At 37.5% G+C, this 72,089-nt stretch overlaps 1 protein-coding gene across 4 annotated transcripts; it reads right to left on the bottom strand.

Annotated features, from left to right (window-relative positions):
• Positions 1–15,202: 15,202 nt before the first annotated feature.
• On the bottom strand, positions 15,203–52,942 carry LOC126298562 (RNA-binding protein 1-like). Of its 4 annotated transcripts, none has more exons than XM_049989920.1 (5): positions 52,834–52,942; positions 32,543–32,758; positions 32,390–32,470; positions 31,231–31,320; positions 15,203–15,896 (listed from the first exon to the last, which is right to left on the bottom strand). In XM_049989920.1, exons 2-5 carry the CDS (start codon positions 32,749–32,751, stop codon positions 15,893–15,895), a joined length of 384 nt encoding a protein of 127 aa, XP_049845877.1. In that variant the 5' UTR covers positions 32,752–32,758; positions 52,834–52,942; the 3' UTR covers positions 15,203–15,892. The 4 variants fall into 4 exon arrangements, with proteins under 4 accessions (XP_049845877.1, XP_049845878.1, XP_049845880.1 ...); XM_049989921.1 differs by lacking the exon at positions 52,834–52,942 and adding an exon at positions 52,585–52,817; XM_049989922.1 differs by lacking the exons at positions 15,203–15,896; positions 31,231–31,320; positions 52,834–52,942 and adding exons at positions 31,967–32,131; positions 52,585–52,765.
• Between the last annotated feature and the right edge of the window lie 19,147 nt (positions 52,943–72,089).

The raw sequence follows: 72,089 nt of genomic DNA, 5'->3' as shown, positions 1-72,089 counted from the left end.
ACTGGGGACTGATATAGGACACATACTTCACAATAAATAAAAATCATACAAGACATCTTTCTTATATGAAATAGGCATATAAGAGTATTAATTACATAAGATTTTTGCATCCTCATGTGGCTCATGTATGACAAACCATGCTACAGATTCCAGATTTTAAAAGTTGATTGAACAAGCATGATCTAATCTTATACTTTAACCATGCTCTGTAGCATTCTATTGTGTCTGTCTAATCATTGTATGTAAGTGATAAGTTCATTAGCAATCTTTCACACTTCTGGATAAATAAATTTTTTAATGGTACAGATCATCATATATTTTAGTAACTCTTGTAATTTGCTACCCAACAATACTTTGACAAGTCTTGTATCTGGTTTGGTATGGCTGCTATTAATTTTCATAGAATTGCCATACTTATTTAGCTTCACCCTACCATAATTTATAAGGAATTAATTTATTAAGGTGGTCTTATTGTCAGTAACTCCAGTGTTACATTCCAAATTCAGCTGTTTATCCATTTGTTATCTCCATTGGTTCAATAATTTTCCTTTTATTTCAACATACACTGCCTGACGAAAAAGTGAAGCATCCAGACAATGTAGACAGATGTCAATGTAACTGCTTCATACAGGTACACACCATCGACATGTACATAAATGATTAAGAGTTTCAATTCTATGTGAAAGTTAGTAATGCTACCACAATTCATTAGTATAGTTCATATGTCATGTTGTTACCAGATCTGGTATCAGCACCTGACCAAGTTTGAAAGGGGCCTCATTGTAGGTCTCCATTGTATCCAGATTTATAGGGCATTCAGATGTCAAATTGGCCCAATGCTGGACTGCATGGGAATGTGAGAGAAGGCATACTCATCATCAAGGTTCTGATTGATCACATCTGAACACAAGAGGGGATCGCTGTATTGTGCATCCTAGATATAGTAAACCCTTCACACTTGTGCCTGTCATTCTAGAACATAGTAACAGGCACACCGTAACAATCTGTGTCATCCCACACTGTTAGTCAGAGACTAGCAGCAGCTGGATTAGGGAATTAGCACCACAACACAAATGGCTGCATTTGGAGTTGTGCTGTGGCCAGGAGGCATGGACTGCTGAGGAATGGCCTTCACACTGTGCTAAGCGATGAATCATGGTTCTGCACTACCTTGGATGATCATCATCGGCAAGTATGATGGTCACCTGGGGAAAGGTCCCATTCTTGTAGTATTTTGGAAAGGTACAGCAGTGTCATGCTGTGGGGAGCCATCAGGTGTAACTTCAGGTCACAGCTGATAATGACTGATGGAACTCTGATTGCACAGCAGTACATCATGGACATCTTGTGTCCTCTTACATTGCCTCTCATGTGACAGTATCGTGATGCCATTTATTAATAGGACACTGCTCACCTACACATGGCATGTGTCCTGTATGAAATGTCTGTGTGATGTTGAGGTAATCCTAAGGAAATCAAGATCCCCAGATCTGTTCCCAGTAGAAAATGTGAGGGACTAACCCACATATCAACCCTGTCACAGAGCCAGTATCTAGGATTTCAAAGAATAGTTACAACAGTAGTGGGCCAGCTTGCCTCAGCAGAAGATACAATTTTTTTTGGATACTCATTCCAAGTAAATCAGTGCACATATCCAGACCAGAGGAGGTGGAATGTCATACTGATAAGTGGGCTCATACTCCCCAGTTATATGTGAATTTCACTCGATTTTGTGATCGCTGAAATAACATCACACCCTACATGTGAAGTTCATTTCATTTCCTCCTGGGTGCTTCACTTTTTTTGTCTGGCAGCTTATATATCCAGCAAGTTGCCATCTTTGGCCAACCATTCAAATTGGCTATTAGTGATGTGCACTTTGGCAGTTGAACTGGTTTCTCCTTGAGGTGGCCACTTGCTAGATTCCTGCTTATGCAACACAATTGGCCTACTCACTTACAACTCTGTCACTGGCTATTTGTGGTGCTAGCATCTCCAAACAAGCCCTGTATACATACAACATTGTACACTAACAAGGTCTTACGTGAGGTTGACATCCTTCCACCATTATTTTCACCTATCTCATCCTAAAATAGGTCAACCTCACCTGAATTGCTTGTTTTCTGAAATTTTACAAATCTGTGGGACTCCTAAGGAGATGTGTACTCCACTGTATTTCCCAACTCACATTCTATAACATCTTACCCAATTTTCATTAATTTCTCCTCTTCCCGGGGCACAGTGCAAGAACAAATAATATAACCACCAATTACCAACATAGATATCAAGATCCACCATTACGCTCATTCCCTCAGTTTAGACATCATCATTCCTCATACATCCTTCACTCAACTAACTGCTGCTTCCTAACAGTGATATCTCGGCATATACATGTGCAAAGTAGTAGCTAGATCTAGTTAGTTCATAAGGACAAGACTGTGTGCCAAAGAGGCAATATTCCTTAAGTTCATTGGACAACAGCAAGAACAACTGGGACTACAGGGAAAAACTATGTAAGCAGCAAGAACAGGAGCTTCACCTACAAGAACAGCAACAGTTACAGTTGCAGCAGAAGTGCATCAACAGTATCAAATGCAGCAGCAACAAATAAAACTTGTGGAGCGCTTGCTATCTCACTGATAGGTGACTCCACCTTCCCTGGTACTGTCCACACTGCCCCCTTTCTTGTGTTAAACACCAACAGGAATGGAACTCATATGTGGCACACCTACACCATCACCTCACGGTGAGACACATTGCTGGTGCTGCTTGTCATTGGAACTACTTCCTCACTGTTATTTGTACCATGACTTCGGCCCACTCATACAAGTCCCCATGAACATGAACCTGGATGTCTATTGTTACATTCTTGGTGACCAAATGTTGCCCTTTCTTCTACATCTACATGATGAATATACTGCTGATACACCTAGTTTCCGTGACAACAATGGCTAAGTTTACAGAGTTGCACATAACCGTTCTTTTTTGATGGATACTCCACATGACATATCACACTTTGGTTGGCCTCCTGAATCATCTAATACTAATCCTATATAAACGGCTGGGTCTATTTTGAACAGCACATGGAACATAGAAATCAAATAGAAGCCAACGGGTGAATGAAAATCTCTGTTTGATTATGTGGCTGACTTGGTGTGCGAATGATTAACATTATTGTAATTACTAGCGAAATCCATAGATTCAGACTAAATTCAGTGGAAATAAACAACTAACAGGAATAACAGATAAGAAAGATTGCATATTAATCTTCTCAGCGTATCCAAGAAAATGAAATTTTGACAGATAATTTTTGCTAGATCACTACACTACTAAGGGCCAGTTGTACAGTCCCTGGTTAGCAGCCATGTAAGTCCTATTCATGGAATAGTGCGGAAAATGCATTGTACGAGCACCTGATAATGCCTAACCAGAGAATAAATGTGGATAACTAAACTGGCGATTCTGGCAGGGTTAGTGAAGTTAACCAGAAAATAAGTTCTGTTAATGGCAGGAATAGTTACAGAATTAATTATGACAAGATTGTCTGTTTGAATGAGAGAGGAGGAGAAATGGAGACATCACACAAATTATATATCGAAGAATATGACAATTCCAAATTTATATAAAAATAATGTACTAGTACTTTTTGATCTCATGCTTGAGAAACTGAATAGACATTTGATACTGATATGAGAAGAATGGATGTGTGGACTGTTTAAAAACTACAGCTGATTTAGACCAATGTTATTGTGGGTGATGGGTGTCACCGACACCAGATCTCACAGCAATGAATGTAATTAGTTGAAAAGTGTGGCACTGCACCAAAATAGCAAACACTGATTACTTCTGCTGGTATGGATTTGACCACTGTTGCCTGGAATAAAAAAGTGATTCTTCTGGTTAATTATCTAGCAAAAGGGTACAAAAATATAACTGATAAATACTATACAAGACCAACTAGATATACCGAGCGAGGTGGCGCAGTGGTTAGACACTGGACTCGCATTCAGGAGGACGACGGTTCAATCCCACGTCCGTCCATCCTGATTTAGGTTTTCCGTGATTTCCCTAAATCGCTCCAGGCGAATGCTCGGATGGTTCCCTTCAAAGGGCACGGCCGACTTCCTTCCCCGTCCTTCCCTAATCCGATGAGACCGATGACTTCGCTGTCTGGTCTCCTTCCCAAAACAACCAACCAACTAGATAGAAAATAGTGTGTGAAGTGGGTTGGATTGTAATTAAAATAGAAATCATCTAGCATAATGACAATATAACACGCTTTGAAAACGGAAAAACCAAGGGAGTTAAAACAAACTGTTGGCACACCCATTCTATTAATCAGATTTTTCACCCCAATTTCCAATCATTCCCACATCTAAAATTTGTGCTCAGATAACAATACATTTATTTCTTTGTTCCTCCTCCATATATATGATGTATGGTCTACATAGTTTTCATCACACCACTCTAATCACAGCGTGGCAACATCATGCAATCACATTCTGTCACTGACTGACTACTTTAGGACTTAGTGTTTCTCTGTGGATGAATGCATTTTGAATATTTTATACTGCATGTTGTCGCGTCCCAAGCGTGGGTTTTGCGAGGGATTGAGCGACACGGTTCGTAAACGGGAATTAGCCGGTTGACCTAATTGAGAGGGAGACTTTTGATCTGGCTAAGATGTTAAATTCCCTGGTGTGAAGGTACAAGGCTAGGATGTTGGTAGAAGTAAACTCGTATGGACGTTATAAAAGTTCTAATTTATTCATAAAGAATACAGATCACCCTAACTGCGTAGTGATTGTACCTACAGAATAGCCAAGCCCATTACAGAGACGGTGACTGACTTCCACCGTTCTGGCTGCCTGATAGAACTTTCCAGCACTTTGCTGCCCATACTAGCACCCTACGTCAGAGTCCCGCGGTCGCTGCCTAAACGCTCATCGGCGACTATCTCCAACTGTCTGCCTGCAGCCCGCCCTCAGCCCAAGTCGGCTGCTACTCACGCTGACTACCGTCGCTGCCTAAACCCGAGAGAGAGAGATCCCCGGAACGGCGTGCCTCCGAGTTTTGTTAGCTCTTCCCCTTCGACCCCGCCAGCGCTTGGCATGACGTAGCGTCGAGTGCAACTTTTCCTTATTAGGGATTGTTTTAGTATTAACTTCAGTACTTTTCTTCAGAAGCTGGGTGGAGGGGTAGAGGGGCCTCTCCCTATATGGTCACGCACTGCGTCCTGAGCCCTTCATTGGCTCCTCATGACGTAGTGCGGTCCCCACCTAGGGCCCTCTTTCTTTCTCTCTCCGCTCCCAGACTTCTCCCTCTAGCCAAGAGTGTTGATACTGTAAGTTATTGCTTATTAAGGGACCTGCCCAGAGCGCCCTTTTTATCTTAATAGCTGAGTCTGCTTCCTTGCTTATCACGCGCAGCTGCCTGGCCACTTGGACCGCCGCCTCGGCTATCTGGCTGCGTCGTTATCTTTTGTGACCCCTCTGACACGCCTGGCGTCCCCTGTTAACTCTATCTCCCCGTATGATTTCTGGTGTATCGTCTGAGAACAACTGCATTTAGACTTGGCTTTTCTGCGGTTACAACAATGTTATTTAGTACAGTACTGTAATAAATTATTCAATAGTATTCAAGAAAACATGAATATTTACTGGAAGGATGAATTAGATAACTCTGAAGTAAGATGAAGCATCTAGGTTTTGATTACACAAAACTTTAGTGCTAACAAGAAATTTACAATAACTGCGTGTGAAAACACGGCTTTTAAACGCATTATCATTCTACCACTGAACGTACTACAAGTAGAGGGAAAAACCTGATTTACCTATGAATGCTTCTGTAATAAAGCATATATGAACTTGAAAGGATGTCAGCCTGGTATACGAGGGTTGACTGAAAAGTAATGCCTCCACCTTCGTAACTCAACAGTTGGCAGCATTGGTATGTTGCAGGTACTGGCTTGTTCCATAGCCTCTTCTCTAAAGTTACAGTTGGCGGGAAGCTTTAGCATTGAATGGTTGTGTTGTTACAGTGTAAAGTATGGAACCCTGTGCAGATGGTTGGTCAATGTGATTTAAGCAACGTGTAGTCATTGAACTCTTGACAGCAGAAGGTGTCACCCAAAGCAGATTCATCAGAGAATGAAAGCAGTTTATGGTGATTTTGTTGATGTGAGTACTGTGTGTCATTGGGCGAGTAAGTTTAAAGATTTAGAGGCGGAAACACCTACCCTGCGTGACAAACAAAGAGTTGGACATCTTGTGACAGCAATCACGGAGTTTCACAAGCAAAATGTTGACAGATTGATTCAGGATGATTGTCATATCACTCAGAGAGAAATTGCAAACACAATCGGCATTTCATGAGAATGTGTGGGTCACATTATTGCTTTGCTTGGCTATTGGAAGATCTGTGCATGATGGGTACCCCAGATGCTGACTTGTGAAATGAAAGTGCACAGACTTAAAATTTGCCAGGAACTCCTCTTGAGTTACGAGAATGAAGGTGATGCCTTTCTCCATTCAACTGTGACAGTGGGTAAACCATTACAAACTGGAGATGAAACGTCAGTCTATGGAATATCGACACAAAGACTCACCCCAGGAAAAGAAATTCAAGACGCAGCCCTCAGCTGGAAAAATCATGGCCACAGTGTTCTGGGAGGCATATGGTGTTACCCGTGTTCATTTCCTTGATCATGGAACGAAAATAAATTCAGAGCATTACATCACAACCCTGCGAACTCTGAAACAACGGGTAACAAGGGTCCAAAAGGAAAAGGGAAACGTTTTCCTGGAGCACGACAATGCCAAACCACACACTTCACATGCCACCACAGCAGAACTTCAGAGACTGAATCTCACCACCATATTGCATCCTCCATACAGTCCAGATATAGCACCGTTTGACTTCCATATGTTCCCGATAATCAAAAACAATCTGTGGGGACATCATTATGCTTCCGATGCAGACGTTGAGAGAACTGTGAGACTGTGGTTGTGGAAACAGTGTTGACTTCTTCTGTGACAACTTCAGAAAATTTGTTCATCGTTGGCAGAAATGTTTCCAATTGGCTGGTGATTATGTGGAAAAGTGAATACTGGTAATTAAAGATCACATTTGAAGGATTATTTCTGTGTTTGATTTATTAAAATATTTCCATCCAGACTCAATTAATGAAAGTGGAGGCATTACTTTTCATTCAACCCTTGTAAGTTGACAAAGGTACTATACTTTTGAGAAGCATGAGTGACAGAATGAGCCAATATTCTCTGAGAACTAGGTGTAGAACAAAGTTAGGAAGCCTGCACGTAATAGGTCTGCTGGTAACTGATTGGAATAATAACAATAAAATAAAAGTAGCTCACATTTGTATGTAACTTCACTCACTCTTAAATATTTCAGTTTAATATTGACATGGACTTAACTACAAATTAGTTAACAGAACTGAGTGGTTAGAATTCCTCTCTGAAGAAGCAGCTCTTTTCTGTATGATAAAATCCTTTGTCAGAAACTTCTTTATGAGATTAAAATGTGAAAATATACTAAGTAAACCAACTTATATGGAAGCTTGCAGATTACTTAAAATAGATTTTTTTTTGCACATAGTTAGATGTAATTCACTTGCAAATCAGAATATATAAAAGTAAAAATAAATCAGTTTAATATGCTGTTTTATCCAGTGTACATGCTACAAATTTTTGAAAAGAAGTTCGTATCTAGAAGGTAACATGCTGCAAAGAAGAAAAATTCGTTTTGTTTGCTAGTACTGCATGGGGGTTTTCCATCATTATGTTGCAGAATAGTTTTTCTTTCTTTGCTCAATGATAAGTAACAGAGATTACATTTCATCTCAAACTCGTGAAGAAATGCTTTCAAAAATGCGATGGCTTATTTACAACAAAATTTCATCAGAGTATATGTTTGTTAATAGTTAAGTTTCCTATAGCTAATATTCATGGTGATGTAAAACTGACTGCCAATAGAACTGTGACATATCCCATTCTGTTGATATTTCCCTCAGGTATGTGATTCAGGAACTACTCACAAATGAGAAAAATATAAGCTCACCAGACAAAACATTTATAATCCCCTTAACTCACGACTGCTAGGAGACCGCTGGTAGAAACAGCAGAGCCTCAGACACACTATCATGCTTGGTCAATACAGGCGAAGTCAGGCTAGGACAGCTCGTTTTAACAAAAAAAATTGGAAATGATACAAAATAAAGTTATTTTACTTTATACTTATTTTTGTCTCTTATATGCCAAAATCCTGAAAGAAAACTAGGGTGCCTGTAGATACATTGTTTTAGTGCAACATGTAGACTCAGTGTGCTGTGTGGATGTTTGACTGCTGCAGGTTAATTATCTCACAGTGAGAGTTAGAAACAAAAACTAGTTGTAAACAACAGGTAAACTATAAACAAGTGATACTGGAAACCACCATCCTCTCGGCCTTCCATAAGAAAATGAATGGCACAGGAAATTAGTGGAAACAGAGTGTGGGCCTGAAGCACTTTGTAGGCAGACCAAGAAGAAGTGACGAAGATACAGAGAGAATTCAACAGTTTTTCTAGCTGTCACCATAGCAGTCTGTATGTAGGGCGTCAGAAGAACTATGAATCCCTCGTACCACAATGCGATGGGTACTCTGAAAGCATTTTCAACTCTTTCTGTACAAACTGCAATTGTTACCGATTGTCGATTTGAAGGCAAGAACAGCAGTAGCTATTTAGACAGCTAACGTTCACACGTTGCAAGGGGTTTGGAGCAAGCTGGAATATTGACTGGATACTGTATGTGCCGCAAGGGGAGTGCACGTAGAAATTGACTAAAGAACCAGAAAAACAACATGAGTTGGTGCATACGACAAACTTAACTTTTTTTCTGTAAGTTAATTACAGGTTGAGTTATGACACTGAAGTCAAAGTAACTTTTAGGACATCCTGTATCACTATACAGTGGTCGATACAAGTATCCTGTTTTCACTAATTCAATTACTGTGGTGTTTACAGTTTCTGCAAAGATGGTACTCTATTTGTTGCCGAATATCATTAGCATTTTCTGACACATCGAATCCCAGCAAAGAGTCTTCCCACAGTTCACAATAAATTCTGTGAAAATTGTAGGTTTCTGGAATGCACGTTTCATCTGACATAAGAGTTCAACAAAATGTGCAGTAGGAGCAACATAATGTCATTGTTAAAATTGTCATATTTGTGTGTGTTTTTTTATCATGAATGAATACCTACAGCTACATACCAAACTCATGGTGTACAGAGCAGTTGTCATTTCCAAGCTCCTGCATGGCTGCAGAACTATGAGACTATCATTGTAATATGAAAAAACTTGAGTGCTTCCAAAAAAATATTACATCTTGAATGTTAAGTGGGAGTACCATGTGACCAACACTACAGTTCTTGAGAAAGTACATCTGAACAACACAGACAACCATGATGGGGGGAGAGGGGGGCAGAGGGGGGAAGGTGGGGAGAGGGGGGGAGAGAGGGGGGGTAGAGAGGGGAGAGAGGGGGGAGAGAGGGGGGGAGAGAGAGGGGGGAGAGAGGGGGGGGGAGAGGGGGGGAGAGAGGGGGGAGAGAGGGGGGAGAGGGGGGAGAGGGGGAGGGGGGGAGAGGGGGAGAGGGGGAGAGGGGGGGAGAGGGGGGAGGAGGGGGGGAGAGGGGGGAGGAGGGGGGAGATGGGGGGGGGGAGAGGGGGAGAGAGAACTTCTCTCCCACTTGCTTCACTAGGTCATCCTCGGTCCAGTCCAACATGCTAGCTCCCTGGCCATTGGCCTTCACCTCTCTCATGGATCCATCTGTACTTCTTTCCATACCAAGTGCACTAACAATCAACAGCATCATTTTGACAGCTGTAATACCTTTCCTGCCAAAACAATCACTCCCAAACGAGCTTAGGCATCCACTGACTGCTTATTTGCAGTGACGAGAAGTCCCTTCTAAGTAAGCTGACTGTAGCAAAGACCTTCACTGAGAGGCATTATCCCTCACAAGGAGATTTAACATGCCATAACCTCACACCCAACCTCCAAGGGACTAGCAGCATATCCCTGCAGAAGACCTGCCAGATTCACCCAACCACCATATCCAACTCCAGTCCTGTCACAAGCTTACCCCATTAGAGGCTGGGTCACCTGTGGAAGCAGCCGTGTCATATACCAGTTCTGCACAGCATTTTATGAGGGCATGACCATCAACCAGCTGTCTACAAGAATGAACAGCCACCACCATCAAATTGGCCAAGAGCAGAACTGATCACCCAGTGGGGGAACATGCTGATTGGCATGTCATGCAAGACTTCACTGGTTAATCATAACCTCTGCCGTTTCAATTCTTCCCCCAGCACCAAAATTCCGACTCCCCTATTCTGTTACACATTAATTACTAGGTTACATTACCCCATAAAAAAGGTAGCAAGAGACAACACAGACCCAATAACAGAACCTCTGGAACTGGACAAGTATTCCATTGTTTCACTTGTGGGTGACAATCCACTGAAAATGATAAGGAAGGAGAGCGACTGGTAGTTATTAACATTTGTGTATTGTTAACAGTTATTTTTACACAGGATCTGGATAATACCATTTTAAAGCTATGATGGCATACACTGTGTATGTTACAAAAATATTCAACATACTAACACAGTAAAGATATATATAAAAATGCACCTTGATTGTAACAGTTATTAAAAATTGTCATGGGAAGAATGCCTAAAAGGGTTGTTGACTGCAATTGCGAAATTCATACTCTTACCTAACTTATCTGCCACCTTGTTAAATTTTGAATATTCATGTAGGGCACTGATATGTTTGCTTTGTTAAAGCTGCTCACAAATAAGGACCAGGACAAGCAGTAAAGTAACTGTCTTATAATTTTATATTAAAAACAAAGATTCCAAGACTTACCAAGCGGGAAAGCCCCGGTAGACAGGCACAATAAATAAAACACACAAACACACACACAGAATTTCTAGCTTTCCCAACCGACGGTTGCTTCTTCAGGAAAGAGGGAAGGAGAGGGAAAGACGAAAGGATGTGGGTTTTAAGGGAGAGGGTAAGGAGTCATTCCAATCCTGGGAGCTGAAACACTTACCTTAGGGAAAGGACAGGTGTCCACTCACGCACACACATATCCCTCCGCACATACACAAGCAGACATTTGTAAAGTGGGCCAGTTCCCTCTCCCTCTGAGACAAGGCCCCAGGACTGTTGCTGCAATGGTGGCGAGCTGTCGCAGTTTGCCCTGCATTGCTTGCACTGGCTGTCTGTGGCACAGCCACGTAGCATAGGCAAGACTGATGACTGGAATGACACAGACCAGTGGTCCACTTTTACAAATGTGTGTGTGTGTGTGTGTGTGTGTGTGTGTGTGTGTGTGTGTGTGTGTGTGTGTGTGTGTGCGTGTGCGTGTGCGTGTGCGTGTGCGTGTGCGCGTGCGCGTGTACACTTGTCCTTTCCCTAAGGTAAGTCTTTCCACTTCAGGGATTGGAATGACTCCTTACCCTCTCCCTTAAAACCCACATACTTTCGTTTTTCCCTCTCCTTCCCTCTTTCCTGAAGAAGCAACCGTCGGTTGCGAAAGCTAGAAATTCTGTTGTGTGTTTTATTTATTGTGCCTGTCTACCAGCGCTTTCCCGCTTGGTAAGTCTTGAAATCTTCGTTTTTAATACTTTTCCCATGTGGAAGTTTCTTTCTATTTTATTTATATCTTATAATTTTGTCATGTATGGAATCACTGACTGTCCCAAGGCTGCTGCTGGCCACAGATGTGCCGCTCACCTGATGGTGTGCATCAGTCAACATGTTACTCAACATGTGTATACAGACAAAAGGAAGGTAATTAAATGGAGGGAAGTGTGAAACATTTTCACAACATACAGAAAACACAAAAATGGATGTTTTGTTAATCCCAAAAATCACTAATGAATGAATCTATAAATTTCAAAAACTCAGTTAAGCAGTAGCACTGTCACAAAGCAGAAATGCAGGTGTGTTTTTATTCTGTGTTCTGAAGGCTTCGTCCAAAAGCTGTGTCATCTTTATATGCCTATCGATGACAGAACTATACAGTGAGCACTTACCTTTACTCCCTATGTTATTTATACTTCAACAAGGTCTTTCCAGTACCATATTTAATTCTTATTTTACTGAACAGTCTGTGCTGTCACTACCTTACATGTTTGCACATCTACTACACACAGCCCATTTCGACACACGAATATCCTATCCCACCCACCGTGTGTGTTGTTGAAGCGACACTGACTGAAATAACCGCAAAAATCAATGTAGGATGTAAAGTGAACCTATCCATTAGGACAGTGCACTGAAATCTTGTGTTAATGAGCTATGGCAGTAGATGACCAACATAAATGTGTTTGCTATCAGTATGGTATTGCCTCTTCCGACGCTTGACCATATCTGCCGCAAAACTGTGGCCTGGTCATTTCAGTTGTAAGAGATGATGATGGCTCCATAATGATGTGGGCTGTGTTTACACGGGACGGACTAGGTCCTCTGGTCCAACTGAACCAATAATTGAAATGGTTATGTTTGGCTACTTGGAGAGCATTTGCAGCCATTTTTTTATGGATGGCAATGTACCATGTTAGCAAGCCACTATTGTTCTCAACTGATTTGAAGAATATTTTGTAAAACTCTAGTAAATGATTTGGCCATCCATATTGCCCAACATGAATCCCATTGAATGTTTACAGGACATACCTAAGGGGTCAATTTTTGCACAAAATCCTGCACAAGAAACACTTTAGCAATTATGGAAGGCTACAGAGGCAGCATGGCTCAATGTTTCCACAGGGGACTCCAAACAACTTTTCGAGTCCATTCCATGTCCAGTTGCTCCACTATCCCAGGGAAATACGAGATCTGACATATCAGGAGGTATCCCATGACTTGTCACTCAGGGTAGTATCTCTTAATATATTAGAAAATGAAAGCTGGCAAGATATGATAATTTATTAATTAGTGTGTGTCAAATCAGAAAATTACAGTTCATGAATTTTGTTGTATGTGTGGGTCCAGAAAGTAGTTTTTCCCACTGAAATTTTCGTCACACTTTGGCAGGAACAAATATCTTTAATGTTTACCCACCTGACTGCAGAAATGAATCTGAGAATTTTTGTCATTCCAGAAAAATGCAGTTTCAGAACTCTACTCGCTTAAACCAACTGAATCCAAACGATTCCTCTCTAGCAAAGAATGATTGTGCAATTCAAACTATACCGTTGGCCAATTCATGCTTCAGTAAGCACATGTAGCACACTCCATCTGTTTATGACCACATGAAATGACAGTCTTCCTAAATTGATTTAAAAATTACAGCAATCACACATTTGAGAAAGCAAACACACTTATCAAAATCAAAGGTCTTTCAAATTGATCATATGTGGTACATGTATAATCAACGACAGAATACCAACTGAAATGCATACTTCAACCACTTCCAAAACTTCGACACTACCCTCTGTTCTCCCAAGTATTATTTAAGCCTGTAAGAAACAAGAGTACATTATTCCTTGAATTTGTGGTCTGCCTTACAGAGTGGATTGCCATGAACTGTGTGTACAATTGTCAAATCTCAGGTCCAATTCCTGAAAGGAAATGGGGGGGTTACTTCCCTTGAAAAGTGGACAGAAATGGATATTGGCCATGAAAATGGCACTGTGCTGACACAGTATCAGTTGCCTTTACAGCAATGTGTGCTAGGTTTAGTCACATGTACACTATTTGCTAAAAATTCCTCTCAGTTGCACGTAATTACAGTGTCCATACATCATTTCTTATGAATGTTTGCACCTCGGAATTGGCTCAGCATGCACAATACTTTTCACGTGTCTCCATAGATATGGGGAGTGGGAGGGGGGGGGAGTTTCAAGACCTGCTCGAAATATGAGAGTACCCATGCCTGTTCAAAAGTTAGTTAAATTTTGCCAATGAGATGGATCATCCATTGCATGGGATTTTCTGTAGCTCATGTATGATATTTCTCAAAAAAATTTGTCTGCATATGTGGAAAACCTACCATAATGTGATGCATGATTTGGTGCAAGAGCTCGTTCTTGTACTTGGGATCTGACCATTCCCTCTAAAGTTGTGTCAGTTTTGACTGAATGCTGATTTGTGACAACGCCAAAATGGTTTTCTGGTTTGCTCGCGTAAGCTGCCGCCAGCACACTAGTCAGCAAAAATGTAGCAAGATCTATAGTAGGTGCTGGCTCAAGTGCACCTATCAGGAGAGAGGCCGAAGACAGACTCACAAGAAACACACCGCCAACGCCCTCTCAACTGCAAGCATTTAGATCGTTGCTGCTCACCAGAGGGTCACTGTCTCAGTCACTAGCTCAGCCGCTGGCACACAACTCGCACTCTAAGTTGGCATCTGTCAGTACATTGAGACCAGACAAGTGTGCATAGTGGGACTTGACTTTACCCGCAGCAATACTTCAGTTTGTAACAACTGGAATACTGATATTGTCTGCAAGAGGGCTATTATGGAAGAGCTTGTACAACACGAGGACACTCTTGAAGATAAGTAGTTTCCTGTTCATGTAAATAAAGAACCCTGTTAATACGTGTGCTGTTCTGTTGTAGAAAGAGGATACTGGTCACCAATTATCATCTCCCTTGATTCCTATGGTACAAGACTTAACATCTGGTAACAGATATAGCCAGAAAACAAGTACAATTAAAAACATCTTTTTCATAATCTAGTTGCAAATTATGTACGAGGAAAGTACCTGTACATACAAGGTTCCTCCAACCATGTAAAGAGTACCAACTCTAAGAATATAGCCATGTAGGAGCAAAACTGTGCAGCTCTTTGCAACACCTTTGTATGCCGAACAAATCTGGTTCGAATAGACATTTTTTGTTTTAACAACAGATAAAGTTGCCAGCAAAATATGAAGCAACACAAATTCATGAGACCACATATTGCCAGACTCTTATATCCAGGAAACATCTGATTTTCACAACCTGACTAATTGAGTAATAAATGTTACAAAATGTGTAACATGAAAACAAGAGATACTTTTAGAATTATGTGATTGTGTGTCAGATTTTTAATGACTTCTCAGCTATTTACCTTCACCTGTGAGTGAATGTCTCGAGATTTTGATATTTGTGGGAAATTTTGTTCACATTGGTCATGATCAAGTGATTTTTAAAAATACTTTATTAACTAAGTCACATTTAAAACAAGTATATAACAAATACCATACTATACTTAAACCAACTCATGGTTAGACACTTATGGTAATATACTATAATCTACATATTTAATAATTACTACACTGCAGTATTGATATAAATACGCACTGTAAGGGCACTAAATTATAACTTAATTCAGCACTAGGGCAAAATTCATGCCATTACATACAATATACAATACAAAATTATGTTGCATAAAATCATAACTGCTTATAAAGAAATAGAATGTGCATTCTTCAAAAGGGAAGTATTAACATACAAATAATTTTATTTGTAGGACATTCAAAAAGCCTTTACATAGATGTTTTTTTTAAAAAAACTCTATAGAGTGTAGAAAGGAATGCTAGTTTCTAACACTGTTCACCCACAGATATGGAACTGTGGAATCAATAACAAATAAGAGTTTTCTTTCACATGTAAAGAGATCAGGACTTAGTATACAACAAACATGACAAATACCATACTAGATACTTTTTAGGTAACAGTTAGCACTTCTGTTGTGTGTAAAACTAAACCATAAATGAACATGTAAGGAGTTTTACAATAAGCACTATTGGATCCTCAGCCTGTCTACCACTATCAGCTCTTTGACAGTATTCCAACCTTTACGGAGTTCGTTATTTGAACAGCTGCCAGTTCACCTGAAACAGCCAAAAATCTGCATTTTACTGACATTCAGCAACTATTTTATCATTATCTGATTTTTTACAAATGTTTTATTCAGTTTCTGTTTACCAATATTTATCAGGTCATTTAGTAACTAATTGTTTATTGTGTGTTATTGATTTCTGTATATGAAGTGTTCTTGAAAATGGAGGAGGCATCTGTCTTTCCTGATTCTTATGACTATTTTTTTTTTAATTGTGTTTGGACTAGGGAATTCCTGTCAGCCACCTATCCTATACTCAAAGCATGTTATGTATGCTGCGTGTGGTCACTGTCTTACAAATCCTACATCATTGTGAGATGAATCTTGAATGAATAAAGTCTAACACTGTATTTTCTGACTTCTTGCTCAAGCATTTTGACCAAATTTCTCTTTTTTCCCAAATCCTGAAAGTTTTATACTGCCTACAGATAGGTTCAACATCAGTGTCCAAAATGAGGACCCACCAGCTGTCAGACAATACCTCCTTTCATACAGAAAATAATTTTTTCCATTAAGTTTTTTACATTAATGGCTGACAAGAGTTTGCCAAAGATTTTACTATCATCTCAAAAAATACAGCTGGGTAAGTAATTTTTTGTTGTTTGCAGGTATATGCCTGCAGTTCTGGTAAACATCAAAATCTTGGTATCACAGCACCAGGGTACATGAGCCGAAACAAAATAGCTCAGCTCATTGGTAAAAATCTATTACTGCGCTGTAGTTCATTTTCGGCAGCCTCTGTGTCAGATTCCTGACAGAAAATGAATGACTGCACAAATTTTATCAACAGGCTGTGCCATTTTATTTCAGTTCCCTTAGTGATGAGCTACAGTATCATGACACAGGAATTTCAATGTTTACCAGGACTACAGACTTATACCTGTAAATAAACAAAAAATTGTGTAAATATTTTATTGAAACTTTATAACTAACACACAAATACTGCTTGAAGCTATTTCTTGCTTCTGTGGACTTCATAAAATACAATTAGTAAAGCTAATTTCTATTTCTTTGCTGCTTAACTGCAAGTATTTTTCAAATTAGATTTATCTTCACATGAACAAGAGCCAGAGGGAAGCCTAATGTACTTACGATTATACTGTCATCTACGTGGACTAACAAATTCCTCCTTTTGAAAAGCTTTCTCAGAAGGAAAAAAGTATCATGGCATAGGTTAATGTTATGTTTATATGTTTGTTATTAAATTTACTTTTAGAACACTAGAAGAATTATGTAATCAGTCACTAAAATTCTCATTTATTAGATTTATAATTTGGGTGCCATTGTCCATAGTTGCTTTGTAATTATTGAAGGTCTTAATTGTCTTTACAACTACACAACTGTGTTTCATTTCATTGACATAAAATATCAGTGGTCTTTAATGAGAGATGTTTACAAATTGGCTGTCTTCCTAGATCGAATAACGGTTTTCTGCTTTTACTTATGGAATTTCTGACAGCAGGAAGCACCACCTGCTTGGATGTTTTTAAGTTCTTCTTTCTTTTGGCACTGTAGATTCTGGTCTAATCCCATACTGCTTTGCCGAAGTATGCTCTCTCAATGTGGAATGCAACCACACCTATCTCTCTCTTTCTGGCTACATACACCTCTTGTGTTTTGTATAGTGTCACCCACTTCCAGTTTTATTTTTTGTTTGATGTAGAAATGTACTCTTTATTATTCATCATATGTTTGCTATGATATTGAATTATGTGATGTAATTATATAATGTGTAAGAGAAATGAAGATGTAGTGATGGAGCTGAAGGTTTAAATGGTGAGTAAGTGGAGGTCTGTTTAATGTGTAAATGACTGCTACTTGTTTGTTGTTCTGTGGGTTCTCTTACTCTACCAGTTCCCTTCTTTTGCTCCTCACCCATTTTCCTCCAACACACACTCCATTCCACCACTTTGCATTCACCATTCGATCCTCACCTCACCTCCCCCCCCCCCCCCCCCTCTGTAAAGTACTATTTGAACCTTTAACTTCATCATTACACCTTCTGTTCTCTTACACATTAAATAAATACATAGTAACATAATTAAATGACAACACACACATGGTAACTGGAAAAGTATATTTCTAGTTCAAAGGAAATAGTGATGGTAGAGTTGGTAACACTACACAGAACAAATGAGGCATATGTAGCCAGAATACAGACATTAGTGGTAAGGTATTCTGGTACATTTCACAATGAGAAAAACATTGTTCTGCAAAGCATTTACTGATGGAAGCAGAGATCAAGCATGAAATACCCTAAGTAAATAGAACATCGTTCTTCACTAACTTAGCGAATCTAGAAAGAAACCAATCTGTAAATATATCTTATTACAGACCACTGATGTTTTCTTTTAATACTATCTATCTCTGGCAGTATTTTATTGATAGATATGAAATTTGGTCAGCCTGTAACACTGTATGTATTTTCTTTATAAAAATTTTGAAGGTTTGACCTCACATCTCTTACATTATTACCGTGACAAATACAAGCATTTTTTTTTTAGTTGCGAAGACGGAATTGAAATACCATCAATTATTACTTTTATTGAATGTAACATGTCAGACACAGATCAATCTTTAAGTGTCAATTTCTAACTCCATTACATCAGCACAGCTTCCAAGAGAATAACAACATAGATGAACCGAAGTTTGGCACCTATGACTGCACTGAAAATGTGTGAACATTCTCACACAGGTCCCCAATGAACATTGGGGAAGTTTAACATTCATCAAAGCAACATTGGCTGAGGTATAGTCGCTTGATTGACTCCATGCGTGACTAGAGAGCCAGCATGCTTTTCTGGTGACTGAGCTATCTCTGGCAGTATTTTATTGATAGATATGAAATTTGGTCAGCCTGTAACACTGTATGTATTTTCTTTATAAAAATTTTGAAGGTTTGACCTCACATCTCTTACATTATTACCGTCACAGCTGCTCTATATTGTACTTCTGGTTCTTGTACCATTCACTGTTTCTATTTTGCTCTTTTTTTCTCAGTCCAGTACACCTTCTTTTTGTTTCCATGCTTGATCTGTGTTCAGTTTTTGATGATGTGTCCACTGAGCCCTCTTACCACTAAATCTGATGGCAGTGCAATGGGGAGTTAACCTCGTTGGCAAAATCAGGGCGAAAAATACCTCATTTCCGACCTCCTTACAAAATCTTCCACTTTTGACTTAATTTACTCAATATTAGAAAGTGGCACATAAATGAATATTTATATTTGAGAATCTTATGTTGTTAGGTTACTACATACCTAGTTACACATTTGAAATACCTGTAGTCCCTGAGGTATAAGAAACTAAACCTTGAAATCTTTTTGGGTGGCGATTTTGCAAAACTTTCCTGACTGAAAATGGTTCATCATGTTCTTTTCATTATTGTTCTTAGGAGAACACAAAGTTGTACACAACATGGTCAAATTTGATTTCTTTCAACAAAATATTTCCCCAAGATATAACACCTCGAAGTTGCCACAAGTTCATGGTTCATGCTTGATCTGTGAAAAGTTATGCATGGAGTCAAACTAGTCACTTATCTTGGACAGTACTGCTTTCATGAACGTTAAACTATGCCAATAAAATAGAAAGAAACTTCCACGTGGGAAAAATATTAAAACAAAGATTCCAAGACTTACCAAGCGGGAAAGCGCCGGCAGACAGGCACAATGAACAAAACACACAAACACACACAGAATTACTAGCTTTCGCAACCGATTGTTGCTTCTTCAGGAAGGAGGGGAGTCATTCCAATCCCGGGAGCAGAAAGACTTCCCTTAGGGGGAAGTCTTTCCGCTCCCGGGATTGGAATGACTCCTTACCCTCTCCCTTAAAACCCACATCCTTTCGTCTTTCCCTCTCCTTCCCTCTTTCCTGAAGAAGCAACCGTCGGTTGGGAAAGCTAGAAATTCTGTGTGTGTGTTTGTGTGTTTTATTTATTGTGCCTGTCTACCGGGGCTTTCCCGCTTGGTAAGTCTTGGAATCTTTGTTTTAATATATTAAACTATACCAATGTTCATTGGGAACATGTGCAATCGTTCACATAAAATTTAAACTAAATCTGATACTCCGGCATGGAGGTCTAGATGAGTTGACATGGAATGACCCACACCTTCACTCTAAAGGACAATTTCTTTCTGTTATTCGTCACAGTTACCATTTTGCATCAAGTAAAACAATGCAGAAAATATTGACACGATTGCCAAGGTAAAAATGCACGGCATAACCTTGGCATGTGGTTGATTTTAGCTTGCGCATTGCTGTGTATGAAATGTAGATAACATACTGATATTGTATTTAAAATTGAAAGCAGAACAATATAATTTCATTCTCGAGTTATTAGTTTTTATATCTATCTGACCGTTTGTGTCGCACTCAATTCCATCCCTGTGCTTTTGGAATAATGCTCATAACAATTGCCATATTTCATGAACACTTCAAGATATCGGAATAAGTTTTTTTTTTTGCAAATGATAACACACAAGAGGCACATGTTTTTTGAGAAATACTCAATTTTTTTTCACTCACTGGTATATGGAAACAACTAGTTTGCGGCAGTGAGGGGGTCAGCAGAATGGGACACCGTAGCACGTCAACAGTGTACAAAGAAAATACAGAGGCTGCATTTAAACGCATTCTCAGCACCTGGGAGCAGTGGAGCATAACTAACTAGCCCACAGCAGCAAAATGTTCATGGAATACTTCCTAATTTTATCAGTTATTATGAAAAGCTCATGAGTAATTTTTCACAAATTCAGATTTCAGTATTTTTCCGTTCTTCACCTGTAGACGCAGGTACTTGGGTTGAGAACTTAATGAGTTTCTGCCTTTAAAGCCAAGAAAATCATTGCCAAAATATTTAGTTGGTACTAAAATGTCTCGAGTCCAGGGCTAATGACATTTTCATACTACATCTTCATTAGTTTTATGAAATATTTTTTAAATCACTGAAAGTAGCCTACGGTTTATGTCCCTACATTAACAACAATCAGATTTTACCAGTACCGGTTTCATGATCTATTGTTGGCACTGCATTTTAAGACAAATCTTGTGTGGTTGTTGTCTAATCTTTCATTAATAGTATCAATTTAACCATAAAAGAGCATTGACTGAAAGAAGGTAGCAGCCACAAAAAGAGGAAAGGCATACGGCATTACGATAAATACAAACCCATCATAATAAAGAAGGCTAGATTACGAGGAGAAGTGTAGATTAACTACAAGGGACAAAACATTCCTACAACTGCAACAGGGAAGAATTGCAAGTAGGTATGGATTTAAAAACTAAATGTTGAATACATGTTTTTTATATGTATAGTAAAACACAAAGCCTACGTGTCCCTTGTATAATCTAAACAGTGCTTTCTTCTATTGCACTTTTAAGCTTCTCTGTTTTGATGCCATTGATGAGATCAACAGAGCCCAGATCCTGGAAATATTCAAGAAATTCGGGAGCAAGGATGTACAAGATTGGTATCTACAAGGTCTTATGGAAGATAAGGAAATTACTCGTAGACTTTACTCTGACTTTGTGACGGGATTGTTTGTAAACAGTGTGCTACATGAAAGTAGTTGTCAAGTTATTCCATATTTGGTGCTTCATTTTTCGCAGTGAAAACTGCCTCGAGCTCAAGGAAAAGTGTTTAAAAGCGATTTGGAAGAGAAATATAATTTACCTGATAAAAGGAAAGAAGTTAATTAACTCATTGATACAAGTATATTGTGCCAAGCTCTTGAAAACAGTGTGTACTGCAAAAATGTCAAGGAAACGTTTCTCTGAAAGTAGAATCCCATGTTGGTCTGGCAGCCCAGTTTAATTTAATATGCAGTGTTTATAAGTACAGCTGAACGTTTCCAAGTTGTTTCAGTAACTGTAAATGATGGACACAAGAAAACTGAACTTTATAGTGTAAATATTAGGTTAGTTTATGGATTGTGAGCAATTTGTAAGGGCAATGCAGCTGGTGATATGCTATGTGGCGTTCTACATCTTCCAAATGTACCTTCAAAGTTTGATGCTTACTACTATGTACTAGTATCTGCAGTTGAAGATGTAGCACAAAGTCAATGCAGGTAGCTGTGGAAGAAGCAGTGAAAGAAAATGATGGCAGTTGTGACCTCACAGTAGCTTTTGACAGCAGTGGCAAAAAAGGGGTCACACCTGCAACAATAGTATTATAACAGCAACTAGTGTTGACACTGGCAAAGTTATTGATGTTTCAATACTGTAGATGCATAGACAGGCTGAAAAATGAACACAGTTATGATTGTGTTGCTAATTATTATGGTAGTAGTGGTGGCATGGAGGTTGTCAATGTGAAAAAATTTTTGATCACTCTTCAGAGTGGTATAATGTTTGCTATGTCAAGTATCTGGGGAGATGGTGACTAAAGCATTCAAAGCAGTTTTGGAAAACAAACCACATGGGAACTGTAAAATGAGCAAACTTGAATGCATATGACATGTGCAGAAGAGAATGGTTGCCAGGCTGAAAAGGTTAAAATCAGTTATGAAAAGGAAAAAAAAACTAGATTATGGGAAAACCTTACATGGCAAAGGAAGATTGACTGATTCCATAATAGACCACATTCAGAATTGCTATGGCCTTGCAATCAGGCAAAATACAGGCAATCTTGAAGAAATGAGGAAAGCTATATGGGCTTTGTATTTCCACACCACTTTAAGGAAAACTGCAGAACCCCAACAAGTGCTTGAATAATGTGATATGGCATCGTCTCCCAAAAACAGGGTTTTTTAGAATTGATACACTACATTTTGGTGTGTATGATGCTGTGGCAACCTTCAATCTTCGGAATATAACTAAATGCCAGGTCCTTCAAAAGTTGGGTTCATGTGTTGGGTGCCACACAGTACATGCTATGTTGACTTTAGATCAGCACAGACTAAGGCATGCTGACAATATCAAGACATTAGTGAAAAAAGCAAGACAGGTGAAGAGGGGTGCCAAAAGAAGACTTGATAATTATGAAGACTGAATGGGGTATTAACTATGGATCAGGAACGTTTTGATATTCTTCGTGCGTTTCTCGTAAGTTTGCTTTTTACTTTGTCTAGGAACGTTATCTCGGGTACTGGTAAACCTAGAAGAGCTATGATGTTCATTGTCCTCAGGTTACCTTCTGAAGAAGACAAATTTATATTTGTCAAAACCTAGGTAAAGAATTTCTTTATCCATTGCAACTGCTCTGCTGTTTATGATGGGGAAAAATAAATGTAAAATATCTCTCTAAGAAAATACTTTGTCAATAAACTGTTGTTTTAGTATTTTAACATATCAATGCATGTACAGTAAAAATTACGTTAAATTTTTTTTATCTCTCTGTCTCCAGTAGTTTGCGAGAAAATGTTTCCTGTAGTAGGCATATTTTAACAGTGGGGGCATAGGTGATTCCGTATCCCCTTAAGACTGGCAAACCTCATTTCTTTGTATTCCATGAAGGAATAGCCAAAAAGGGAGCTGATGAGATTTGTAATTTCTTGCTTTCTTTCTCCGGAGAACATTACTTTGGTAAAAATATTAAGGATATGCACAATTTCTCTGATGGTGGCCCAGGACAAAACCTTAACAATACAGTAGTCCTATTCCTAATGGCATTAGTAGGGCTTGGTATGTTTGAAAAAAAATTTTCAATACTTTCCTATCTGGGGTTACTCTTTCCTACCTTGTGATAGGGTGTCTGGGGACATAAGAAGAAAGTTATGACAAATTGTGAAAGAATATATTGAACTTATTCTTCATCCTGCCAATAAAATAAACTACTCCATTGTCAACTACCTTGAGAACAACAACATTGTTAAGAACTACAAGGACTGGTGGCCAGATCTTTCTAAATGCAATTCCCAAAGTTTAGAAACAAAGGGGAAAAAGACAGTTCAATGAAAGTCAACTTCAGTGTTTCACAGTACAATATGATTGAGTATGACAGCCACAACCCAAGGGTATTAGTAACCCAATCATTCATTGATGGACACCTAGCAAACATCACACTCATAACCTTAGCACATTGAGAGAAATATCCTATAAACAAAGTTAAGATAAATGATATAAAAAACTGGAACAGTACATCCCAGAGGAGCTCAAAAACTTTTATACTGATTTATTCACTTGGCCTACAACAACTGAAGATTAAAATGCATGAAATCTACAGAAAATGTTGCAATACTGCTTATCTGTAATGACGATTATGTTAAAATACTATTTGTAATTTGTGTTTATTAACAAATTCTCAAAAATCTACAGCTGTTCTATTATTTTAATCTGGTTCAAAAAGGTAATGAGTCCAAGATTTAAACAATTAATTTGAAGAATATGAAAATAAAAGCGGATGATTTGAAGATGTAGATTTAATGGTTTCCACGTACAACAGAGTTTCAAAATCCACGTACTTCATAACTTCTATCATTGAAGAATAAAACAGTTCTTTGAATATCTCAAAATAATGTTTTATGGACTTATGACCTTTTTATAATAACAGATTCAACTGTAGCTACAGTGTTGAAAACACTAATCCCAGTGTCAATAAAAGGGTTGTACACTGTGTGTGTGTGTGTGTGTGTGTGTGTGTGTGTGAGAAGAGGGGACCATGTTACAGGCAGCTTCCACCCCCTCCCCTCCAAAGTGTCCCCAAACAAAGCAGAAGAAATTGTGCTTTAATTATCGTATGTAGAAACTTGAACTTAAATTACTATTAAATAACTACTCTTTTAGAGTTAGAAGCATGTCACAATATGCACCGTACCATCTGCCTTTGTCCCACATCAACACAAGTCAACATGATTGTTAATAGATTTGGCATTGTTAATTTTAAGGAGTGGCCTTATGTCCTTGTCACAGTCACATTTCGTTACAACCTGGGACGAAATGCGAGTACCTCAACTGTTTGCGTTTAGTGAAATTCACGTGAAACTGAGCTATCATTTTCTAAATGTTTGGGAATTGTTTAACCGAGACAGGACTGATACCAGGCCGATATTCACCTATTGGGAAGTAGGAAACAACCCAAAAACCACATCCAGGCTGGGTGGTGCTCCAACCCTCATCATCAACCTGCCAAGCAAATCTGATCCAGGACCACTGCATTTCCCCACCCCAGAACCAGTACTTTTAATACCTGCAGCTATCCAAGCAGGCAGGGTTAATCTCGCTCCTGTTTGTGATATCTGATGGTGATGAAAAATCCTAGATGATCAAATCCAAACAATTGGAAGGCTAACAGTGGTGAAGAGCTTTTAAACTGCTCTAAGCATCACTACAGATGAGGAAGAACTCACCAGTGCCAGAACGAATATGCTCAAGAGCACAAGAGAGGGCTACCAACTCTTCAGTGGAGACACTCCACCTGGAAAGGAGTGGAGTTCACTGAATCTCGCATGAAAGTAAGCGAAGGCATTGTGACCGGCAGACATCAAGCTATCAGCATAAACTACCTCTGAACCCTCAAATGTACCGAGAACAGAGAAGAAATGGTTGCGGTAAGCCGATTCTTTCAGACCTTGTGAAGGTCAAGACAGAAATGTGGACGAGGGCTGCACCATCATGGAGGTATATGTGAGCGGCATGAACAAGACATGGTAGAGGGGAAAGCTGGAGTAGAGAGAGAGAGAGAGAGAGAGAGAGAGAGAGAGAGAGAGAGAGAGAGAGAGAGAGAGAGAGAGAGAAGACCAGATGTGGATGGCAATCTTAACCCCACACCTGAGCTACCACTATGGGACATGCATTTCTGTATCTGGAAAGAGCAGACACATTCAGGTGCTCCAGGGAGCACCAGATATATAATGCATCAGTGATCAAACAGTGCAGAACCCACAATAGTGGAACTCCTGCCTCTGCTCGGAGGCAGATCACAGGGCTAGTTTGAAAAAACACCAGTTGCCAGTCACCCCACAATGGTGTATTGGGTCCAGCATCTGTAACGTCAAATGTGACATCGAGTCACATGCGAGACTGCTGTAACTGAGACAAGACTGGATCAATGCTGTGTGTAGAGCCACATCAGAGTAGAGTGATCTGCAGCCCTGTTGTTGAGGATCAAAGAGCACTGAGATGTGACGAACATTTCTGTCTTACATCACAAAGATGGGAAAGCCATGTCAACCGGGTATCAAAGACCAGTCCTACAAAACAATGAAGAGTCCACCACAATAAGGAACTGACCATCAAGGTCATATGTGAATGGGAAAGGACTCAATGACAACAGAAACACGTAACGCAGGTCTTGGCAACTGAAAAGTGGAAGCCATGAGGGAGAGGTCCCATGGCTGCACTCTGTATATCACATCCTGCAGTCTGCATTCAGCAACAATGCCCATCACGGCCAAACAAAAATAAATGCAAAAATCATCAGCACAAATAGTGTGGGGGGCACACGCTGCAGCTGCCACCAGACCATTGATAGCGATTAAAAAGAGGGACACTCAAAACAGAACCCTATCCTGCAGATAGAAAGTGCTACGGGAGATACCAACATGTACATGAAAAATGCAACATGAAAAAAAATTCTGGATAAAAATTGGGAGCACATCACGGAGGCTCCACTCATGTATATGGTGGTGCCATGTGGTACTATAAAATTTATGCAAATCAAAGAAGACAGCAACAAGATGATTTTGCTGTGCAAAACCCATTTAGATAGACTCCAAGTGGACTAAATTATCTGCAGTAGAGCAGCATTGGCAGAAAGCACCTTGGATTGAAGCCAAGGTTTCAAGGACAATACAGCCTTCGACACCCCATACATTTAAGTACGTTACAGAGGACCACTGGTTAAACTGACTAGATGATACCTGTCATCTGAAGAAGCTATTTGCCTGATTTCCAAACTGGAATAGTTGTACTTTCTCACCATGTGGAAGGAATTTCCCTTGCTCCAGACATGGTTGAAAAGGCCATGTATAAGCCACCATAAGTGTTGAAGCATTTAGTTGCGTACCTGGTACGTTCCAGGAGACGTGTCAGAGCAGAGAGCAAGGGCACTGACTAACTCCTATTCACTTAATGGAGCGTTGTAAGATTACACACGGTGAGGAATGAAAGATAAAGAGAGTCGTTACACATTGTGTTTGAGGAGACAATGCGGGCAGGTGGTTGACTGACCCTGAAGCTTGGGCAAAATGCTTAGTGACAGAGTCCAGGAGGATAACAGCATTCAGAGAAATTTGAGACACTTTTTGGAAGAAAGCAGTTAAAAATGCCCCAGATCTTTGACTATACCCACAAAGGAGAAGTATGCACCCGTACAACAACAGCAACATATCATTCCCAACAAATCCAGCTGGCATTTAACACGATAACAGGCTTGGGCATGAAGCCAACTGAAGGCCAGGAGGTGGTCAAGAGACAGTCCTGTCAGGACGAACCTGAGGAAGAAGGAATCACCGAAGCAGCTGCCAAAAGGATGGCATTGGGCGAACTCCATATGGATTCATCACTGCTGTTGTTTTGTCGAGCAGTTGGATTGGCAGCCAAGGAAAAGGCATACCAATCCGTATTAGTGAAGGCTCACCTGGGAGAGCATGCAGAGAGCAGCACGGGAGAAAAGATAAGATGATCAGATAATGATCTCTGTTGCACAAATCATCGTGAACTTCCCACTGAATGGATGGGATGCATCCAGGGCTACAGATGGACAGATCAACGCCTGAGAAAGTGTGTATGCCACACTGAAATGTGTAGGGTTCCAGTGCTGAGGAGGCAGAGATCAAGACCTCCCAGCAGGTCTTCAACAACCCTGCCCTGGTCAGTCGTCGCAGTACCATCCTACAGAGGATTATGCACATTAAAATCCCCAATAGGGAGGGAGGGAAAGAAGAGCAGGAAGTTTAGGTGGCCAGTCTGGGGGGGGGGGGGGGGGGGGGAGGGAGAAAGCCTGCATATTGTTAGCAGAGAGTCTAAATGGATCGGAACAGCCACCACTTCAAGCACAGTATGAAGAGGAACTAAATGTCCATATGGATCAAGAGACAAACACTACTGAAAGCTCACAAAGGGCTGACCCAGTTCCAGCAGAAGCCTTGAAAACCACAAAGAGCTGACAGGAGTATCCACAAAATGAGATTGCTACAATGCAAGTTATGGAGTAGAGAGAAAGAAGAGACTGCAAGTCCAGAAGGTGGATGATAGTGTATGAGGCTGCTGCACATTGAATGGGGCAGACTGTGTTGTGCCAAGTCAGTGTGTCACTGGTAAGGATGACATCCATGAAAGTAATATAGGGCCCTTATTGAAAGTGAGGGGCTACAGTCCCCTGGGATTTTGGGGGAAGGGAGACTTGTGCTGCTGCTCCTCCTACTCCTCATTCTTCAGATGGCAAGAGGTAGTGTGGTCGGAACGAGACTAAGTCGTAGCAGTATCAGGATTTGAAAGAGAACGAATGGCCTTGAGGTCCACAGAGCATGAGTCCCGCAGCTAACTAACAAGCTTAAGAACCTGGAGACACCAAGGAAGGGGACTGCTAGAGGGAGCCCCTATCTGTTTCTTCTCCAGTAAAGGAGAAGCAGTAGTTCTATGAGGATAGGGAACAATAACCGCTAGGGAGGAGGAAAAGGATGAAAGTGAGGATTGGAGGGGATGGGGGAGAGGGAAAGAAGGACACAACCGAAGCAAAATTAGACAAAGGTACCAGGTGAAGACTGTTGAATTTCTGTTGGTCCTCAAAATAGGATAGCCGGTCAAGAGAATTCCTGGATTTTCCTTTCCTTTTGATGTATCAGACAATATGGTGACCAAGGCGAATGTAGATCGGAACAGCTCACTAACTTGGGACATGGTCTGCAAGGACTCCCCACATCGAAGAGGCACCCACAGTCACCACAGACAGGATACTCCTCACATTGTGAAAAGTGACCAAACCAGAGGCACCAGAAATAAGGCATGGGAGGTGGGATATAGGGTTTTAAGTTGCAACAGTAAACCACAACTGTGACTAAAATGGTACCCCCCCCCCTTCCAAAAGCCAGGATGAAAGCACCAGTGTAAATTCAATTGACCTTAAGACCTCTCTGGACTCGATGGAAGAAATTAACGTCATGCTGTGACAGATTAGTCCGGATTTTCTTGTCAGACTGGAGGTGTAGTCCCTGTGGAAGATAATGCCCTAGGTCATATTTAAGGAATGGTAGGGAGTGATGCTTACTGGGTTGTCTCTTAAGCATGAAGGGAAACCAAATGACTGGCAGAAGAGGTTTTCATCAGTAGGGAACCAGATCACATCTTCCTTAGTAAACTTCACGAAACTTTTCTTCGGTGTGTTTTACAGGAGAAAGCAATTTGTAGGAGTCAAAGTCTCCTCATTTGGAACAAACTAAGAATCAGGGAATGGGTTTCACCACAAGCTTGGGTGCCTGGCCCTCCTCCCAGGGAGTGGCCCAGGAGGGGAAGGCCAAGGAAGCAAATGTAGGAGCAGAGACAGAACCGTTACAGACTTAAGAGATTACTGCTGAAGAGTAGCCGGAAGTACTGACCCTAACACACTTCATTTGCAGAGCATCCACCATAGTAAAATCCATTCCCATCAGGGACTTACCCCATAGGCACCACCCAGCCATGGCAAGGGGAGCCTAGCATGGCAGTCATTGCCTGGAGTTTTGATGACCCAAAAGGATGAGCAACAACCCTTAGGCAAGATGTGCTGACAACTCAGGTTCCAGAAGTTTTAGCCAGATGGGTATATAACAGCCTTGTCACATGAACTGGCTACACATTACACATGCTGGTGACCTGGAGGGGAGGGGGGAGATGATTGATGGGGAAGGTGTGTGGGGATGGAGGGAGGTACCCACACTGGAGACACTAGGGAGGTAGAATTTCCCCAATTGGCTCACACAACGGAAATAATTTAGAAAGGGAGGTGTGGGGAGGACACAAGAGTGAGGAGAAACAGATGGAGCGGGGAAGGTGGGTGGGGTGGGGAGGACTCAGGAGCTAGGACATGAGGAAGTGGATATCGGGAAGAGAATGCAGCCTGGGAGAGAAGGAAGTCTGCAATATTTCAGGGGTTCATGCATGCCACACACGAACCAATGGAGGGAGGTATAGGCCACATGGTGGAAGTAATTATGTTTGGACACAATATATTAACTTCATTTACAATCATTTTGTAACACCATTAAATGACTAAACTGTTTTAGAAGAGCTGTTCTATTTGGCAACTTAATAGTCACACTGTAGTTATGCAAGCATTTAAGAAGGGGAAGGAGAAAGATGCAACCCTAATTACTGTGTAATTGAACTGCCTCGTAAATTTAGTAGTGCGGCCTATATTCGAGATTTACTTTTTACTGTGGTCGCTTGTCAAAAGTTTAGGTGCACCTTACTTCTACATGCAACCTATACAGGTGCAAAAAAGTTATTTTCTGAGGCTGAGTGGAATGTAGAAAGTACAGACATTGCACCAAGTGCAGTAATACAGCAACACAGTTAAAAAGCTGCTTTTACATATTTGTCCATATTATTCTGTATTTTTCTCCAAACATCAACTACCTGTAAAATGATTAACTTACTGTTAAAAGTGCATTTTGTAGTTCTTGCTCCAAAATGTGAAATAAGTTACAAAAATGTGTGTATTAACAAAGCTAACATTTTCTGTGCAGCCTTGTAGCTTAGTAAATAAAACCTCATGCCAACTTACTAGCTGTGTCTCCAACCACACCAATGACTGAATATGAAGTGTGCTAATTCAATCACAAAGACAGCTTTGAAGTTACTTTTCTAACTTCAGACGTTTTAGGCAATGTAGCAACAAAGCAGTATAGACTTGGTTGTAAGAGCTAACATTTAAATAAAATACTGGTTAGTTAAAATACACTAAATTATATCTACACCTTTGTGTATTATTTTCCTACGTAATACAGAGTTAAGTATCATTTCTCAAGTAATTGACAAATTCCCATCAAATAAAATTATGTTTGAGAGTGCAGGATGTGACATTAACTAAGAAATTTTTGGAGTTTAAGTGTTGGACATAACATTACCTGCATGAATTTTAAATTTATTGAGTATCAAACCCAAGAACTTTGGTATTGGTACGAGCATAAACTTTTGAACCTTAACTCTTCTCAAAGTGATTTCCATCTTTTCATGAACATGAAAAAATGGTTTAGTTCTCATTGTGTTGATTACAATAATGGCTCAGGACATCATAAATGCATAATGCATGGTGACAGTTGCATAAATAAAGTAACATGAAGGTGTAATGTTAGGACTTTCTAGTAATTTTTCTTTAAGCACTGTTGTATATTTCTAACCCACCAGAGGTAATTTTCTGAATACTGCCTAATCACAGATATACATATCCTATTAGTGACTAACCTCCTGTCTCTGGAAAGTGATCGCGATCGCCTAGGTGAACGACTTCGAGATCTTGACCGACTGTAAGAACGCCTTCGAGGAGACCTAGACCTGCAAGACAAAACAAGATTAACACTCAAAATATTTTAACAACATCAATCATTCTATTCCATAAACACTAATTACAATAAGGGTATAATTACTGAAGCATGAAAATCTGCAGTCTGACTGGCAAACTAATCGCAATTACCATACTGTTTTATCTTCACAAACAGATCAAACAAAAAAGTCTCCTAGGTGAAAAACTAATTATTAGACTTAGTCATGTTAATTTTTTAAATCATTATTTGTACTGTAAAAGTTTTAACTGCTTATTCATGCAGAAAACCTAACTTTTTAGATCACAGCTAACATAGTTCAAACATACAAATTTAAATTTCAAAAATCTAAATGAAGTTTTATCAAGTGAAATCATCTACTTGCATTATAATTTAATAACATATGAAGTTTAATTTATGATTATATACCAGACTGCATTTAACTGGGCAAGCAAGTAAGCTTACATGACAACAGAAGATAAGTTGGGCAGATGAGAAGCTGCAATTGTTGTGCCGGTGACAATTGATGACAGAATGTTGTGTTGAAGGTTGGACAAAACCCAGCCAGCGTTGGTTGGGCAGGTTTTCCATGGAATGGTGGTAGTGGAAGGCTGTCGGTTTTGATTATCGGTGTTAACTGCCACACATAATTTTATGCCTAACCGGTTGAGAAGGGTAGCACACGTGCACGTTGCGTCGTGACGAGCTGAGCGAAGCATTCATATGGGGAAGTTGTTTGGTTGACCCGTCATGTTGGTAGCAAAAACATGAAGATCAGGGTGTCTGGAGCACGAGGTGGTAGATCAGAAGGAGAAGAGTGAGCCCTGGAAATTGTGCCACATCATCATAAATATGTCACCACCTCTTGTCCAGAACATCCCGCTATCAGTTCACTTCTGTTAAAAACTTACCCAAAATTTGCTAACTTTCTATGGTACAAAATTTAACATTTAAAAACCAATGAGAAGATAATGTAACAAATGGAAATATGCACACAATGTAATCAAACATTTCAATCATGTGATATTTGTATTTTAATAGGTATTTCTCAAACAAAAAAAATTAGTATCAACAGGCTTTACCTTGACCGACCCCTCCAACTACCGCCTCGTCGACTACGTCCAGTTGACATCTCAACTCTCACGCGTGTTCCACACAGCCTCCTGCAACAGCAATATTACTTAAATATTTGATTCAATTTTAGTAACTAGTTAATAAATGCAATATTAACTTACATGCCATCGAGGCCTCTCACTGCATCTTCAGCATCTCTTGGATCTTCAAATTCAACAAATGCAAAGCCAGGTGGATTTCTAGCAACCCAGACATCTCTCAGAGGGCCATATTTGCTGAAGGCAGCCTCAATTTCATATTTTGAAGCACTGCTGCCTAAATTACCTACGTAAACTTTGCAAGAAAGGTCCCACTCACGGTATCTGGACATGGTCGACCTGAAAATTGCAATTTAAGATATGTACATTAAGTGAACTAAAATCACCGTAACAAAATTGTTTGCATAAAATCAAATATTACTCAGGTTTTCAACAGTAACATTATATCAGCCTTTCAGATATTCAATTTCCCCTGCTTGCAAATAGCTGTCAAGAATTATGTAAGCTAACATCTGAAGTTAACTCCTAGTGCACGTCTGGAAAATGTTCCCATCTGAACTTAAAAGCTACAAGATTCAAACATCTCTCAAGGAAGCAATTACTTACTTACACTAACTAAAACAGAGTCCTATGTAACATATCTTTTACTTTGCAGTAGAATGAGTGTTTAAAAACCTAACACATTAAAATTGTGTGCTACACCTAGTTTCAAACCCTGACTTTTGTGGGCCTGTGTCTACAAGGGAATGTTGGCTACTGTATATCGCTGATATTGGATGAAATACTACAGTGACTAACCAGTCAGTGAGCAACTCCTACGGAGACATGATTAATACATTGGCTACAGATTTGCTGGCTTACTTTCAAACCTACCTTCCAAATTTTAATACTCTTCTTTATATAAATTTAATGAGTAATTTTTCCAAAAAATACTATTTAAATGTTTTAGGAAGTAGCACAAATCATTATCCACCGTCACACCTTAAATTCTGCTAGAAACATTAATTTTTGAACTTTAACATTAAAATGAGAATATGAAAATTAAATAGATCACTATGCCTCTAACTGTGTCACTACTATGCCATAGAAACCCAAAACCATGCATACTCTTAGTCCTGCTGGATAATTTGAAACAATTATGCAAACAAATAGCGAGGTCATTATGCATGGCACGAAAGGACACACTTGCCCCGTTCGCAAGGCAAAACAATAGCTGATTTCAAGGTGGCAGCAGACTCCCATGGGCTCGCTTGTCGATCAGCTGACACTCATAGCAAGCAATCTGGTGTATTTATTGATAAGCACCCTCTACTAAAGAAGTTTACTTCTGGGTTTTTATTTGGACTTTATTACTACTTAGTGATTACATTTTCCTGGCGCACAGATTTGCCTGCCTAATGCAGGACTGCCTTTGCTCACCGTTCAACTGACCATTGCGTTTTCAGTGAATGAACTGACAGTATATGGGTGCACTGAAAGGGTTGACTGTACATGACAATTTCTCAGATGAACTAAAGTGACCTCAATGATGTGTGAGTTAATCAACAAACTTTCAAAGTACTGTACTGACCTGAAGGTCTTGGACCTCCTGACATCTTTTGTTGTGTTTCCTTAAGTGTCAGGAACTACTACTTTCCATAATTTAACTGTAATTAAGTTGTGCTTAATAAAATCAGTGCTGTTGAGGAAGCAGACTTACAACACCCAGGAAGGATACATAGAAAACAAATGACAATGCTCACACTTGTCACTTTTCAAATGCAAAACTGAAAACGAGAGAATGAACAGAAACAGCAAAGAAAATTCTGCTCTAAGATATAACACAAAAACAAATTACGAGGAGTGTAAAGGAAAGACAATAAGCCAGAGAATGAGTCATACAGCCCAACAAGCAGACCACTCAACTTTCTCCAATCTTGAATAATAAAACAATCTGTTGACATACATCTTTCATTCTACAGAAGATTATAAGAAGCATACCCATAATTAACTTTAGGTACACAAAAAAATGTAATACATAAATTAAAAATCTTATGTTTCTCAGGAAAATCTCTTCGACAGCTATGTAACTCCAAGCAAACATATTACCAGTTATTGTTTATAATTCAATAAAACGACTTACAATACCCAACAACCCCAAATCTTAGATCTAAATGACTTGGAAAAAACAGACAATGCAACAAAAATTAGACAATTCAACACGACCAAGGCTTTTTGAAAAGCTGATAATTTATACAACAAAATAACAGCCATAAGATCTGCATGTAAATCAAGATAACAAACCTTCAGCAGCACTTTAAAAATATTATAGAGTAAGATAGAAATCAAGCCCAAGAAACAGATGAAAAAAAGATCAAAATAATCTGAAAACCATAAAAATGAGGTGTGCACAGAAAAAGATTAACTGTTAAGTGGAACTGTACACACGACTGACCTGAAATTCAGTAAAACAGCAAATGTGATGACTATATTGATTCAACACTGACAGAAGTTGCTTATCAATATATTAAAATGGATAATTAAAAATCACCTGTGACAGCATGCATGCCCTTTTCTCACACTTTTATTAAACTGTGAGGGGGTGTTCAAAACAAAAGGTACGAAACCACACTGTGGGTATAACTGAAGTCTCTACTCAAAAGTAATCACCGGACGTATGAGCAAAACTAGCCTATTGTTTCATGAGCTGAAGAATTCCCTGTTCCCAGAATCCCTGCGAGTATGACAGGAGCCAGTCCTCCACTGTGTCCTACAGTTCTTCGTCCAAGTTGAAGCACTTACTTTCGAGATTTTCTTTCGCAGACCAAACAAATGGAAGATACAAGGTGACATGTCCGGGCAGTGTGGTGGATACTCAAGCCACTGCCACTTGAACTTTGCCATCAGGCTGTGCGTGACCTTACAGGTGTGTCTCACCTGGCTGTTCATCTTTTTGATGAGTTCAGCTGTGATTACCATGTTCACCTGGCCTGGTCTCGGGTCATCATTCAAACGCTCCCAGCTTTATGAACATGGCCATGTCACTTTCGTGCTGACCCTTACACAGCATCTTCCCCATATATGACCACCACCTGGTGATTAATATTGCCTAGGTTAACCCCTTCCACTGTCACATTCTAATATAAGCTAACCAGCAATTTGAACATGACCCCACACAAAAGAAAACTGTTCCACACTCTTCTCATTGTAACAGCCAAGAAATGCACATCAAGAAAAACTGCTGCCCTCGTGTAATATAAAATGCAATCAAGTAAAGCATGAAGCACTGACACGAACATAAAAAAAGGCATTGCACACTGGATGGTCCTCCCACTGGCAGCTCTGGGTCAGAAGTGTTAAAACCTTTTTTCTATCTTTGTGACAAATTATATTCAACATGCCCAAACTGGACTTCACTAGTCTTTATTTGCTACTTGGTGCCACCAGGCATACATTTTCCCACTGATTAACACTACTTCTAAACAAGGCAACAGCACATAACTGAGGCAGCACTGGGCTATGAATTACTGTCGTCGTAAGTGTTCCTTGCTGTCATTGTCAGCTTGCTCAATTCCTTGACTCATATAGCCTGGTACCCAGCAGAATAATTCTTCTTCCCTTGAAATTTTAATATGTCAAGTGTGTCCTGAATGTTTTGGACCAGATTGTTGGGTGCATATGCTAAATGATCTGTAGACACTTAGAGAATCAGAGTAGACTGGAAAATTATTTTGTGGATTGCACCTCATCTACTCCAGTATCATCAGGAGCTTTGCATAATGCTGTAAATTCATCAAAGCTGAATCCTTACTCCACTGTCAGGAGAAACTACTGATTGCACAATCCTCCTTGGGCTCTTAAATCTTTGTGCTCATTTTAAAATTCATAAAAGGCTTGTGTTTAATTTTAGAACCTGGGGTAAAAGCTTTATTGTGAAATGTAAAATTTAGAAATAGCCTAAGCCTCTTTGCTACTCACAGAGAATAATTACTTTGATCATGTGTTTCATTCAGGTCCATATTAAATTAGTAACATTCTACTTCATTTCTCAACTGACTTTCCTCCAACTCCTATTAGTTCAGATCTGACACCTACCGTGTTGAATTACAAGCTACTCATGGATTTTCTCTGTGCTCTAACAGGTTTATGCATTTATTGCCTTTTAAGGAAACAATCCACACCGATCAATTCAAAATCTCTGCCAGTAACTTGGCTAGTGGTAAGAAATGTGATGGTAGCAATTCCTCATTTCCACTGTCTTCCTTCAAATTCCTGGACAGAGCTGCGATGCCTCTGGGCACCCAGGTAGTAACACACTACAGGTCGATGCTAACACAAGGGAGGGGGGGGGGGGGGGGGGGGGGGGAAAGCACCAGTCTTTGCTGATGTCAAAACATACAAAATGCAGTGTGAAATGTGATGACATTTTGTCACCAAGGAGGAATTTAATTCTTCATTGGTGATTTCCCGATATTTTGCAACTTATTTGGTCAAGAATCAGTTTCCAGTGCCACCCAATGATACTAGTTTGGAAGTGGGCAAGACCAGAGTATATAATTTCATGCACAAGTGGTTTGGAATTCTTGACAAAAAAAAAACATATGTTCAAATTCTGTTATTTCTGAGAATGCAATCTAGTTCTCTCCCTAGAAAGTAATGGGGAATAGACAAGAATGACAATTCTGGGTGTACCGGAATTCCACCTTTATTCAGTTTAGGAAGAAACGAAATTTAAACTTACGAGAATCTTGGTTGCTGGTTTCTGATATAATTATTTTACATAATTGTGAAAAAACTGCAATCAGATCTTTACTCAGAGACTATAAGAAATACTGAGAAACTGATTAACTTTAGCACCAGTCAGGCGTTTAATTTTGTTGAACTGTAATTTGCAAACTTTGGTCATACAAATGGTTTTTTTCTTGAACTTGCTTAACACATTTATTTTACTACCCAAAACTGCAACACTACCAGACAACATTTTTAAATTGTAGCCTACCTAGTGCCTCTCAGAAGCATCATCCTTTACCATAAAATCAACGTAAGTAGAGCAAATTAGTTTTCTCTAGTACTTTCAAGCTAGTCTTATTAGTTACCATATTTAGTGAGTTCAGGATTCAGTCTGAATAGTTACTGGCAAATTCTAGTTTATACACAATTCATGGATAGTTGAATACAATTTCATTTCTGATACTGAAATAGGAATTATTTCGCTCTACTTGCATTTGCATTAAAGTGAAAGTGCTGAACACAAATCTCAAGAGCTCTATGTAAACAAACAAATGAATGAATGAAACCAAACTAATGCACCCCCCCCCCCCCCCACACACACACACACACACACACCACAAAATGTTCCCACAACATTTGTTTCATGTTCACATTTGAACACTCTCACCAAAACTGTCACTTTAAAGCCTCACCCAGTTCTCAAAGGTTACATTTATTACGTCCTAAACAAGAAAAACATATGAAATGTGTAACTGTGAAGGTTAACTAATATTACGTATACTCAGACATTTCCAATTTAGGGATATCACTATACAAGTGGAAATCAACAAGATTTACCATTCTCTCTCCCCCCCCCCTTACTATTTAATGTGTAACCCAACAAAGTCTTGCACTTATGATAAGCTTCCATTTTCTAATTAAAATTTCGTATCTTAACAGACTACTACTAATCATAAGTAAGCACCTGCTGAAATTCTCTGTTAAGGTATTTTATTTTGACTTCCTTTCAGGTTCTACATCTACATCCATACTCCAAGGCACCTGACGGTGTGTGGCCGAGGTTACCCTGAGTACCTCTATCGGTTCTCCCTTCTATTCCAGTCTCGTATTGTTCGTGGAAAGAAAGATTGTCAGTATGCTTCTGTGTTGCCTCTAATATCTCTGATTTTATCCTCGTGGTCTCTTCGCGACATGTACGTGGTAGAGAGCAATATACTGCTTGATTCTTCGGTGAAGGTATGTTCCCGAAACTTTAACAAAAGCCCGTACCGAGCTACTGAGCGTCTCTCCTGCAGAGTCTTCCTTGAGTTTATCTATCATCTTCGTAACGCTTTCGGAATTACTAAATGATCCTGTAACGAAGTGCACTGGTCTCCCCCCCCCCCCCCCCCTAATCAAACCTATCTGGTACGGATCCCACACCGCTGAGCAGTATTCAAGTAGTGGGCCAACAAGCGTACTGTAACCTACTTCCTTTGTTTTCGGATTGCATTTCCTTAGGATTCTTCCAATGAATCTCAGTCTGGCATCTGCTTTACCGACGATCAACTTAATATGATCATTCCATTTTAAAACACTCGAAATCCGTACTCCCAGATAACTTATGGAATTAACTGCTTCCAGTTGCTGACCTGCTATTTTGTAGCTAAATGATAAGGGATCTATCTTTCTATGTATTCGCAGCACATTACACTTGTCTACATTGAGATTCAATTGCCATTCCCTGCACCATGCGTCAATTCGCTGCAGAACCTCCTGCATTTCAGTACAATTTTCCATTGTTACAACCTCCTGATACACCACAGCATCATCTGCTAAAAGCCTCAGTGAACTTCCGATGTCATCCACCAGGTCATTTATGTATATTGTGAATAGCAACGGTCCTATGACACTCCCCTGCAGCACACCTGAAATCACTCTTACTACAGAAGACTTCTCTCCATTGAGAATGACATGCTGCGTTCTGTTATCTAGGAACTCCTCAATCCAATCACACATTTGGTCTGATAGTCCATATGCTCTTTGTTCATTAACAACTGTGGGGAACTGTATCAAACGACTTGCAGAAGTCAAGAAACACGGCATCTACCTGTGAACCCGTGTCTACGGCCTTCTGAGTCTCGTGGACAAATAGCGCGAGCTGGGTTTCACACAACCGTCTTTTTCGAAATCCATGCTGATTCCTACAGAGTAGATTTCTAGTCTCCAGGAAAGTCATTATACTCGAACATAATACGTGTTCCAAAATTCTTCAACTGATCAATGTTAGAGATATAGGTCTGTAATTCTGCCCATCTGTTCGACGTCCCTTCTTGAAAACGGGGATGACCTGTACCCTTTTCCAATCCTTTGGAACGCTTCGCTCTTCTAGAGATCTATGGTACACCGCTACAAGGGGGTGGGGGCTAGTACCTTCGCGTACTCTGTGTAAAATCGAACTGGTATCCCATCAGGTCCAGCGGCCTTTCCTCTTTTGATCTTAATTGTTTCTCAATCCCTCTGTCGTCTATTTCGATATCTACCATTTTGTCATCTGTGCGACAATCTAGAGAAGGAACTACAGTGCAGTCTTCCTCTGTGAAACAGCTTTGGAGAAAGACATTTAGTATTTCGGCCTTTAGTCTGTCATCCTCTGTTTCAGTACCACAATCATGACAAACTATTTACAATTGTGACATTTACTAACGGAATCCCAGGTAAATTGGTAAGGAATTATATAACTTAAATTTTTTACAGTGAAATAGATAATTAGGAGAAATATGTTATTGACGACAAACAGAATACCTACATTACCCCAAACAAAATGCGTAATTAACTTTTTAATGGGACATTCTGGATTCATTTTACCCGAACTTCTAACTGGCGAATCAAGTCACTAATAGAGCAATAATGGAAAGTTTAGCTCAAAAGGACAAAGTATGCCTATGCCTCAAAATACAACATTTATATTTCAGATTGCATGGCATTTGTTGGAAACCTGCACCAATAAATTCGTCCATAGATATGTGGGACAGATTGAAACACTTCACTTCATAATGTTCAAGGAACTGAAACACTGAAGTCTAGTCTCTTTTTTACATATCTTACGTGTCACTCATATTTCACACCTACAGTCTGCACTTACTCTGTTATTACAGGTTTAAATATTTCATTTTCAAGCAGGAACAACATACAAGTGGCATTAGTATTTCCTTTATTTGTATGTCAAGTTCCACAGGACCAAATTAAGGAGCTAATCTCCAAGGTCATGGAACGTGTCAGCACATGAAATTACGAAGTAAAAGTAATAACAGATAAAAATAAAATATTTATGAACCCAAGAAAGTAAAGCCAAAAGTTTAAGTAAACTCAATCAACAATACAACAAGAATCGGCTTAATTTTTCAAGGAACTTTGACAGAATAGAAAGAGTTACCCATGAGGAAACTCCAGTTTCGATTTGAGAGCATGTGGATTACAGCTAAGATTTTTGAATATGTGTGGTAGCCTATTGAAAATGGATATAGTAGAATACTGCACACCATTCCACACAAGGGTTAAGAAAGTCAGAGCCAAATGCAGGTTTGATTTCTGCTGAGTATTAACTGAGTGGAAGTTGCTTATTCTTGGGAATAAGCTAATATTGTTAACAAGAAATGACAGACTCGTGAACAGGGGGTCGGCATGAAATTCATGAACTTACACCACTTATTGCCCGTTTCTGAGCCAAAAACATCCTTTAAGAATGGGAAGAGTTACCCCAAAATATAAGACTATGTGACACAAGCGAATGAAAATAAGCAAAGTACAGTAATTTTTGTATCGACCGATCATTCACTTCAGATACCATTTGAATAGTAAAAACTGCACCACAGAGTTTGAACAAGATCCTTAATGTGGGCTTTCCATGACAATTTACCAGCTATCTGAATATCTACAAATTTGAACTCAGTTTCGCTAATCATATGCCTATTCTGTGAATTAAAACATTGGATTTTGTTGAACTGTGTGTTAGGAACTGTAAAAACTGAGTCTTACTGTGATTTAGCATTAGTTTATTTTCTACGCGCCATGAACTGCACTACTTGAAACAGCCAATGTTGCACACAAAATCTTTCACTACCAAGCTAGTGTCATCAGCAAGCACAAATATTTTACAGTTACCTGTAATACTAGAGGGCATATCATTTATATAAACAAGGAACAGGAGCTGTCCCAAAACGGATACCTTGGGCACCACCACTTGACTGTGCCCCACTCAGACCCCACATCACAGCCATTCTCGACACAGTGAATAATTACCTTTCGTTGTCTGTTGCTAAAGTAAGAGGTCAACCAATTGCGAGTTATCCCCCAATTCCATAATGATCCAACTTCTAGAGAAATATTTTGTGATCAACACAATCAAACGCCTTAGTTAAATACAAAATTATGCCTAGCATCTGAAGCCTTTTGTCTAACCCAGCCAGTAAATCACAGCGAAAGGAGAATATAGCATTCGCAGCTGATAAACCACTTCTAAAACCGAACCCTACGTTTGATAGCAAACCATGGTCAATAACTTTAACAAAACACTGATGGCATAGAAATAGGTCTAAAATGTCTACATGATCCCTTTCTCTGTTTTTATAAAGCTGCTTTACGAATGACTAATCGTTCAGGAAACTGACTATTCCTAAAGGAAAAATTACAAATATAGCTAATTAGAGGGCTAACATGTGCAGCACAGCACTTTAATATTCTGCTAGGCACTCCCATCATATCCATGAGAGTCCTTAGTCTTCAGTGATTTAATTTTTGACTTAATCTCTCCCTTGTCTGTATAAAAGATGAGTATTTCAGACATCAGTCTTAGAAAGGCATTTGCAAAGAGAGTTATATGGTTCTCTGCAGAGACTAAATTTTTATTTAATTCACCAGCAATGCTCAGGAAATGATTGTTAAATACTGTACATATATCTGATTTATCAGTAACAAAAATATTTCACTAGGAACTCACTATACATCGTCGACCTTGTGCTGCTCAGCAGACACTTCCTTCACAACTGACCATATGGTTTTAATTTGAACCAGCTATTCTGTTTGTGTACCACATACTATTTGCCTTCCTAATAACATTGTTAAGCACCTTACAGTACTGTTTGTAATGGGAAACTGTAGCTTGATCATGACAACTTCTCACAACTGATATAGTTCCTGCTTTGTTCTACATGATACCCTTATCCCACTAGTCAGCTACCCAGGCTACCTTTTACTGCTAGTACCCCATTTAGAATGTTCTAGTGGAATGCAACTCTCAAACAGCATGACAACTGTTTTGTGGAAAGCATTATATTTATCATCTATGTTATTGGCACAATAAACATCCAGCCGCTCTTGTTCCTTGACAAGGATTAAAAAACTCTCCATTGACATTGGATTATGTTAACTACATAGTTTGCAATCATATGACATTTGTTTGAGTACAAAAGCCTTTTAGTGTTAAAATTTGTGCATCATTGTCTGAAAGGTCATTCACCCTTTTACTAACAGAATGTCCATCTAGTAATGAAGAATGAATAAAAATATTGTCTCTGGGTGTGATACGGTTCCCCTGCACCCTAGTTGGAGGAAAAACACAACCTGCATCAAATCATATGAATTTAGGAGATCTAGCAACATCCTTTTTCTTGTACCATCATGTAGAAAATTTATATCTGAGTCACCACATATAACCAATTTCTGGTAATTCCTATAAAGCGAATCAAGAACCCTCTCTAGCTTAAGCAGAAATGCCCTGAAGTCAGAGTTAGGGGACCTACAAACAAAATTAGAAATTTAGTTTCCCTAAATTCAACTGCCCCCGCACAACATTCAAATATCTGTTCAGTGCAGTACCATGATACGTCTATGGACTCAAATGTGATACTGTTTTTTATGTACATAGTCAATCCCCAACCCCACAAGGAACTCCCTGAAAAATAGCCAGCTAATCTGGTAAGGGAAGCCTCTGAATTGTCAAAATATTTAAATGGTGCTACGACATACCAATAATTTCAGAGGCAACATCTATAAGCATTTCACTAACGTTATCTCTAATACCTCATATTTTGATGAAATACACTAATTCTTTCTCTACTTAGAAAGACGACATTCTCTGAAGATGATCCCTTACAGGGACTTCCTTTAAGCAGGTATACTTATCGGCTGACTTCAAACTAAGAAGAGTGCAGCTCTAACACCAACTATTACAGGAATTTTTCCACGAGTGATCCCACCACCACCCACTACGCTGTCAACTATAAGCTTTGCCTGCCTCCCCTTCCCATACCTATTGAGGTGCAGGCAATGCCTACTGAAACCCGATTTACTGATAGACTCAACTGCCACCACTGAAATGTGGCCTCTGGGTCAATCCATATCAAGTGGTCCAGCACTGGTTGCTTGACAATGCCAGAAAATTTTTGTATTTGTTGGGTGAATCCCCTATGTTAAATAGTCACAAGAATGTTTTTTAAAAATTGTTTATTATTTTGAAATGGCAGCCATATTTGTTCCAGGCCGCATGCGTTTTTTGTATTTGCAAGCATCTACATTTTTTACAATTATTCAGTAGTGGATTGTCCTAAGCCTTTAAGATAAAATGAATTTAGTTCAACACACTGAGCTACAAATTAACATCATCCTTCAATATGTTTTTAATAGTTCTAAGTTATCAGCCACAAATTTAAAAAACTATTTTCGAACAGTAGTTTTCCAAAGAAAGATTAATCCTCAGCTTTAACATTTTTTCTGCTATTCCACTGTATAGTTTAGTTACTTTTTACAGAGTATCAATGGTGATTAGCTGACACTTAAAAGATACACTATTTTAAGAAAATGGATTTCTTTTTAATTTTCCCATTTTGTGGCCTGCAATATCTTTGTTGGGGGACCAGATAAAAAACTGAAAATTCCATGGTTAACAGCCCCTTATGATATCAAATTTCAGTATAAATTTCAACTTTGAGATTCAATTGGAAGTTGTGAGGGGAAAAAAAGTCCAAATATGTTTAACATCTGGAATTCTAGGCTTCTGGAATAAAATATATCAGTTACAGTACATAATTTAATCATCTACGATTACTTATTCTTTTAAATTGAAAATAAGCCAACTAATTACATTATATTGCTCTCGTTATTTGTTTTTAGTAGGCCTACATCGCTCATTTAACATTTGAGAAATTTGTCCACTCACTTTGGGTGTAAGTTGTAAATTCCACGAGAGACAGCTTCTTTAGTACTACTAAAAATATACTAAAGAATACATTCAGCTAAGTGATAATGATGTTAATTTGTAGCCCAGAGTGTGTTAACTAAATGCATTTCACCGGAAAGGCTTAGGACAATCCACTACTGAACAATTGTAAAAAATGTAGATCCTTGCAAATAAGAAAAAAACACATGCAGCCTGAAACAAATATGGCCACCATTATAAAATAATAAATTTTTAAAATACTTCTTTGACTACTAAACTTTGGAGAATTCACCCAGCAAATATAAAATTTGTCTGAGATTGTCAAGCACCCAATTATTTTTTTCTTGGACCACTTAGTGTGGATTGAACTCCATGCTCTCCGAGCCCTTTCCAGTCCCACGTTAACTCGCCTAACAGTAGGATTATGAGGCTGACCTAGACATTGAAAGAGTTACACAAAATGCACATTAGTGCCACCAGTTTGAGTAGCTATCTTTACCAGGTCACTGTTGTTGATATTGTTGCCTTTAGTCCTGAGACTGGTTTGATGCAGCTCTCCATGCTACTCTATCCTGTGCAAGCTGCTTCATCTCCCTGTAACTACTGCAGCCTACAACCTTCTGAATCTGCTTAGTGTATTCATCTCTTGGTCTCTATGATTTTCACCCTCCACACTGCCCTCCAATGCTAAATTTGTGATCCCTTGAGGCCTCACAACATGTCCTACCAACCGGTGCCTCCTTGTCAAGTTGTGCCACAAACTCCCCTTCTCCCCAACTCTATTCAATACCTCCTCGTTAGTTATGTGATCTACCCATCTAATCTTCAGCATTCTTCTGTAGCACCACATTTTGAAAGTTTCTATTCCCTTCTTGTCTATACCTATCATCCACATTTCACTTCCATACATGGCTACACTCAATACAAATACTTTCAGAAACAACTTCCCGACTTAACTATCCTCCATGTTAACAAATTACCCCCTCTACTCTTGCAACTCCCATCTGCTTTCTGTACAAATTATAAATAGCCTTTCGCTCCCTGTATTTTACCCCTGCCACCTTCAGAATTTGAAAGAGAGTATTCCAATCAACATTGTCAAAATCTTTCTCTAAGTCTACAAATGCTAGAAACATAGGCTTGCCTTTCCTTAATCTTTCTTGTAAGATAAGGCTTAAGGTTGGTATTGCCTCCCGAGTTCCAACATTTCTACAAAATCCAAACTGATCTTCCCCGAGGTCGGATTCGACCAGTTTTCCCATTCGCCTGTAAAGAATTTGTGTTAGTATTTTGCAGCTGTGACTTATTAAACTGATAGTTTGGTAATTTTCACATCTGTCAACCAACACCTGCTTTCTTCGGGATTGGAATTATTATATTATTCTTGAAGTCTGACAGTATTTCGCTTGTCCCATACATCTTGCTCACCAGATGGTAGAGTTTTGTCAGGACTGGCTCTCCCAAGGCTCATATCTCCAATTTCATATACATCCTCTTCAATTTCCGTAACATCGCCCTCAAGTACACCACCCTTGTATAGACCCTCTATATACTCCTTCCACCTTTCTGCTTTCCCTTCTTTGCTTAGAACTGGGTTTCCATCTGAGCTTTTGATATTCATACAAGTGGTTCTCTTTAATTTTCCTGTAGGCTGTATCTATCTTACCCCTAGTGAGATAAGCCTCTACATCCTTACATTTGTCTTCTAGCCATCCCTGCTTAGCCATTTTGCAATTCCTATAGATATTTTTGAGACGTATGTATTCCTTTTTGCCTGCTTCATTTACTGCATTTTCTCCTTTCATCAATTAAATTCAATATTTCTTCTGTTACCCAAGGGTTTCTACTAGCCCTTTTCTGTTTACCTACTTGATCCTCTGCTGCCTTCACTACTTCATACCTCAAAGCTACCCATTCTTCTTCTAATGTATTTCTTTCCCCCATTCCTGTCATTTGTATGCTCTCCCTGAAACTCTGCACAACGTCTGGTTTAGTCAGTTTACCCAGGTCCAATCTCCTTAAATTCCCATCTTTTTGCAGTTTCTTCAGTTTTAATCTACAGTTCATAACCAATAGATTGTGGTCAGAGTCCACATCTGCCCCTGGAAATGTCTTACAGTTTAATACCTGGTTCCTAAATCTGTCTTACCATTATATAATCTATCTGATACCTTCTAGTATTTCTAGGATTCTTCCATGTATACAACCTTCTTTTATGATTCTTGAACCAAGTGTTAGCTATGATTAAGTTGTGCTCTGTGCAAAATTCTACCAGACGGCTCCCTCTTTCGTTTCTTACCCCCCAATCCATATTCACCAACTATGTTTCCTTTTCTCCCTTTTCCTACTCTAATTCCTGTCACCCGTGACTATTAAATTTTCGCCTCCCTTCACTACCTGAATAATTTCCTTTATCTCATCAATTTCTTTATCATCTGCAGAGCTAGTTGGCATATAAACTTTTACTACTGTAGTAGGCGAGGGCTTTGTGTCTGTCTTGGCCACAATAATGCGTTCACTATGCTGCTTGTAGTAGCTTACTCGCACTCCTACTTTCCTCTTCACTATTAAATCTACTCCTGCATTACCCCTATTTGATTTTGTATTTATAACCCCGTATTCACCTGACCAAAGGTCTTGTTCCTCCTGCCACCGAACTTCACTCTTGCCCACTATATGAAACTTTAACCTATCAATTTCCTTTTTTAAATTTTCTAACCTACCTGACCGATTAAGGGACCTGGCATTCCACGCTCCGATTCATAGAACCCCAGTTTTCCTTCTCCTGATAACAACCTCCTCTTGAGTAGTCCCTGCCCGGAGATCCGTATGGAGGACTATTTTACCTCTGGAATATTTTACCCAAGAGGACACCATCATCATCTAATCTTACAGTAAAGCTGCATGCTCTCGGGAAAAATTACGGCTGTAGTTTCCCCTTTCTTTCAGCCTTTCGCAGTACCAGAACAGTAAGGCCGTTTTGGTTAGTGTTACAAGGCCAGATTAGGCAATCATCCAGACTGTTGCCTCTGAAACTACTGAAAAGGCTGCTGCCCCTCTTCAGGAACTATATATTTGCCTGGCCCCTCAATAGATACTCCTCTGACGTGGTTGCACGTATAGTGTGGCTATCTTTATCACTGAGACACGAAAGCCACCCCACCGATGGCAAGGTCAATCTCAACAGATATCCCTCCGTTGTGGTTGCACCTACGCTACGGCTATCTGTATCGTTGAGGCACGCAAGCCTTCTCATAGGGGTACCAGGTCACTACCTACATCATATTCCCTGTCCCTATCAAGACTATTCCCTGCTACACACACTATCACTACCTGATCCTCCTCCGTAAAATACCTACGTAACTAGCTTATGCTGTCACTCACCTGAGCCGACCCTGCACTAGACTTCACTATGCTGGAGACATGGTACTCTCTCCGCAACACTTCCAGGAACTGCTGGCCCACACCTCTACCGTGCGAACTATCTAGCAGCAGAATCACCTCCTTTCTGTTAGACTTCGCAACAGACCTAGGCCTCATAACCACTGAGGAATTCTGCATGTTCCCGACATCTACAGCTTCAAGAGGCCCCTCTCCTCTCCACTCTGACATTTGGTGAAATCTATTGCATGTACTCAAAGTACAACTGTCTGAATACCTCCTCCTCCTCCTAGCTGCCTATTTGCCAACTGCCGGTTCCCATTCCCCAGCACCCTTCACCCTCCTCCACCTATCTAGTTCCTCCTTTGCATATTGAATCTGCACCTAAAGGGCATAGATCTTATGCTCCTGCTCCTCCATCAACTTCTTTCGACTACAGATTCTGCATTCCCAGTAGAGGGTCTCATTAGAATGTCCACTGGCTTCCCCACTGCATTCCACCCAATGAAAATACATTGCACAAATCTCACGGTGTAACCCACTACTCACAAAGCCACAACGTAGCCCATGCACTTTTCACTCACGGTAAAATTTTACAGCTACTGAAGAAAACTAAGTTCTGTTACACCAGTAGGACTATTTATACAACTAAAAGTAGCAGTCTTGATATTCTCTGTCTTACTGAGAAAGCAACTACTTTTATTAAAAGTACTAAACCACAACTTATACCAATTCCAGCAAAACTTCACAAAATTATTAAAGAAAACCCAAAAATCCAAGTGGCCACTGGAACCCTAAATGAAGTTAAAACAGTGAATGAAAATTTGAAGGATCAGGCCGTGATATTGTATGCCGCAAGTACTGAAATTCAAAAACCTTTTAATCATCATAAAACTTCGTGCTATTTTGTTCAGAAAACTATATAGTTTCATATGCTATAGTCATTTTCCTTTTTTTTAAAAAAAAAATTAGTGTGATTTTTTCCTCACACATTTCGAAAAAATAAAATACTTCCTTCTACGGAAGGACATTTCATTTTTATTATTTGTATCGCACACATTGATGATCCTGTGACAAAATCTATGTGGACACTTAAGTTAGCCTAACAAGAATACATTGGTATTAAAAGACGGAATTTGGTATGTTTATCAAAGACACAAAATTTCCCTCAAAATTGTAAATGTCCATCCATAGCAAATTGTTGACATAATTTCAATATAAAATATAATGAACAGTTAATATAAAATTTTCTTTTCCATAACTTCCTAATATAAGAATATTATGATGTCTTTAGTACCATAAATCCACATGAAACTAGACTATTTAATAAATATTTATTTTGTAAAATTTGTTACGCAAGGACATTTTTTTGTTACGGAAAGACATTTGTTATAAATGTCTATTTGAGTTTCCCTCTAAAAATGAAACCAGCCACTCACAGCATGTCATTACCTAGCTAGCCAATGAAACAATTCAGTCAAGATGTTTTCCCTCCAGTTTTCTCTTCTCTCTCTACATAGTTGTATAGGTTTCAAGTGGCTGTTCGTGTTGGAAGTGTAATATACTGGTTATAGTTATAAACAATTTGAAAGTAAGTATTAGTTTAATGAAAACGTAGTTTTTCAAATAAGCCTGATTACATCAAAAGTGAGTGAAGAATGTAGGCTATAATTCCATGTGCTATATATGCAAGTGTATCAAAAATATTTACATGCTGAGACATCTGGTTAATATTGTTAGTATTTATCTGACAACTTCCAGGTATTTTTATAGTTATTAACAGTGAAGGAATATCTTAGCCTACTCCGCAAAGACTAGTTGACATTGTTATGTGCAACACTTTAAAAACATGTAAAATATTTTTTTTTTTGGCTTTGTAATTTTTAATTTATACGCTAAACAAACATGGCATATCTCCTTTGAGCTGAGCATATGTTCACTCTTTGAGCTTGCAAATAAAATTTAATGTACAATAATGGCTTACTATGAAATTTTTGGAAATGTAAATTCAATTGCTTCTTTGGTTCAGTTATAGACTAACAAGTTTCTTGAACATATGTGCAGGTGTGATGGCCAAAAACTGGTGCCGAGCATTGCAAGGAATGCAGGAAACCAAAAATGAATGATCCAGGAACAGCAGAAGTGTATCGTCAAAAAGATTGTGGGAGAAAGAAAGCAAAATAACAGAAGTTAATAGCTGAGGAAAAGGATAGATCATTTACAAAAATATGAAAAAGATGCCCTTGCTCGTGAAACCAGTGCAAATTCAACATTAAAAACGTCACCTAGCACATTAGGTAAAGCTACCGCTAGGATCAAGAGCTTTCACCCAAAATCACCTTCCGAGTATCAGGACGTTCTTGGAAAACTTGTCAAATCCTTTTCACCCCAAAAACTTTTTGAAGTTGCTGGCTTTACTGCTAGGAATTTAAAACCAAAACAATCAGTATTTGAAAAAAATCAAACAATTCAGAAGGTGAAACAATTTTATGAAAGCGATGACGTAAGCTGGCAGTGCCCTGGCAGAAAGGAATTCATTTCTACTAAATGTGGTAAAGAGTACAGGCGAAAGAGATTTTCGTTACACAATATTAAAGAAATTTATGAACTTTTCTGCAAAAAGTATGGGGAGTTACCCATTGGACTGTCTAAATTTAAACTTTCAACCAAAGCATGTTGTACCTATTAACACAGATCGAGAAGTTTGTGTCTTTATTTAGAATTACAAACTTTGACCAGGCATGTTTACAATGCGCGTAAACAGCACTCTGAGTTGTGCATGTTAAAATGTGACCTTCCCGAAACAAATGTTGTACTAGAGAACTTGTCAGAAAACTTTTCAATAAAACATCAATCTGAGATCATGCAGGCTCACTTGTGTCCACCCAGTGTGTGTATTTTTACAGTCATTGTGTATTACAAGTGTCCTGAACTGAAGCATATAAACTACTGTGAGTCTTTAGAACATAGTAAGGACAGTGTCCATGCTTTCAATCAGGCAAATGTTGGAAAGCTGATGGAATAACTGTTTGCCTACATGCAGAACTGCAAGGTTCGCAGGAGAGCTTCTGTAAAGTTTGGAAGGTAGGAGACGGATACTGGCAGAAGTAAAGCTGTGAGTACCGGGCATGAGTCGTGCTTCGGTAGCTCAGATGGTAGAGCACTTGCCCGCGAAAGGCAAAGGTCCCGAGTTCGAGTCTCGGTCGGGCACACAGTTTTAATCTGCCAGGAAGATTCATTATTTCAGTGTTAAGTGAACCACATATTAATGGTAGTTCTGATAAACTTATAAATTTTCAGATCTTGTTGTTTATGAACAATAACTAAATGGAAGTTTTTTCCTGGTACTTTCTTTAAAAAAATTTCAGCAACATTACTCGCGCTTTCTTAAGCAAGTAATTATGCCTAAATATATAGTTTTTAAATTTATGAATCATTTTCCAGTGTTACTTGATTAAATGTAAAGACTACTTTCTCAGAACAGCGTTTTAAATTATGTATGTACAAAGTCTACATTTTACTAACAATAATTTCACTTTCCTATGCTACATAATTGTAATTTCAGTAATAAATAAATATGTAACTTGTATCATAGCATTTGTTATAAAATTCAATGAAATGGATATGAGGTCCCACGCGTCTTTACAGAGTGTAGGGGAATGATGAGGGGGACCCACACCACTTTACTAAGCAAGGTCCTAGTGGAGGTGGTTTGCCATTGCCTTCCTCCGATCATGATGGGGATGCATAATGATGATGAAGACAACACCCAATCATCGATGCAGGAAAAATCCCTTATCCCGTCGGGATCGAACGCGGGACCCCGTGCTCGGCAAGTGAGAACACTTCCGCGAGACCACGGGCAGCGGACTAAAAAATTCAATACATGACAATATATTTTGTGTTAAAAGTCAAATTTGTATAGCTGGGTAAAAAACATCCTTCCGTAACACGGCAGTTACTCAGTTTCTTGGATGCAGCATTTAATCTAAGAGTTAAAAATCTATTGTGCCTTAAATTATACAACAAATTTACAGTTAAGCAATTAAAAAAATTTCTAAGTGAAACAGAAATATCAGAGTAGGAATCAATCTTTATATTCAAGTATCAAAAACGCTGTGCTGCTTCTTGTCCTTCCGTAACGCTCAGTAAAAATTAATATTGAAAATATACAAACAATATTACTATTTAAATACATAAAAAATTTCATATTGCTTGTAACAGTTAGCAAATTATATGTTGTGCCCTAGTTTTCCATTTCTAATGAACGTCTTTTACCCAGATTTCACAGAAAAGTGTCCTTCCCCAAAAGAATAGCACAGACTGACCATGAAATATTTCACTAGGAACGTCAGCTGTAAACTAAAGCACGAAATTTACTAACCCACCTCAACGCACAGAAAAATCTGAAACACACGGCGAGTGAACGTGCCAAAAACTTTATTAAATCGTTCTTTCGCCAGGAACAGCACGAAACACCGTTGAAAACTATTAAATTAGTAACAGTATAACAGTGCACAAATAACTTTGTCAGAACTTAGCTTTGTAACCGTTACAGCTGCAACCACACGCCGCGAAATGTAAACACATTACGTTCTGGAAAGGGCGTCAGAAAATAAGCACCATATTTATTATTGGTTATTTCCGTATCTCCACTGAGGGAATCGCGTGTGTGGTCGATTCCACGACACAGGCACAAATACGGACTAAAGAATAATAAATAAAGAACATAAAAATATTAAATTTTCCCGTAAAAAAATATGCCTTGACAAAAAACACCCTTACACAGCTATAGCATCTAATGTACGCAAAAAAATTAGCATACCAAAACATGAAACAAAAAGTTTACAATTTTACTATTGTGACTATCGAAACTAACATTAGTGGTGTGCAGACGAGTAGAATTCTTTTAGGCTTGCGCAGTCACTAATATGTTACGGCAGGAAACAAATTATAAGGAAACGTCCGGCTCATTTTCAATCGTCGCAAAAATTGGTGTTAAGTTCAAGATGGCGTACCGAGGAGAAAACTCAAAACTTTAACGTTTATCACCTTAAACCGCAAACAAGTGTATGACTAATACTACATTGACACTAAATTTGAGAAAGGACAATAATGCAATACGTACAATTTTCAGCAAGTGCAGCTTCCAGACAAAAAAAAAGAAAAAAAATTAGAATGCACACCAGTACTGCCTCACACCACTACCAACTCGACACGACCAACGATTATCTGCCAAGTGGTCATTGGTCAGTATTTCGACCAATATTGGCTGAACACAGTGACCTGTAGGTTTAGCATCTGTGATTTTAGCGGCATTTTTGATTCTTCTTCGGATGTTCTCCTATGGTATTTAAGGTCAATAAACACTTTCTTATTTTTTCGTTTGTACATCATTGTAATTTTTAATGACAAACGTTTTGGGGGAGAATTTTTTTATATGTCTCATCAGAGCTGAGGCACTGTAGCGCGAAAAGAAACTGAGTCGAAAGTGCCTAAAAAAAAGTGAAACGACGAAACTATTGAACCCATAATACATGACAAGAGCGGGTGTTAATAAGGACAATTCACACCTACCGTCATGTGCTGGCACCTCAAAACATTCCACAATGCATTTCAAATGGTGACATTCACACTTGGCGTCAGTGCCTTGGGAAATCAGCTCACATCAAGTTACCATCAAGATTTCTCGGAAAGGAAGTTGTTATGGTGACGTTGGTGGTGGTTCCTGATGGTGGGGAGGGAGGGGGAGAGAGAATTGTCTCTCGTCGTCTGCTAATGTCGGAAGTTAACCTGTTTCCGCCGCGTTCACTCATGATATAGTAGTGGATTTTAGTCTTTGGTATCATCTTAATCTTTAATTTTATTATTTTGCTATATTTTCATGGCAACTTGCGAATGTTCTATGACGACTTGGATATATTTTCCATTTGGTGTTCTTCTACAAGTGAAAACGAAAAACGATTTATGTTTTACATTAACAGAACAAAGCTGAGACCTACTCTGTATATCATTAAAGACTAAGTTAATGAGGCAATTTTCATTAAATAACATTTTTCACGTGAAGAAGTCAGCTCTAATGAAGGAGAAAAATAAAGTCGTTCGTGGTGTTATTTGCTGCACAAGAAAAAAATGAGTAAGATCAACAGACTGTATTTATCCTCTTATAAATATTCTATGACCTATTTGTATGCATATATTTTCTATAACTAATAAATGTCGATGTATGGAAATGTTTTTTCCCTTCTCAGCACATTGCTACATAAAATTGTCCAAGAATGTGCATTATGAACTTTGCTTTGAGTAATAATAAAATTTATCGTTGTTAGTTCCTCAATTCCATCACCATAGTCCGACCTTTTGTATCACAAATTGTTTATCATAAACACACTTGAACCATTCGGTACTGTGCTAAGCAAACTGATTAGATGTGGCGTCGAGTGCGAATACACCGTGATGTGAGAAGACATTATTTCATGAGAGGCACTTAGAAAGACACATTTTGATTGACATTGCTTACCTCAATCGGCACAATCATAGAGCGGATTTCGCGTATCCAGCTGTCAGGACTTCAATCTGCAAGGAACGTACAAGCTAAAAGTGTGTCCAGAGACGTAGAATTCGGCTTAATTCTCAAGGAAACTCAGGGCCAATGAAACAAAGTTCAGTGGTAGTATTATATTGTCACTTTTGCATGGAGTTACTCTTAGCCAGTGTAGACTATTACTGTATATTGCTTATTCAGCTTTACTAGTAACCTGGTTTTGTTCTCGTGAGCCCAAGTCTATCTTCTCAGTAATGCTACCCTCTTGACATTGTCCGATTGATCTAAGTCAGCAACCTGGTGATGACCGATAGAGGGGTAGCATCCCAGACGATTATCGAATAGTTCCTTCGTCTTCAGGATGGGTTCACTCTCTATACCGCTCAACAAGTTTCCATATGATTCCCTCTGACGTACATAGTCTTCACTGTGTGAAAATTACCATATTTGGGCAGATAACGAGAAAAATACAACGCTCTTATATGTTCGTTACGGGGCCAAATTCATGCACTCGCTGGATGCTGCTTTTCTATGTGTGAATGACTTAAGTCTAAGAACTTGACAGTTTATTGAATACATATCAAAGCAGTACCCATTAAAAAACATATTTTGGACATAAAAATGAATAGTGAGGGAAGAAACGAAGGCGAGAGAGAATTATTTATACGTAGTTACCTCCAAGTAATCCAGGGAGCTCCAGGTTATCTGCTATTTTCACTCTCCTCATTAGGGACTGCTAAGTGGTCATGTCGGTCCATGTTCCACACCAGAATTTGCTGGTCCTTCGTGCTATGAACCTGCCAGTCGTGAGCATTTCGAATTCCTGAGCGCTCATTTTATCTCAAAAGCTGTGCACGTCTTGCAGGTAGAGGCGGCATACAAAAAAGTCAGTAGTGCCTCTCGATCAGTATTCCTATGTATTTATATTCATTTTACATGTTTACATCTGACCACAATTCACCAAGTTATGGCTGGCATCTTTCGTCATCCTAAACAGAATTATATAACATTGCATTACATTTTTACATCTGACCACACCTCACAAAATTGTGACTGGTATCATTCTTCATTTCCAATGGAGCAATGCAGATATTTACAAAATAAGCCAATATTTTGACACTACATTGTATCACTTTTCAGTTCTTGGAGGAACATATCGTTCATTAATGTGTAATTGTGGGGAATGTAGTATTGAAAAGAGGGATTCAGTGTTCCTAGTTCACCTTCATAGAGAAGTGGTAGCCCTCTGTAGTCTCTGGTTGGCTGAATGGCAATGATTTTCTGACCTTAATTCGTAAGAGGTCAGCTCTCCCTCACCATAGTCCATATCATTTCAATGAGCTCAGGTATATTCCACAAATATGCTTGGAGCACATTCATTCATGACATTAATTGTCACACAAATTTTTGCACAACGGTCTGTACTAGCTATCTGACAAATTTTCTTAGCACAATTTCGACAACATTTACGATAAATACATAGGCAACACAAGCAAATTAATAGACATAAAACAGCAGATCGGGAGTATCCTCATGTGAAACATTCGCCTATAGACCACCCTTTGAAGGTCTTTCTTTGTTGATAATCTGTTTCCTCTTGCAGTTCATTAGTCTTACACCCGTCAATCTTTAAGTCGTCCAAGGGATGAACTCTAAAGATAACATTAGGTATATTTCTGAGGTTTTCTGCCTCTGATCTTCTTTAATACAATAGTTAATTTCTGAATTTACACCTGTTACTATATCTACATTACTTATACTTGTATGTATCATATGTTTTGATTGTAAAGTGATCTGCGCTCTGTACCTCTTGCATTTTACCAGAAATGTCAATGGTACTGAAAAATACATTAGCAGGCAGTAACACCTTATATAGAACCGTTAATCCCTCATCCTTGCGAGCTACAAATAACAAATTAGTGTCTCATATCTGCGTCCATATACGTCCATTCAACACAATATACTTTAGATTACTGTCTTTACATTCCTCTCTAACTGGCTGCGACAATCGTGCTTTGTGTCTCTCATGATCATAGGTAGATAATAGCACAAAATCCTGGTTACATCTGTTTCTTAATGTTAATACTTTTACACTTGAACTATTCAAGGAACAGTTCCACGTATGGCCTCTTGGTTTTGGGAGTAATATACAGGTAAGTAAACATTCACTTAGTTGTATGAACTTCTGCTGGTAATAGCCATATGTTATACGTGTTATACTCATTGCTGTCAATTAGTGGTACAGTTAGAACGTACCTTACAGTACTGATGGCTAAGGATACATCTAACCCTGGACCTCAGTGAATTCGGTCAGAAACTATTTATCTTTCATACAATCTTTCAAAAATGGTTCAAATGGCTCTAAGCACTATGGAATTTAACATATGACGTCATCAGTCCCCTAGACTTAGAACTACTTAAACCTAACTAACCTAAGGACATCACACACATTAACGCCCGAGGCAGGATTCGAACCTGTGTCTGTGGCAGCAGCAGGGTTCCAGGGTGAAGTGCCTAGAACCACTTGGCCACAGCAGCCAGGCATATCATCTTTAATTGACTCTAAGTACTATACTGTGTGGACTAGATTTATTAAGTGAGGCTACAGAAATCTGTTCTGTGCTTTCACTATGACCATATTTACAAATCATATTCTCTTTCTAACTGATTGAACAGTTTCATTAATTGCATCAGACGTTCGGTTACTGCTATCAGAACCAGTGTTTGCTGTAAGTCCAAATGTATGTTGCTTTTATACTTTTTCATGTGCCTATTTAATTTCTGTATGCTGTCGGAAATTGGCTTTTTCTTCTTCATAACCACACTGATTGTTTGATTAAAACCCATTAAAGAAGCCTTCACAATCGTCACTTGGTCCTTGAATAGCCCTAATAATACTCATTGCTGTTCCTCCAGTACACCTCACTTAGCTTTGAAAAATGATGCATCATTCTCATCTAGTGTACCAAATAAAATATTACTCATTTCTCCTATAAAACTCAGAATTCCTCTTTTCTATCTGACACATTCATGTCTCGCTAGCTGTCCTATCAGTTATTTACCTCTACTTATCTTTTTTATGTGCCATGTTATGGCTTCACTGTATGTAACCTCATTACACAAGCGACACAGCTTGGTTCGTGGCTTGGCCAGTTTTATCAGACTTATCATGCAATGCCTTTGAACTGAAATAGCTTACTATAGACCAAGTCGTACTTCATAAACTAACTGTTCCTTGATTGTCACAATAACTCTGGTGCAGACTGGAATCATTGTAACCATACATCTTTCGGTGTCTCTGTTTGTTCCACTATGCTGATCATCACACTACTGATGATTGGAAATTCCTATACTCTTGCCATCTGAAATTAAAAGAATTCTTTCAGCTTGTTTCCATCTAACTCTATACATTTCTGCCCATTAATCCAAAGTGCTCCTTTTGGTCCATCCACAGTGATTACGTTATAGGGCTCTTTCCAATGACTGTCTAGTTTCCTCAGTCAATCCCTTCTTACACCCACTTTGTATAATAACACTCTGTCATTCACCATAAATGGCATGGCAGGTGACATTCACCGTCAATTAAGGAGTGCAGTGCAAGAGTTTATTGAATTTTCCATTGCAATTCGTGAGTCCACAGCTATTTCAGACGCCTCACAATTAGTGATTATGACCGCGGCGTGGACACTGCTCTGCACATAACAGAGGATTTTTTAGATATGATATCTTTAAAAAGCACGACCACCGGCGCTGACATCCTAAAAGTCATTGAAGAAGCTGCCAGTTCAACTGGCTTAAACTGGGAACGTTTGGTGTCAGTGACAACAGACGGAGCAGCTGCTATGAAAGGGGAACAAATGGGATTTGTTGGATTACTGAAAAAAAAGCTACAGTATACAGAAGAATCATTGTACAACATCCATTTCATTTTGCATCAAGAAGTACTCTCTGCAAAATCAGCAAAACTGGAGGACCTCATGCAAGTTGTTATTCGGGCAGTTAATTATTTGAGATCCCACGGGCTTACACATAGATAGTTTCACACATGTTTAGCTGAAATTGGGGAAGAGTACAGTGACATAGCATACCTCAGTGAAATCCGCTGGCTTAGCCACGGTAATGTACTCAAAACATTTTTTAGGCTAAGAATACCAATAAATCAGTTTTTAAAGGACAAAGGTAGGTACGGCCCCACATTATAAGATCCAGGGTGGGTTGCCGACCTTACATTTTTAGTGGGCATTACCAGACACATGAATGCATTGAACACAAGTTTGCAAGGAGAAAATAAGCTAATTTGTGAAATGGCTGAAAAGGTGCAAGCTTTCACTAGCAAGCTTGAGCTGTGGGAATGACAGCTCTTGTCAGGGAACGCAGTGCATTTCCCTGCTCTGTCTACTGTGCGAGAACAGAACTACAAAGAATATGTTTCCTTACTTAGTGCAATAAAAGATGAATTTCTCAAGCGATTTTGTAGATATATTTATCCCAAGATTTTTAATGGTTCGTGAGACCATTTGCTGTTTCTGTAGACGATACTCATCCCAATTTGCAAATGGAATTAATAGATCTACAGTGTAATTCTCGTCTGAGAGACAAGTTCCTTTCGGCAAGACGTCTATTAGACTTTTATCACGACTTCTCACAGCAAGAGTTTCCTCGTCTCCATCGTGAAGCTGTAAAGATAATGTCAGTGTTCGGTTAGACATATGTTTGTGAGAAATTTTTTTCTGTTATGAAAATTAACAAGTCTCAGGTAAGAGCAAACATCAGTGATGAAAATTTACATTAACTGTTTGTGTTTGTCTGTGTGTAGAAATTTTGTTCCAGGCATTAAACGTATTTAAACTCCACCTGTGATAATTAAATAAATGGTATTGTAGGTAATAGGTAGCCTTTAAAACCATGATTTCTTTCAAGCACTCCTACTAACCTTATACTGGACTCGCATTTGGGAGGACGACAGTTCAATTCCAAGTCCAGCCATCCTGATTGAGGTTTATGTGATTTCCCTAAATCACTCCAGGAAAATGCCGGGATGGTTCCTCTGAAAGGGCACGGCCGACTTCCTTCCCCATCCTTCCCTAATCCGATGAGACCGATGACCACGCTGTCTGGTCTCCTTCCCCAAATCAACCAACTAACCTTATTCCTTCATTCAATAAACCAAGCTAGTAAACAAAACGGATTACAGAGGAAGAGGCAGAGAGACGATATGGTGGGGAGGGAAGAGAAGTGGGTGGCCAGCTTGCCCCATGTGCACACCAAACATGTGCAGGATTCCTGCCTGCCCCTGGATTAGACAATCACTTAAACATTTGGAAAGAACATAAAGAAGTAAAAATGCCTAAAAAAGGAGAACAAATTAAATTTAAAAATTATACTCATTAATTACAGGCACCTTTTGTAATTAAAGATTGAATGTTTTTGAATGATGTCAACACTTGTCAACCAAATCCTGAAAAATATATATCTAATATATATAAAAAAAAACATATCGTTTTCATTTACTTATTATGTCGATATTCTAAAACTGATTATAAATGCCCTGTAATGTGTACTGGTAACGATGCAGGAGAAAAAATGTAATTTTAAAACAAGAATGTTGAAAAGTTAACGAAATGTAAGATCGAAATGTTAACATGATAATAACTGAAAAGATATAAATAACATTAAAAATTCAAACACTTGTATTATTTGTGAAGATGAATTTACTGTTGACGAAACAGGAGATCATTGTCTTTTAACAGGGAAATATCAAGAAGCTACATATAAGAACAGCAATCTTAATTAACAAAATCCTGAATGGCTTCCAGTTTATATTCATAATTTAACAAATTATGATGTTAATTTGTTTATCATAGAATTACCAACAGATAATCAAAATATTGATAGTATTCCAAATTATGAACAAAAATATATATTTCATTTAGTAAAACAGTTAAAAATGGATTGACGTTAAGATTTTCAGATACTTTTAAATTTACCTATATCTATATCTATAAATTATGTTCTGATGTTAAAAATGAAATATTTAAAGAAACTTAAAAATATTTCATATGTGAACAACTGGACTGAATAATTAAAAAAGGTGTTTACACTATAAATTGATTTTTAAGGAAAAATTTAAAGAAACAAAATTATGTGAAAAGGATGATTTTATTCAAGACTTAATAAATCCAGTATTTCTGGAAAAGATAATAATCATGCAAAACTAGTTTGGAAAAATTCAATACTATAAATTTACATAAATATACAAGATTATATATTAAATTTGATGTTTTAATATTTGCAGATAGTTTTCAAAATCGTAGAAGATAAATATATTGAATCTCATAAACTTGATCCAGCTGGGTGTTTTACTGCAACTGGTTTATCTCGGGATTATATGTTAAAAATGACGAAATTAGAATTACATTTATTAAATGATTATGAGGATTATATTTTTAAAAAGGAATTCAGGGAACAATATAACAAAGTATTAAAAGATAAGCTAAATCAAATAATTATTATATGAAATACTTGGAACGAGGAAAACAAACAAATTACATTACATGTTTGGACACAAGTATATTATGCATTTGGGTAATATGTAAATTTTTATCATTTGCAGATTTTTAGTGGTTAAGTCTGAAAAAATGTAATACTGAAAAAAATATTTGAAGCACCATATGATTATAAATATAGTTACATAATTAATGTCGTTTTAAAATATACATTAAATACTTAATTGACTCAAGAATTTTTCATTAGGATGTGAAGGAGGAAATAAACTATTGACAACATTGACTAATAAAGAAATTATGTTTTACAATATAAAAATGTTAAACAGTGTCTACATCGTGGATTAAAATTAATGAAAGTTGATAGCTCTTGTCATTTGAATAATCAGATTCGTTAAAAAATACGTTAACACATAAATAAGAAAAATCCAAATAAAGAATTTGAAATGATTTTGACAAACGAATGAATAACTATTTTGCTAAAACGATGGAAAATATATTCAATGGACAGAATATTAAAATAATAACATATTCAAAACAATGTATGTGTCATATTTCAAGACCAAATGATGATCATACTATTGTATTTCAGAACTTCTGTAGCAGTTCATATGAAAAAAAACATAGTAATTTCAATAAACCCATTTTCACTGGACGAGTATTTTAGATATATCGGAAATAATGTAAGATTTTAATTATACTGTAATGAAACCAAAATACAATAAAAATATTTGTTTATGTTATACAGATACAGATTCCTACCTTTATGAGATAAAAAATGAAGGGTTTCTTTACCACAAGCGACTTCTAATCAAGCTGCGGAGCTATGGGGTATCGTCTTAGTTGTGCGACTGGATTCGTGATTTCCTACATAGGTAGGAATGATCATCAAAATAAAATAAGAGGAATCAGAGCTCGAACAGAAAGGTTTAGGTGTTCGTCTTTCCCGCTCGCTGTTCGGGAGTGGAATAGTAGAGAGATAGTATGATTGTGGTTCGATGAACCCTCTGCCAAGCACTTAAATGTGAATTGCAGAGTAGATGTAGATGTAGATGTATTATACATAAATTTTAGATGAGTGATTATTTAAAATCTAATATTTATGAAATTACACAAGAAACAAGAAAGTCTTAAAAAAATGGAAGAACAAAATTCTGCAAAAATGATGAAAAAAGATGTTTATTTATTATCGGATATTGTGTGCTTATAGAGTGAAGATCAAGGATATAAAAATAATTAAGACAGTTAAAAAATCTGTTCTGAAAAATGAAATTACTTTTGTTTATTATAAAAATTGTTTAATGACAAAATATAACTATATAGAAAAACAAATTTGTTAAGATCCCTTAAATGCAAATTATATACTATCGAATTAACAAAACCATTTTAAGCTCTGGCAATGATAAACGGATCATGTTAGATGATGGAATTAATAGATTAACATATGGTCCTCATAAAATAAATAAAACGATTATGAGCGATACTTACAGTAATTTCCTGTGTGAATTAAAAAGTTGTAGAGAAGTTATACCAAAATGAATTACAAAATCAAAAATTAACCAGTTTTGAATAAATTACTATGATATGGTAATTTCTGATACGTTTTCAAATATATTTTACGAACAATTTTTCCACAAGAACATTCAAGTTTTTGGAATGTCTATCTTTAAGTGTTTCACCTCCGATGACGAAGGGAAAGAAGAGTTTCATAACTTCCTGAACAGCAAGGCTGCGAGATGGTAAGAGATGGGCATACAAAAACTGCCACAGCATCTGCAAAAATGCATCGACAGAAATGGTTATGTTGATAAATAGCTAAATGTTCAAGTTGTAAACCGATGTAAATCATTGTAGAAATAAACAGGTCTATGTACTTATAAAAAATAGATCTTTCTTTTGGGATTAGCCTTGTATATAAAAATATAATCAATTAAATTGTAACCATCAGTTGCAACATTGGAACATGCAGCCACATACTGTATTTATTAATGAACTTGGGCTACATTGTTTAATATCAAAATCAAAAATGAAACAAGCCGATTTGAGTAATGGGTGTTTATGGAGTTTTACAATCAATTTGAAAACATGTTGAACATAAAAAAAGATAATGTAAAACAACTCTGTGAAAGGCAAATAAATCATTTAGAAGATCTGAATTAAATTGAGGATAATTAAAAAAATAAGATGATAATTTGATGGACCTATAGAAATTTGACATGAAAGAAATGAAACTTATAAAAACGAAATGAATAAATACATTATGGCCACATGTTGTTTCTCAAGTAACAGATGAAAATTTGATACCCACTCTTTTATTTTAAAATTTACTAGGTACACATCCTCCCTGTGTCATGGGTGTGTATAAGAGTTTAAAAGTTAGATTAAATAAAGCGTAAGTCTAGGGACAGATGACCTCAGCAGTTAGGTCCCATAGTAACTAACACAAATTTAATAACTATGATATTGATTATGATTACTACATTACACAAACACAGTTTATAAAATCGTCAAAAACAAATAAATGTGAGCAGAAATTTTTGTGAATTACTTACATACTTAATAGAATAAATTTAGTCCAAAGAATGAAAAGTGGACAGGATATGATTTCAAATCAAATGGCTCTGAGCACTATGGGACTCAACATCTGTGGTCATAAATCCCCTAGAACTTGTTGTTGTTGTTGTCTTCAGTCCTGAGACTGGTTTGATGCAGCTCTCCATGCTACTCTATCCTGTGCAAGCTGCTTCATCTCCCAGTACCTACTGCAATCTACATCCTTCTGAATTTGCTTAGTGTATTCATCTCTTCGTCTCCGCTACGATTTTTACCCTCCACGCTGCCGTCCAATGCTAAATTTGTGATCCCTTGATGCCTCAAAACATGTCCTACCAGCCGATCCCTTCTTCTAGTCAAGTTGTGCCACTAACTTCTCTTCTCCCCAATCCTATTCCATACCTCTTCATTAGTTATGTGATCTACCCATCTAATCTTCAGCATTCTTCTGCAGCACCACATTTCGAAAGATTCTATTCTCTTCTTGTCCTAACTATTTATCGTCCATGTTTCACTTCCATACATGGCTAAACTCCAAAAAATTCTTTCAGAAACGACGTCCTGACACATAAATCTATATTCGATGTTAACAAATTTCTCTTCTTCAGAAACGCTTTCCTTGCCATTGGCAGTCTACATTTTATATCATCTCTACTTCGAACATCATCAGTTATTTTACTTCCTAAATAGCAAAACTCCTTTACTACTTTAAGTGTCTCGTTTCCTAATCTAATTCCCTCAGCATCATCCGATTTAATTTGACTACATTCCATTATCCTCGTTTTGCTTTTGTTGATGTTCATCTTATATCCTCCTTTCAAGACACTGTCCATTCCGTTCAACTGCTCTTCCAAGTCCTTTGTCGTCTCTGACAAAATCACAATGTCATCGGCGAACCTCAAAGTTTTTACTTCTCCATGGATTTTAATACCTACTCCGAACTTTTCTTTTGTTTCCTTCGCTGCTTGCTCAATATACAGATTGAATAACATCGGGGAGAGGCTACAACCCTGTCTCACTCCTTTCCCAACCACTGCTTCCCTTTCATGCCCCTCGACTCTAATAACTGCCATCTGGTTTCTGTACAAATTATAAATAGCCTTACGCTCCCTGTATTTTACCCCTGCCAACTTTAGAATTGGAAAGAGAGTATTCTAGTCAACATTGTCAAAAGCTTTCTCTAAGTCTACAAATTCTAGAGATGTAGGTTTTCCTTTCCGTAATCTTTCTTCTAAGATAAGTCGTAAGGTCAGTATTGCCTCACGTGTTTCAACATTTCTACAGAATCCAAACTGATCCTCCCTGAGGTCCGCATCTATCAGTTTTTCCATTCGTCTGTAAGGAACTCGCGTTAGTATTTTGCAGCTGTGACTTATTAAACTGATAGTTCGGTAATTTTCACATCTGTCAGCACCCGCTTTCTTTGGGATTGGAATTATTATATTCTTCTTGAAGTCTGAGGGTGTTTCACCTGTCTCATACATCTTGCTCACCAGCCGGTAGAGTTTTGTCATGACTGGCCCTCCCAAGGCCGTCAGTAGTTCTAATGGAATGTTGTCTACTCCGAGGGCCTTGTTTCGACTCACGTCTTTCAGTGCTCTGTCAAACTCTTCACGCAGTATCTTACCTCCCATTTCGTCTTCATCTACATCCTCTTCCATTTCCATAATATTGTCCTCAAGTACATCGCCCTTGTATAAACCTTCTATATCCTATTTTCACCTTTCTGGCTTCCCTTCTTTGCTTAGAACTGGGTTGCCATCTGAGCTCTTGATATTCATACACGTGGTTCTCTTCTCTCCAAAGGTCTCTTTAATTTTCCTGTAGGCAGTATCTATCTTACCCCTAGCGATATAAGCTTCTACATCCTTACATTTGTCCTCTAGTTATCCCTGCTTAGCCATTTTGCACTTCCTGTCGATCTCATTTTTGAGATGTTTGTATTCGTTTTTGCCTGCTTCATTTACAGCATTTTTATATTTTCTCCTTTCATCAATCAAATTCAATATTTCTTCTGTTACCCAAGGATTTCTAGCAGCCCTCGTCTTTTTACCTACTTTATCCTCTGCTGCCTTCACTACTTCATCCCTCAGAGCTACCCATTCTTCTTCTACTGTGTTTCCTTCCCACATTGCTGTCAATTGTTCCCTTATGCTCTCCTTGTAACTCTGTACAACCTCTGGTTCTTTCAGCTTATCCAGATCCTATGTCCTTTAATTCCCATCTTTTTGCAGTTTCTTCAGTTTTAACCTACAGGTCATAACCAATAGATTGTGGTCAGAGTCCACATCTGCCGCTGGAAATATCCTACAATTTAAAACATGATTCCTAAATCTCTGTCTTACCATTATATAATCTGTCTGATACCTTTTAGTATCTCCAGGACTCTTCCATGTATACAACCTTCTTTTGTGATTCTTGAACCAAGTGTTAGCTATGATTAAGTTATGCTCTGTGCAAAATTCTACCAGACAGCTTCCTCTTTCATTTCTTAGCCCCAATCTATAATCACCTACAATGTTTCCTTCTCTCCCTTTTCCTACTACCGAATTCCAGTCACCCATGACTATTAAATTTTCGTCTCCCTTTACTACCTGAATAATTTCTTTTATCTCGTCATACATTTCATCAATTTCTTCATCATCTGCAGAGCTAGGTGGCATATAAACTTGTACTACTGTAGTAGGCATGGGCTTCGTATCTATCTTGGCCACAATAATGCGTTCACTATGCTGTTTGTAGTAACTTACCTGCACTCCTATTTTTTATTCATTATTAAATCTACTCCTGCATTACCCCTATTTGATTTTGTATTTATAACCCTGTATTCACCTGACCAAAAGTCTTGTCCCTCCTGCCACCGAACTTCACTAATTCCCTCTATATCTAACTTTACCTTACCCATTTCCCTTTTTAAATTTTCTAACCTACCTGCCGGATTAAGGGATCTGACATTCCACACTCAACGGCAAGGTCCAAGGTTCATGGGGGGGGGGGGGGCCCTAGAACTTAGAACTACTTAAACCTAACTAACCTAAGGACATCACACACATCCATGATCGAGGCAGGATTCGAGCCTGCGACTGTAGCGGTCGCGCGGTTCCGGACTGAGCGCCTAGAACTGCTAGACCACCGCGGCCAGCAGATATGTTTTATATGGAAATTATGTCGATATTTGGAACTATCATTCACGAAATGAATTACATGATAATGTAATTAATCTTGCAAATCTTTGTTAGAAAATGAAACTGAATTTTAAGTACTTCATTATAATTGATGTTTATACAAAATTCATAAAGGTTCTTATATGCATCTAATAAACGAAAGTTATTAAAACCACCTGGTTCAATTAATCCAAGTGCTAAATTCAGAAATAAGTTTGATATAAAGGCATATATATATATATATGATTTCAGGACCTAATGGTCTTCATTAATTTTCAGTTGTAATGATCGGGAATTTTTGATTTTTCTAATTTTTTATTGTCTTTAAGATTTATATTATTCACAAAGTGTAGATTTATTGTAATCAGAATATCTTGAAATTGGTAATTATCTCACAACATGTTTAAGACAAATAAACATAAATGAAAGCAAATAAATGTGTTAAAAGTCTGTATTCTGTGGCATTATAATAACATTTACATTTCTGAAATAGTTGATTAGTTGGTTTGGTATATTACTACCAAATGAATCAGAAAATTCTTAATATTTCTGGTATCTTATATTAAATCCAATGAGTACCACTATACATATATAATGTCTAATATCAAAATATACTCTGTCATCTTTAATATAACGATAAGAATAATGATTATAATATTCAAAATAAAACATGTTTTAATTTCTTGTAACAAGTTCCATTTTTATAAAATAATTATTAAAACAATTTTATTATTATCAATCCAACTGTTGTGTGAATTACCAAATCCTAATCATTTAGCATACAATTTAATTAATTTTAATCCTTTTTCCTTTATTATTTTTTCAAAGTGTATACAATATGATGTTCATTTGGAAAATTCATTATTTTTAATTCTTGTTAAAATTCAGAAACTAACCTTTTAATTTAGATATTTTTAGTTTATTATCAATTGTCTACTTCGGTTTGGAATCTAAAAATTAGTTCCATAAACAGTTTTCAATAAGTTTTTTCATTTTTCTTCATTTGCTTTTTTGGTTTCCTTTTTATTGTTAAATGTAGTGTGTTATTACGTTCATCAACTTCATTTTTACCTAAATAGATCTATTTACAATTTCCTTTAAGGTGAAATTTTTCCAGATCTTTTCTTTTAATGCTCTATTAAATCTTTCAAAAAGACATACTTTTAATTTTGTAAAAATCGAATAATGATGAGTGGTACATTTTTCGTCAATGGTTGAATTTCTATATTATAAAATTCTTCACTACTATCTGCTTGTAAATTTTTTGGTTGATGTATTTTGAATATTTTCTCAAAAGGATCAGTTATTTTCTTACCTGTTATAATTTTAACTGTAACAGTCAAAACAAATTTTGAAAAAACTTTGAAAGCTGTCAATTAAAATTTATATCCTTTATTTTTTTATATGTTCCTTACAAATTACCAGAAACAATTTCATCCAACCGATTGACATAAATCATCAATACTGGAAGAAATGATGTACTGTATTTTCTTTAAAAATATTTCTTATCGATATATGTGGATCATCAATAATTTATTCACAAATGTCTAGACCAGTACCTGAGAATTAACTTTAACGAACTTACTTTTTTAGTTTTACAAACTCAACAGAGACCTGCATATCTTTGTCTTCAATTTTTAGTTGTTACTTTTTGATGATTAATTGTTACAGTAAGTTTTTCACACTTAAAACAGTAAGTACGATATTCTGGCAGGATCCAAAAATTGTCCATTTATATAAAAAATTAAGTAATTATAGTTTCACCATTCTATCACCAAATTTTAAATTTAATAACAATTAAATAAAAAAATTACTTTTGATACTACTGGTATATTTTCCACCGAATTTTTTAAACTCACACTTAGATAACTTGGTTTATAAACAATGTATTTTGTTTTATTAGTTATAGTTGGTAAAGCTTATATAAAAAACAACTTCTTTAAAAGATTTTATATTTACATTTTCACCCATGAACAAATCATTTTGAAGAATACATTCACAGTTTTTGATATTATGCATTTTGTTTTCATTTCCATTAATAAATGAAAATTCTATAATTTCTTTATGTAGATTTCATTTTGTAGATTACTTATTTGGTTTATGTACAGTGCTAAATCTGCCTTTGAAAAGAAATATAATAAAATTTTTCAGTTTCATTTTTTGTAAAGCAAGAAGGTACGTAATTTTATTGTGTTACTTATGTACTCTGGTTTTGTAACTGGATTTTTAATTCTCTTTCTTAACCCGATTTATTAACAACATGTATTATTGTTTGGGTCTTTTACATTTACCATTCATCTACTACAAAAACAAATGGAACTTTCACTTGAATTAAATATCTTGCTTAATTCTTTAGGAAAATGTTTAACCAGTCTTTGTATTTTTAGATCAAGCTATGATTGAAAAATTTTTGCATTTCAGATTTATGATTCCAATGAGTGCATCGACGATTTAATTTTTTTCAATTTGGAATTTAATTCTTTTCTTAATTTTCGAAACTAGTGATTATCAAATATCTTTTTTTTGATTCGAAAGACTGTAATGACAGTTTAATTTTTATTTTAATTTTTGTATTTAATTACAATTAATTACCATATGTCATATATTTATTTTCAGACTGAAAATTTTCCAGTTAATCCTTTTTTTAATTTTTGGTTCTCATCACTCAACATTTTTGATTCTACCATTGTTATCATCTTACTAGGTTTTGATAATAATTCATTGATTTCAGGACCCAATGGTCTCCATTAATTTTCAGTTGTAATGATCGGAAATTATTGATTTTTTCTAATTTTCCATTGATTTTAAGATCTATATTATTCACAAAAGTGTCGATTTATTGTAATCAGAATATCTTGAAATTTTTAATTATCTCTCAACATTTTTATGACAAATAAACACAAATGAATGCAAATGAATGTTTTAAAAGTCTGTATTCTTTGGACATTATAATAAAGTTTACTTTTCTGAAATAGTTGACTAGTTTTTTTGGTATATTACTACCAAATGAATCAGAAACTTCTTAATTTTTTCTGGTTTGTTATAATAAATCCAGTGAGTACCACCATTTCTGGATACATCTAAATTAACTGCTCCACATTCTGAAATTTTTGTATTAGTAGGTAATTTATCAGTCATGAATGTACAGCGAAAATGTTAAGTATGTAATTGTTTAATTGATTCTTCTACATTAAAATTAGACAAAAGAACTATACTTTTTTATCTAATTTTTTTCTATTTTCCAGTCCTTTACCTATATTTTCCGTTACTAGTGTGTGTCATCTTTGTTCTTCAGACTTTTCATTATTTTTTCTTTGTCACTGACTGATTTTGAGATTTCTGCAGCAGTAGCCACTAATGAACCAATTGCCGATAGTGCTGTTAATAAAATTGGAGAAAATCCGCTGATTTTTCACCCATATCATTCATATTTATTTTTGCTTTTGGTAAAGGATTCCTTAACGCATTGGTTCCTTCATATTTTATTTATCAGATTATTAAGTTATAAACATGAGATGGCCCTGTTTATATTCCAATATGTTTCAATCTACTAACAGGTCTCAGTCCAAAAACTGTATCTTCCCCATTGTTGATAAATTCTAACATTCTTTCACTTATACTTATTTTTCAGTTTTCGATTATTCTTCTTCATTTTTTAACTTTTTACTATTTTTAACATCTTCTTTCATGTTTTTCAATAAATCTTTCATTCCTGGTGTTCTGAACTTTCATATTGTTTAACTGATGGCATATCGTTAAATTCTTCTAAATAATGTTGTTGATGAAGAACTATTTGTTATCAACTTGTCTGTTTCCTTCAATCGCTTTTAACATATTATGACTTATTTCTTCAATTCCTTGCTTTGCTTGTTCAACTGCGTCGATAAGAGGTTGATCTTATTTTTTAAATATTTCAGATTCCTATTTTGATTTGTGCTTTCCATTCTTTGAACTCTTCTTTAACTGGTTATTTTATTTTCCTTTTTTGGCTAGCTCTTTTAACAACCTCTGGACCATATTTTGTAAACTTTAGTTAAGTATAAATAATAATCAATAATGTTTTTAAGATGTTTACATTCAATGTTTATGTTCAACAATTATGTCCAATTTTACACTCATTGTTTATTTTTTCTTTGTGCTTGCTGTTGTTGGTTTTCTTGTCAAATCTATTGTAAGAAGACTGAATTCATCATTATTCAAAAATTTGCTACACATTTCCTTGAAATCGTCGAACTTTAAATCTCCCCCAGTAGACTCATGATAAATACGACTATTGTGTCATCTTGCCCGAAAATATTTAAAAAGTTAAGTTCATAGCTAAATATTCGTTTTGGTATAATTGAATTATTTTCAGTTAAATAAGAACAATCTCTTCATTTGTGTCTACATGTAGTAAAATATTATGTAACTATATCTTGATTTTCAAGAATGAAATTGTCAAAAACTGCACCTGAATTATCTTCACAGCTATCTATCAAAATAATTTCTTCATAGTTTTCAATAAAAGTACTAATTTTTCATTAATTTTGTCTTCGACTTCTTCCCATCTTTGTATAAGTTCTTGCTGGAGGTAAGATTTTAAAATAAATGTACAAAACATTACCTTTGTTCCAGTTTAACCATGCAGGTGCTAGAATATAATTATCAATCAGTTACATTGTTTCTCCACAACCAGTTGGTTTAATGAATGGAGATGGTATCTAATATGGTAAATTTTTACAATATTTATTTTTTAATTTCCTTTCTTTAATTCTTATTTTTGATTCCCAATGTGTCGTTTATTTAGATTATTATTATTAATTACAATATCTTGTCTATTTCAACCTGGTGATAATACATTTGCTCTTAAAAAAATTAACAGTTCCAATAAGAAAAACTTATAAAACCGTTTCTGTAATTGGACTTATACAATTTTTTAACTCCAAATATTACATCAGAAAATAATAAATTGTACTGTGACAAAGAAGTAATGGAAATTCTTGTTTGTAAATGGAGTTTTAATTGTTTGGAAGAATTTACACATTGAAGAAACCTTATTTACACAGTAAAGAAGATAAAAATTATTCAGTGTAACTACTGAAACATATGTTAAACTGTTTATTAATAAAGGAGATATATTTTGGACAAATTTTAGGTTCTAGTGACAAAATTATTGAACCCAGTCCAAAAACAGCTGGTAATAATTTACCCAAAGTAATACTATGTGAATCTGTAAACATAAAGTTTCATTTAGCTGATGGAATATTTGTAAAACACATAAATCATTTCCACAGAGTGAGTAATATTACTGCTTTATTTAAACCAAATGCTGAATGAAGTAGTCCAGTAGTTTATGAACCAAATTATTCTGTAAACAGTCTATTTTTGATATTATTCAGAATTTAGTAAGTGCTGTACCTTGTGAAAACGACAATTTGATTGACTTTAATGGCTCAGCTATTACAGTTACATTAAAAATAACTTAATATAAATTTTCCTTAGTAATCAGTAACAAAATAGATAGTTATCAATTTTACTCTTTCCAGTTAATGAAAAAACGGAGAACAAATTAAATATTCCCATCAAAGAATCAGAAATCAATATTAATATTGGCGATGGATGGATTCATCCAAATCATTTA

The sequence above is a fragment of the Schistocerca gregaria genome, chromosome X (genome assembly GCF_023897955.1).
Source record: "Schistocerca gregaria isolate iqSchGreg1 chromosome X, iqSchGreg1.2, whole genome shotgun sequence".
Classification (NCBI taxonomy): Eukaryota; Metazoa; Arthropoda; class Insecta; order Orthoptera; family Acrididae; genus Schistocerca; species Schistocerca gregaria.
The sequence above is the reverse complement of the archived record's forward strand: the minus strand, read 5'-3'. Positions and strand labels throughout refer to the sequence as shown.

Coding starts and splice junctions, on each gene's coding strand:
- LOC126298562 (XM_049989921.1), bottom strand. Junction 32,471..32,542: donor GTGAGAGGCCTCGATGGCAT/GTAAGTTAATAT, acceptor TTGCTGTTGCAG/GAGGCTGTGTGGAACACGCG. Junction 31,321..32,389: donor AGTTGGAGGGGTCGGTCAAG/GTAAAGCCTGTT, acceptor TTTGTCTTGCAG/GTCTAGGTCTCCTCGAAGGC.